Consider the following 72,089-nt stretch of genomic DNA (forward strand, 5'->3'; position numbering starts at 1 on the left):
GGATTTGATTATATCATATTTTTGAAAATATTTTGGAATTAAATCCAATTGCAGGAATTTGATTATATCGGGTCTTTTTTTTTGGAATATAATGGAATTAAATTGTGTGGCATAAGAATGATTTATTATTACTGTATAATTAAACTTGTTGGATTTTTATGGTACTAAACTCGTTCTGGAGTTTCTGTGAATATGTGAATATTGAGAAATGATTATTGGGAATTCTATGTTGAGAAAAAAATGAGATTCATTTTGAGAACACTGTTTTGAGAAAATGGGATTATGAATTTGACGGTATGATACTGATTTGTGAAACTGATGATTTGATACTGATCACGAGAATGTTTGGAAAGATTGTTATGAAATGTATGTTGAGAATATTAATTCGTGTTATTATTTTATTATATAAATTACATTCTATGGTTTAAGAACCCTAATGGACCAGATATGTTGAGAGTTCGGTACCATAATTAGTGAATGGGTTAATGCAGTCACACTATTCTAAGAGTGTTGGTGTATGGATAGTTGACTTGGCTGCGAAGAGTTGTTGTACTCTCCTAGAGTCTAGACCAGGTTGCGGTAGGCAAATCGGACTTACAGACGAGGTATTTTGACTTAACTTGGTGGTAGGCCGGTCAAAGTTAAGTCCAGTCTTCGGATCGCACAACTCGATCATGTGTGGTTAATACATGATATTATATGATTGTCCAGTCAGGGAAGTTCTTCTATGGATATATGTAAATTTATGTAAATAGAGTTAATTTTTGAGCCAAAGTATGTTTTGAGAAGAAAATGAATATTTTCAATTATATAGGTGTGAGTACATTTTTATATGTTATCTCAGTTAAAGTTTAATTTAATGGATATATTTGCCTACATAAAAACTCATTTGTTACAAATTAATAATAACATATTCCGTCTTAATGGGAGGTGTCTCACTCAAATAAATATTTCAACTTTTCAGGACCGCCAGGAAATCAAGCCTAAGAGTTTCAGGGCGGAGTGTAGATAATATAATTATGGTAAGTGCTGGTATGAAGTTGTGTATATATGTTTTTGGTAATTTTTGGGTTACTTTATTGTTTTAAGAAATTTTATTATAATGGTTGTGAGATAGTACTCTGGTATGTATGGTGTTGGGAGGTTTATTTTGCTTCCGTTGGCTGTTGGTTGTTTATAAATTCTGTTATGGAAAGGATGCACTCAGGAATCCCTTTTGGGTTCAGGTTGTTACAGATGTCGTATCAGAGATATTTTGTGATTATATGGATTATTGTTATTATGTTATGAGAACTTTTGGGGCGTTACAATCTAACTCTCCGACTTTCCCAAAGCAAATAAACAAACACCTCATTTCTTAAGATAAAATTAGTTTGTCACTTCAATAAGCTTTTATGCCGTTTACGGTATTTGGCAGCGTACAATCAGTAGCGTTCACAGTTATGTTGTTCAGATGTCTCTACCATTTTCATAAACACTTTTTTCATACATATCTTAATTTGTGCACTCCACACATCTCAAGCATCACTAAACATGAAAAATATACCAGTTTTGTCCATTATGACAATAAACTTTTTCTAATTTCAATTATTATACTTATATTATCAGTTTGTTTGACTCAATGATTTTATTTAAAAAAAAAAAAAAAAAAAGGAGAAAACTCATCTTCATTACATTTTTCTATTAAGTACTATTAAAAATAAAAAAAAATATTGTAATATTGTAAAAGATTTAGAAAAATCAAATTTTAATGATGTGTAAAGTTATTTTTTTGTTAATTTTATTTATTTTAATTTTTGTTCATATTTTTCTTGATAATCAAGCATAAAAAAAAATTCATTCTTTTAAATTTTTTTTAAAATTTTAAAATATTATTTTTAAAAATTTCAAAGAAGGCATAAGCCTTTTTTTGTGAAGAATAATTTCTTTTCAGCAACTCTTGCTAATAAAAAATTAAACATTTGTGATGAACTCAGTCTCAAATCAGCCAGGGGAGAAACCTCTAAAGTTTGGATCATGAAGGCCACAACATTTTGGATAAGGCATAGCCCCCAAATCCCAATAATCAGACACTTCCCTTCCACGCTTTCCAATTTCTTTTAACAACCGTTTCGCGTCACCCTCCGCCTCTCAGTTCCTCAGCCCATATCTCTTCACTTCATTCGTGTTCCATCTATAAAATTAAAATTATACTGTTCTACTCCATACCCACCAATTCTTGCTTAGCAAGATGCAGTCCACTTCCGAGGTTAATCAGCGTATTGCAAGGATATCAGCTCATCTTCATCCTCCCAACCTCCAGGTTCTCTCCCCTCCTGTTTGAAATTTGCTTCTTTTCTTGACTATTCCATGTTTTTATCCGATCATGGAGTCTTTCTTTTCTTGTAATGGCAGTGATTTGTGTTGGGTCATTGATTGTTCCGGTTTTTTTGATTTATTGGTCTCTCAATTGCATATATGTGCGCAGATTTCTTTTGTTTTGGTGCTGTTGAAACTGTAATGGCAGTGATTTGTATTGGGTCATTGATTGTGCCAGTTTTTTTTTGGTCTCTCCATTGCGAGCTGATTTCTTTTGTTTTGGTGCTGTTGAAAATGTGGGGTGTTAGATGGAGGAGAGCTCCGGTTTGAGACGGGCGAATTGCCGGGCGAAAGGCGGAGCGCCCGGATTCAAGGTCGCAGTCTTGGGTGCTGCGGGAGGAATAGGGCAGCCTCTGGCGATGTTGATGAAGATGAATCCACTGGTTTCAGTTCTTCACCTCTATGATGTTGTCAACACTCCTGGTGTCACTGCCGATATCAGTCACATGGACACCGGAGCTGTGGTAATTTTTTCCCCTTTTCTTTTCCTTTCAGCTGATCCTCACTGTTGCTGATTTTGGAGATCAGTTCGAATTGTTATGTTCAATTCTCGGTCCATTGCTTACAGCTATTTCAGGGGAGGGTTATTGGTTTTTTGTATTTGGGGTTAGTGTTGATATTGTTATTTTCTGACAATTGGGCATGTGCCTGGGTTCTTAGTGCTGGTTCTAGACTTTAGATTTTGGGAATATGCAGTTCAATTTTTTTTTTTCTTTTTGTGCGGTCGTTATTTTAGTATTTATCAATGTCATCTTTGACCTCTCTATGTCCCTGAAGTGATCATATGCTGTTTGATGCAGTGATCTATTATCATTTCTTAAATAAGCCATCCATGATAATGGTTTGTTAACTTTGTTCCTTCAAACGTGTTCATCTTTTATGTGGATCCAATACATGTGTCATTTCGGCTTTATATATATATATATATATATATATATTTATAAATATCACAGTTATAACCTTATGGTTTGTGTACTAGAGAATCAAAAACAACCAATTTGTAGTTGAGCTCATCGATTGAACCTCTGAATCTAATGAATCAATTCAAATCCAATTCATTTGATTTTGAACCTATCATACTATCAAACACAATTGGTTTAACACCCGCCAAACATTTTTTTTTCCCATGGTTTCCTTCAGTCAAAATATTCATCAGCTAAGGTGATACTCTCATTTCATTGTGCTGTTAAGATTCTCTCAAATGTTGGTGTTTTTTAGCAGTTTGTTCAATTATCTATCAGCTTTATTTAACTTTATTATTATTATTATTATTATTATTATTAATTAGAGATGGCATACACATGAAATATATATATTTTTATTGTTGATAAACACCAAAAATTTATTTTTTATTTTTATTTTTATTTTTATTTTTGATTCTTTCGCTTAAACAACATAAAGTTCACTTTTTAATTAATTTTCTTGACTCTTTCTCTTACTTTTTATTGTTTAGAGAAAGCATACACATCAAATATGATTCTTTTTCATAGTAAAATTTTAAATATATTTTTCTATTTTTTTTTGTTTCTCTATGAGTATATGCGTGCCATTTAAATATGATTTGGGACTTTATATTGAATCATAGGCTTTGATTTGATTCTCAATTTTTGATTCCTGGATTTGGGATTTTGACTCACTATTCAAATCTTGATTTGACAACTATATTGCGCACACACAGATTATATATATATATATATATATATATATATATATACACACACACACACATACATACATACATAGAGAGAGAGAGAGAGAGAGAGAGAGAGAGAGAGTCACAAATACCTGGAAGCTACCTCTGCAAATCCTTTTTTGGCCACTCAACTCTATGTAGCGTCTTATTTGAAATAAGTGAAGCACAGGCTATCCCTTTTATTTATTTATTATTTATTTTAACATTTGCCCCTTTTTTCCTACTTTACCACACTGAGAATGTTTTTCCATGTTCCTTTAATACTGCTTAAGGGTAAAAATAAAAATAAAATCTAGAACTGCATACTGTATCTGTTAGCTATTTGAATTCAATTTGTACAAACTGAAGTATACTGCTGGGTCTGTAGGTACGTGGTTTTCTAGGGCAAAATCAACTTCATGATGCCCTTACAGGCATGGACCTTGTAATTATTCCTGCTGGTGTACCTAGGAAACCTGGAATGACGAGGGATGATCTGTTCAACATCAATGCTGGAATTGTTAGGACCCTGTGCGAAGGAATTGCAAAGTGTTGTCCAAATGCAATTGTTAACTTGATAAGCAACCCTGTGAATTCTACTGTTCCCATTGCAGCAGAGGTTTTCAAGAAAGCTGGCACCTTTGATCCGAAGCGACTTCTTGGAGTCACAATGCTTGATGTTGTCAGGGCCAATACTTTTGTGGTATGCACTACTAATTGTGCTTTTTTTTTTTCTTGTTTCTTTTATGTTGTGTTTTGGGGGTGAATTTCTTTCATCTTCTTAGTGAAATTGCTTAGGATGGAATAGAAATGCAGAAACACAACACACAAACACTCTCTGGGTCACAACTCCAATTCCCAAATGAACAAATGCAGTTCTTCAAAAAAATCAAAACCAGCTCTGGTAGGTAATGCATGTAAACAGATTAGTGATTTCCTGAAATTAAAGAAACACACTTGCGTGAAATAACTAAGTGGGAATAAAAATAAATAAATAAATTGAAATAAGAATTGTTTCCTAAATGAAGTATACAACTTCTAGGTAGGCCCGCTTCTCCACAAGGACCATCTCTCCCGAAGTCCTACCATCATTCTCTCTTGCCTATGAAAAGTTTGACCTCAAATGGTAGTTTAGTGATGCTGGAATTGGGAACGGAATGGATCACTACAATAAACCAATGCTCTCGAGTGACCTCAGCATTCGGGACAATGGTTGAGAATGAAGCTCATAATGGAATGACCCAACCTTGATGGTCGTAACATTCTCATGGCCATAAAAAATCATGTGAAACTCGAACTGCCATGGCCTCCTCAATAACACATCATGAGTGTGCAAACCAAAACATAACATTGCCATGGGAAAACAACTCCCTGCATCGCCAACTCCATATCCATGCTGGAATGACACACTATCCATGAAGTCTATCCAGTAACGGGTAGCCGCAGCATGGGGATCCAAAATGTATGCAAATCTAACCCTCTAGTGAACTGAGTCAATATCAAATTGATTTCGGCCCTGTTATCTATGATGACATGCATGAGCAGCTGGACTCCTTCATGACTGATTGACCCAACTTGTTGGAAGAGCTTGTTCAGCTTAGTGGCAGTCTTGGGCTCGGTTTCCTTGTGCCTTGGAGAAGAGCAGTGCAGACTTGTACTAGTGGGTGATGATTCACTATCCAATGCCTCATTTTCACTGCTAGACTGCTAGTGGGCTCTAGAAGCTCGTATACATAATCTGCCTCTTTCTGTTCCATCTTCTCTTCCATCACATATAGGGGCTTCTTTTGGGGGCAGTGAGGGATATGTGACCTTCTCCTGCACACTCATAACAATTGAATCAGGGTTTATCAGGTCGCTCAGGTTCCATTGGTTTGGGTGAGATAAGGGCAACTGCAGCTTTCAGCTCAATGCAGTCCGCCCACTTCTATCAACTGTCTTTCATGTCGGTAAGCTCCTTTTCAATGTCTGTTGCGTGCAACTTGGTTATTGGAAATTTTAATTGAAGTATTTCCATTGTGCTTTATTTGAATTCGATAGCTCTGCTGATTTGGATTGGATAACCTACTCACTCATCAAACTGAAACCTAGTGATGAGTTTATGAAACTCTCTAATGTACGCGTCTACATCCATTCTGTGTTGGGTAAGAGAGCACAGTCTACAGTAGACCTCCCTAGCATAGTTAACCGTTGCAAATTATTCACAAATTCTTTCAAATGGCTCCATTAAGCTGTGGGCTTATCCAAATGGTTCCTGCACTGTAACTCTATATTCCCCCACCAAGTGCTAGCATACCCCTTAAGATAGTTGATAACTAGATTACCTTGTTTTCATTCCTAAGAGCCCCAGTAAATGAAAATATATTTTAGCTGATTAAACCAATCATACAATTCATCTGGCTCACCCTCCCCCATAAAAATCAGGCAATGTGACTTAGATACTAAGTCAAGGTGATGGGGCCTTAAGGTTTTCTAGCTTATAACTGCATTTGAGTCAGGGGCACTGCAATTCCCTTCCCTTTTACCAGTCTGTCTTTGTGGGCCAGCACAGCTAACAATTTACACCTGAGGTCCCCGAAAACCCTATGGAGATTTGTGATTCCTGTTTGGATTGTTGGGTTACTTCATAGAGTCTGCTCTATGAGGCAATAGACATGGTCTCTCCAGTCTTTCTAGTTGATAAAATCTCACTGAACTAGTGCAAATTGCTCCTTGGTCACCCTGGTTTCTTTCATTCTTTTTATTTTATTTATATATTTTTTAAAATTCCTGCTAGATTAATTTGGTTCTGTAAGATCGTTCATCAGTTAAATTAACTCTTACCAGTTTAGGAATTTAGGGCAGACCAGTTCAGGGTACTTGGTTCAATTAAAATTCCATCGTTCTTGTTCAGCTGTCTGCTGCTCAACTTCTTTGAGGCATAGGAGTGGGCAGAATCCAGGAAGCACTGACACTTCAAGAACCTTTTGAGTGTCATTGTCCCACATGTGTTGGACGCCAAGACTTGTTTGGGGCAGCTCAATACTTGTCTGAAACTATTTAATTAAAATTAATGTTCTGATGCAGACTCTGCCACTTCTCAATGCAACCTGACATGTCTTCTGTGTTTTTTTTGTATTCTTTTTTGCTAGATTACTTCTTGTTATCTTTAGCCATCAAGTGGTTTTTTATTATTGATGATACTTTTATGGTTACACTATAAATCTGTTCTTTAGTGTCAAATTATGAAATATGAGAGTAGGCAGTGAATATAGATTTTTTTTTGTCCTGTATAATGTACATTAATAATTCGTAAAGTTAATTGTAAATTTACTTTACCACAATATTTTACATTCCAAAAGGTAAAAACTAATACCAAATATGCCTAAATATGCATATTTTTAATGAATCAATGACATATCCCTACCATGTTTTTTTTTTTTTTTTTTTTTATATATATATATTTTTTATATGTTGTCATATTGGTATTGTGTCGTGTCCCTGTAACACATCAGTCTGTGTCAAAAGTGAGTGTCAACAAAGAGTGGTAGAAGGGTGAAGGTGACTTTGATGGCTACGGTGACAATGTTTGACGACAAGAATGGGGTAAAGGTCAATGATTGTTGGTTGGTGTCATGAGCTAAGCTTGTTCAGGGCATTATGCTTGCCTGTGACCGCTTGTCTCGTGTGCTTGGGATGGGTTTCCATCATGTAAATACTATTATAGGGTTATTTTCTGCTAGTAGTGTCTTTGTATGCCAAATAAGGTAGTATGACTCCTCGGTCACTTTGATGTTTCCTAGTGCTAGAGTGGGAATGGTCTAAAAAGCTCTTTAAGGGAGGGTGAGTGTTCATCATTCATTGTAAAACTCACTAGCTATTGTCAACGTGTTTAACCTGCTTGCCTCCCTCGCTAAGCACACAATGCCAACGGAGGTGTTGTCAATGAATTACGTTTGCTTCAATGTTTACTGCTTGCTTGCCACTGCTTTCATGAGTGCTTACTGTTTCCGCTGCCATTTGATTGAATGCTAATGAAAGTGTTTCGTGGATGAATGTTGGTAAACGATTGGCTGGCTAGTTAAACAAGTGTGCTTTAGCTAGCGCCGCACGGCCCTTCACAACGGTGTGAAAATAGTCGGACCGTGACACTTGGTATCAGAGCCCGAAGTTGAGTTGCTATGTGAATTCGATTGCTTTCGTTGTGGGATTTGGAAAACTTTGGTAAGTGACCATGACACCAAACAATGCTGAGAGGATCAGCGTGCTAGAAACACAGGTTGAGGAAACAGCCAACACTAGCCGTGAAGATGGCCCAGATGAGAAAATTTGTTGATGAAGTGATGGGATCACAAAAACATCAAGCAAGTTTGACTAGTGAAATGTTAGAGGACTTTCACCACATTGTAGAAACTTTGCAGGCTCAGATGACTGATCTGAATGCAAAGGTGAATTTGATGGTTCTTCCTATGGGGAACTCCAACACTCCGGGAGTTTGCAAGACCAAGGTATTGGAACCCAGGACATATGGGGGTGCCTGTGATGCCAAGGAGTTAGAGAATTTCTTATTTGGTATGGAACAGTATTTTTGCGCTGTGAGGATGACCTCAGAACAGGTGAAAGTGGATATTGTAACCATGTACTTAGTTGGTGATGCCAAACTGTGGTGGCGTGCTAAGTACAATGACATTGAAAATAGAAGCTGTGTAATTGATAGTTGGGCAGACTGGAAGAGAGAGCTTAAGGCCCAATTCTTTCCTGAGAATGTTGAGTATAATGCAAGGAAAAAGTTGAGAGACCTCAAGCACACTAGGTCAATCAGGGAATATGTGAAACAATTTTCTGTTTTGATATTGGGTATTAGGGATATGTCGGAGAAGGACAAGTTGTTCTATTTTCTAGAGGGGATGAAATCGTGGACAAGAACTGATCTTCATAAGCAAAGGGTTCAAGACTTGTCTACTGCACAAGTTGCTGCAGAACGCTTGATTGACTATGCTGGTGATGATACCGCTTTGTCCAAACGGTTTGGGGGAGAGGGAAACAGTGGAAAGTCTTTCAAGAAAAGCAAACCCAAGAGTGGGGGAGCCGACTCCAAATCATGAACCTCAAAAAAAGTTTCGTTGTCTCAAGGGTTTAAGACACCCAAGGGAAAGGGTAAACTTGAGTGTTACTTGTGTTGAGGTCCTCATAGAGTTTTTGAGTGCCCTTACAAAGCAACACTTAATGTTTTACAGGCTTCCATTGCATAACAGGCAGTGGAAGACGATGGGGAAGAAGATGAGACCCCAAGGATGGGTGTAATGCGGCAGGTGAGGGCATTGGAAAAGCAGGTTAAAGCCCCAAATGTTACACGAGCCAGAGGGCTAATGTTTGTGGACTTGAAAATCAATGGGAAGAGTACCCGTGCTATGGTGGATACCGGGGCTACCCATAACTTTGTTTTGCAATTGGAAGCTTGGAGACACAAATTATCCTTAGAGAAGGATACAGGATGCATGAAAGCAGTTAATTCTGTAGCCCAGCCTACTTGGGGAGTAGCCAAGCAAGTTATTGTGAAACTTGGACAGTGGGAAGGTCATGTGAATTTCACAGCGGTGCCATTGGATGAATTTCTAGTCATTTTGGGAATGGAGTTCCTAAGGGGGACGAAGGCAGTGTTGATGCCTTCGGCTGGTTCCTTATGTCTGATGGGAGATCACCCGTGCATGGTGCAAGCTGTTGCAACGAAAGGAGACGATGGGAAGTCCCTTTCAGCTATACAACTCAATAAGGGATTGGGTCAAGGTGAGCAAACACGTCTAGCCATGGTAGTGGTAGACAAAGAAGTAGGCCAAGAGTTGGAGCCTACGACCATCCAAGCGGTGTTGGATGAGTTCAAGGAGGTGTTGTTGGATAAGTTGCCTCACAATTTGCCTTCACGATGGACTGTGGAGCATGAGATCGAGTTGTTATCAGGAGTGAAACCACCTGTTAAAGGGCCATGTTGGATGGTGCCTCCAGAGATAGTAGAGTTGGGGAAACAACTTGATAAATTGGAAGTGGGATGTGTTCGCCCTTCCAAAGCACCGTTGGGAGCATCGGTGTTGTTTTAGAGGAAACATGAAGAGCATTTACGGAAGGTATTCGACAGGCTAGGGGGAAACAGTTTGGATGTGAAGAAAGTGCTCTTTCGCTCAGCGGAGCAACAAATTCCTTGGTTGTATAGTTGAACAAGGTCGTATTCGGAGGGGAATGGAGAAGGTAAGGATAATTCAAGAACGGAAGATCCTCACAATAGTGAAGGAGTTGCGTTCCTTTCTTGGCCTTACTAGATATCGCAGGACGTTCATTGAGGGGCAGTCGCAAAGAATGACTCCAATGATAGGACTACTGGGGAGGTATTATTGGCCGCACATGCGGGATGATGTGGTTGATTATACCAAAACTTGTCTCACTTTCCAACAAGACAAGAGGGAGCGGAAGAAGTATGGTATTTTCATGGCCGCACCAAAGTACTGTTCGACAAAGGAGACGACACAATTGTTCCTTGTGACTGTTGTGAAACATTGGGGTGTTCCCCAAGTTATTATTTGTGATCGAGACTTAATGTTCACTGACAACTTCTTGACATAATTTTTCAGGATATTCAGGTCACATTTGGACATCTCTTTGAGTTATCACCGACAGACAGACAGACAAATGAAGAGATTCAGAGAGCTGCTAGATGAGTGCTTGCACCATTTTGTCAATGACAACCAGAAGAATGACGTGCAACTACTCGATGTGGCTCCGTTCTGTGGCAACGCTTAAAGGAGCTCAACAACCAACAAGAGCCTTTTTGAGCTTGTTACAGGCCAGTTGCCGCCGTTACCTCACACAGTGGGCGAGCTATATAGAAGAAAGAGTCCCAGGGCGTACGTCTTCACCAAAGAATGGACACAAAATGCAGAGTTTCCCCATGCCTATCTGGAGAAAGCTTCTAAGCAGATGAAGAAGTGGGCAGATCAAGGGAGAAGACCGCAGTTTCATGTCAGCTGCTTCAAGCCGTTCAATGCCAACACCAATAACCTGAGCAAAAATCGGTCAAACAGAGTAGAGTTGAAGACAGTGCCACGTGACATATGTGAAGTTGAAGAGATCCTTGCAGACAGAAAGTTCATATCCTCAAGGAAGAAGCGGCAGAAGTTCCTAGTGAAGTGGAAATGCCTTGATGACAAAGAAATCAGCTGGATTTCAGTGGAAGATATGCAGCCGTTCGTGGACAAAGTTCAAGTGTACCTATCGCCAAAGTCTACGAGGACGTTGACCGCATAAGTGAGGGAGAACGTCACGAGTTAAGCTTGTTCAGGGCATTATGCTTGCCTGTGACCGCTTGTCTCGTGTGCTTGGGATGGGTTTCCATCATGTAAATACTAGTGTAGGGTTATTTTCTGCTAGTAGTGTCTTTGTATGCCAAATAAGGCAGTATGACTCCTCGGTCACTTTGATGTTTCCTAGTGCTAGAGTGGGAATGACCTAGAAAGTTCTTTAGGAGAGGGTGAGTGTTCATTAGTCATTGTAAAACTCACTAGCTATTGTCAACGTGTTTAGCCTACTTGCCTCCTTTGCTAAGCACACAATGTCAACGAACGTGTTGTTAATGAATTACGTTTGCTTCAATGTTTACTGCTTGCTTGCCACTGCTTTCATGAATGCTTACTGTTTCCGCTACCATTTGATTAAATGCTAATGAAAGTGTTTCGTGGATGAATGTTGATAAACGATTGACTGACTAGTTAAACAAGAGTGCTTTAGCTAGCGTCTCATGACCCTTCACAAGGGTGTGAAAATAGTCAGATCGTGATAGTTGGCCATGATGATGTGAAGGAGGAGTGGGAACACTTTTTTTGACAAGGAAGAATCATGGCTGCATGACAGTCGGCAAAGCATACGATAAGGCTGGAAACATCGAAAGAAGTTGTTGATAGTTGCACGAAGAGCCAATGAAGGTCATCGATGAGGCCTAATTGCCATTGCACCTTTGGAGGCAAGCAATTGAGGCTCTGTGATCACTCGAAGGGTCTTGTCTCTTGCCTTTTTGGGGTTTTACGGTGGCAGTGGCGTATGCAGACAGCAGTGGTGCCACCCATTGGAGGTGGCTCAGTAGTGGTGGGACAATAGCAATGTTGCTGCAACTTGGCTGTGACAGCATTCGATGTAGAAACACACGTACACTCTGGGTAATAACCCTAACTCCCACATCAACAAATTCAGTTCTTCAAAAAATCAAAACAAATCCTATTGGGTTTACAGTGCATATAAACAGTTGAGTGATTTCCTAATATTAAAGGAAACACACTTGTTTAGTAACTAATTGGAAATAAAATGACATGAAATAAACTAAAAATCAGAATCTTTTCCTATGTGAGGCATATGGATTCCAAATAGGTCCACTGTTCATAAAGGATCACTTCTCCTGCAATCAAATAGTCAGTTCAATGTGTTGTTTTATGGTCCAATGACCAGAGCACTGTTTGCCTGTTTCTTAAAACCTTCTTTTCTCTGAAATCCATTTCCTAGAAGAAACTCAAACTTCTGTCCTTGATTTCTGTAAACAAGTAGAGGTAAGTCTATTAGATGGACAATGGATCTTGTTTTTGGGGATTTGTGTAAATTATGCCATAATGTTATCTACTAGAATATTTCCTTTGAATATGAGGGGAAATTTGTTTCTTCCCCTCTTTGTCCAGCATATGAGAAGCAAATTTGTCTCTCTATAGTTTTGTTACTATCTGTAGCCACTGTTTATTTATTTATATATTTTTATTTCCCTGCTTGTGAATGAGACAGAATTTACATAGTGGTAAAAAGTGATTCTAAGGAAATTATAATCTGAAGGAAGATATCAGATAATTTTGTTCCTTTTTGAATTTTGGATATGCTGATCTATGTTCTATTTTATATCAAGTGTTAGTTATGTAAGCTTCTTAGGAGATTGCTCACCATGTCTGGTCCCAAGCACCACTTGTTACAGGATAATTGCTTGTGAGGGACATAATATTTGGCTCTTCACTTTTACGTTTTTCTCTTGTTTTTGTTCTTGGCATTGGCTTATTTTTTCTAAGCTGATGGTTTCCTTGTAGGCAGAAGTATTGGGACTTGATCCAAGGGATGTTGACGTTCCGGTTGTTGGGGGCCATGCAGGCGTTACAATTTTGCCCCTTCTCTCTCAGGTTTGAGAGATTATTTATTTATTGATTTATTTTCTATATTTAGAATTGTTTATTGCTCATTTAATTTTTTTTTTTTTTGACATAGACTATCTTTGTAATTTCATTTTATTATTCTTATTTCATACAGGTTAAACCTCCATCCTCTTTTACCCCACAAGAAACTGAGTACCTGACAGCTCGCATTCAGAATGGCGGAACAGAAGTTGTTGAGGTAAGGAATAAATAAATTATGGTTTATTTCTTGGAATATTATACAGTAATGTGGGCAACTCAAGTTGCTTCAATATCCATTGGTATAACTTGTATACTAAACTCCTAATTGCTGAACTTTTTCCTTATTTTGTTTGGTTGGATGGACATAAAGGTTGTTAAAATGGGATCCTACAATGGCTTGCTGAGATGTTTGGCAATTGGATAATAGAATTGGTTGTAGGATCATAAGTTCTGCCGATGATATAAACAAAATGTGAAAAAAAAAAAATGCATTTTATATGTTATTTTTCATAAATTTAAATATTATAAATCTAAAAAAATTGTTTGTTGAGTGTTCAAGACTAGGAAAACAAGAACTTGTAAGGTAGAGTCCTCGTGTAATAAAGAGACCAAGTGTTCAATTTTTTGCATTCTTAACTCAGTCAAGTTGGCTTGTAATGAAAAAGGAATAAATATTTGTAGGGAAAAAAGAAGAAGAGAAAAACATAATTTTCAACGCAAATGAAATTTGTCAACAAACTATACAACATAACATCTAAAATATATATTAACAATTAGCAAACAAATAACAAAAGCCAATCTATCAAGTTAGCTTATTAAGATTAGTGTCAACATTCAAACCACTATTTAATTCATTATGTTACCTATATCATTATGGGTGACTTCATCAAGCCCATCACTAAAATCGTCTTCATGATTCACAACCACCATTGTTATCATCCAACACATTAGTTTATTAAATATCTACATATATCCTTGACCTAAATAAGTAAATATTTGATGTTTGATGTTTGATGCTTGAATCACTTAAAATAACATCAATCTAAAGATAAAATTTTTAGTAAATAGTTTTCTTAACATTAGATAAACCAATTCACTTCCTAAGGTGTCAAATCTTTGTACAAGACTACAAGTTATATAGGACAGACACCAAGATCGTAGGACAAGTAATTTTTGTGAAAATTTACAAATATAATGTATTGTAGCAATCCTGCAATAATCCTACTATGATCTTACCCATCGCACTGACCCCAGCAATCCTACTCCAATCTTATCAATTTGTGAGTATATATAAGATAAGGATTGTTTTGGTAAAGTAGGATCACAGGATCATATGGATCTGGTTCACAATTTTTGCAACCATGATGGACATGATAATTTCTAAATAGATATAAACTACTGCATGGAGTTTATTTTACCACTGGGCCAAGTATGTTATCGTGGGTGAAAGCATGATTGAGAAGTTCAAGAGCTATATCGTCATATATCAAGTTGTTAGGTCCTTAAATTTTACTATTTATGTAGGCAACTGTACATGCACCTGCACACATGCACACATAGAATGTCTTTCAGTAGTCAATTCAACTTCGGTCTTGTTGATTTTATTCTATAATAATCTCTTTCTCACAGATACTTAGTAGCATGATTCCCTAACATGTATTTTGAAAACGCAATATTATTTCCACAATAGTTTTAGTATCATGTGGTAAATTTTCCTATGCTGTCTGCATAACTTTCTAAGCTCCTCAATTTTTCTGTGTTGTTGCATACACGTGTTCATTCACAAATGAGCACGCAAATATAGATAGAAAAAATATATTGTCGTCCTGTAGAAGTTAGATTATTGGTTATAAATCTAACTTGAGCTGTATTGATTTTCTCTAGCCTTGACCCAATGATAAGGGTATTATGCTCAAACCTTAAGTCATAGGATCAAGAATGGGTGCTACCTTTCTAAATCTGGAGGTAAGACTGCAATTATCATGCCCTCATTAGACCTTGGATATGGCATGGGAGCCGTGTCTACTGGATGTTTGTTTTTTCCCTTATTAGTAAATAGTAATGCAATTGACCAGTTACGTGCAACTACATTGAACACTGAGTTCTGTGTTCAGAAGAATCCCCTATTGTGATTGTGAGCGGAATTCAATTTCAATATTTCTTGAATTCTTAAAATATGTACATCCCAATCTTACAATATATAATACAAACAAAGACTCTAAACAAGGAAACAATCTCCCTACAGAATAATACAATTTTCTACATTTACTCACTTACCTAATTTACTCAATATTGTCAAGGATACTCGGGATTTCAACACTACCCCTGCAAGTTGCATCATAGATATTAATCATATCCAACTTGCCAATGAAATCGTCAAAGTTCTGTCATGCTAACCCTTTAGTAAAGATATTTGTAGTTTGTTCCTTGGTACATAAGTTATATAGATGATTCCTTCTTCAACCTTCTCTTTGATAAAATGTCGGTCCACTTCCACATGTTTAGTCCTGTCATGTTGAATTAGATTGAGAGAGATACTGATGGCTGCTTTATTGTCACAGTAGAGTTTGATAGGAAATTTCAACAAAACTTGTAGCTCTTCCAAGAGTTTCCGTAATCATAGTCCTTCACATATCCCCTGTGCAACTGCTATGAATTTAGCTTCAGTGCTACTTCGAGCCACCACATTCTGTTTTTTACTCCTCCAAGTTACCAAATTTCCCCATACAAAGATGCAATATCCAGTGGTTGACCTTCTGTCTTCTGCCGATCTTGCCTAATCCACATCTGTAAAGATTTCAACTTCCTTGCTTTCACATTTTTTAAAAAAGAGTCCTTTTCCTGGAGAACCTTGAGGTACCTGAGGATCTTATACACAACATCTTGATGAGTCTTTTTCGGTGAATGCATGTGTTGACTTACAACACTTACCGCAAATGCAATGTCGGGTCTGGTGTGCGATAAGTAAATTAATTTACCAACCAATCTCTCATACCTTTCTCTTTCAACTGGTACTCCACATTCTTTGACCCTCTTTATTGCTTCAATCGGGGTTTCACTAGGTTTGCATCCAAGCATGCTAGTTTTGGTTAGAAGATCAAGGATATACTTTCGTTGAGAGACACTGATATCTTTCTTTGATCTAGCAATTTCCATTCCCAAGAAGTATCACATTTGTCCCAGATCTTTAACTTCAAATTCAGCAGTTAGGACTTTCTTTAATTTTTCCATATCCACTGTATTATCTCAAGTTAGAATTATATCAACATATACCATCAGAATTGTTTTCTTACAATTTTTAGACTGTTTGAAGAATATAGTAAGATCTGATTGCCCTTGTCAATATCTTTGATTTTGCAAATCTGTCAAACCATGCTTTGGGGGTTGCTTGAGTCCATACAAGGACTTCTTGAGTTTGCGTACTCTGTTTTCTTCACCTTTCTTACTGAATCTTGGTGGTATAGTCATGTAGATTTTTTCTTCTAGCTCACCATTTATAAATGCATTCTTAATGTCTAGTTGCTGTAGTGACCAATCTAAGTTAGCTGCTAATGACAGGAGTACCCGAATTGTGTTTAGTTTTGCCACTGGTGCAAATGTCTCTGTGGAGTCAATGCCGTAAGTCTGTGTAAATCCTTTTGCAATGAGTTTGGCTTTTTATCGTTCAACTGTCCTATCAACTCTATATTTCACTATGAAAACCCATTTGCAGTTAACTGGTTTCTTTCCACTTGGCAGGTTCATAACATTCCAAGTTTCCTTTTTTTTCGAGAGCCCACATTTCTTCCATAACGGCTTCCCTCCATTCAGGACTTTCCAGAGCTTTCTTAATATCTTTTGGAATTTTTATCCTGTCAAGGTTAGAGGTAAAAGTAAGATACCCTATAGACAAAGTTTTATAGGACATGTATTTTGACCAGGGATATAGAGTACATGGCCTAGTTTGTTTTCTGAATGCAATGGATAAATTTATGTCATCGGGTGTAGACTTATTAGAAGAAAGCTCATGATCATTAATTACCTGATCAGGACTGGGCATCGACTCATGGTTGCTCGGAGCTATCACCGGTTCCAACTCTTTTGGTGCCTTAGGTATGAGATTCTCCCTGTGCTTTGTTTTTGGCTTTTTGGAGTAAACAAGTATTTCCTTTTGTTTTTCTGCTTCTCCCCCCGAGTTTAAGTGATCATTTGTATATGGTAGGTCAGGTGATGTAATGGGAGATGCAATAGATGGGTCAAGGAATGAAGCAATGGGAGACTCGTTAGATGGCATAGATTCAGTAGTAAAGAGATCAAAGAACCTATCTTCACTCCACTTCTCCCCTTGAAGAGAGGGCTTCTGGAAATAAGGAGTGGTTTAAAAAAAAATGACATCAAGGCTAACAAACATTTTTTTGGAGACTGGATCATAACATTTGTAGCCTTTCTGGGTAGGAGAGTAACCAATAAAGACGCATTTAACGGCATGAGGTTCCAATTTATCTCGGTTGTGAGCATGAACATGAACAAATGCAGTACATCCAAAAATTTTCAGAGGAAGACTGGAGTGGAGTTGAGAGATAGGAAAATATTCGTGGAATTTCTGGAGATGAGTTGTAAAGGAAAGAACTCGACTCGACATTCAATTAATGAGATGTGTAGCTGTTAAGATAGCATCGCTCCAAAAATAGTTCTTCATATTTGTAGTGAACATCAATGCTTGAACTACTTCAAGCATATGTCTGTTTTTTTGTTCAGCGACCCCATTTTGTTGAGGGGTATCCACACAAGAACTCTGATATACAATTCCACTTTCTTGAAGATAGTTTCCCAGAATATCATTAAAATATTATGTACCATTATTAGTATGTAGAATTTGAATGCGGGTTTGAAATTGTGTTTGAATCATGGAGTGAAAACTGACAAAAATAGATCGGACTTTAGTTTTATCTTTCAACAAGTAGACCCAACAAATACGAGTATGATAATCAATAAAGGTAACAAATCATTTTGTATGAGTGCGATTGGGGGAGCGTGAGGGTCCCCACAAATCAATGTGAATCATAGTGAATGTGCAGGATGGTTTGTATGTGGATTTTAGGAAAGAATTATGTTGGTGTTTTGCAAGCTCACAAACTTCACATTGAAAATTAGAAGATGTTTTATTTAAACAAATAAACGGAAATAAACATATTAAATATTGAAAATTTGGGTGACCCATCCTAGAATGCCATAACAAAAGTTCACTATCTCTAGAAATAGATGCAGAATCACAAATTGCAGTATTACATTGTTCACTCGTATTTACCTTCTCAAAATAGTAGAGACTCTCACACGCCTTAGCACTACCAATCGTCTTCCCCGATGATAAGTCCTGGAAAACACAATGAGATGAAACAAATTTAGCAGAGCAATTGGAATCTTTTTTCAACTAGCTAATGGATAACAAGTTGCAAGATAGCTTAGGAACATGTAGGATAGATTTTAAAGTTATAGAATCAGATATGCAAATACTTCCTTTGCCAGCAACAGGTGATAGAGATCCATCGGAATTTTTACTTTCAGATTTCCAGTATATGGTGAATAGGATGAGAACAATTGATAAGAGTCAGTCATATGATCAAATGCACCCGAGTCAATTATCCATGGTGATTTGTAATGGAATATGGTATTTACGGTTGACAAAAAATTACCTTGGTGAGCTAGAGAACCAGTGGAAGACTGACCCGATGTTTTGAGGAAAACATTTTATATAGCTAATCCAACTGCTCAAGACTAATACACCACTTGGAGTGTTATTATTGGTTTTTTCACCTTGTGATTTTTTAGTTGAACTATCAGTAGTAGCCTGATACCCTCGATTTTTTTTTTTATATTGTCTTGGCTTCCAATCTGCATGCTTTCCATGAATCTCCCAGCAGGTATCTTTTGAATGACCTGACTTTTGACAGTGCTCGCACCATATTTTACCTTTTTGTGATCTTTGCCCGGATCTTGCAGGGCTTTTTGATATAAGGGCCGAGACGTCAGGCCCATTGGGATTTGGCCCATTCCCATTTGTACGTAGATTTTGGAAGGATAGGTCCGGCCCGATACGATCTCCTTGGGGCCTCAGCATCACTCATCTCCTGCTTTCCTCCCTCCTTACCTAGGCAAATACTTCTCGGGTTGAAGGCAGAGGTCGCCGGTCAAGGATTTTTCCTCGCACGTCGTCCAGATCTCAGTTAAGGCCGGGAAAGAACTCGAAGACCCGTTCGTTTTCGAGTCTCCTTCTGTATCGCGTACTGTTGCCGAAGCACTCTCATTCCTCTTCGATGCTCAAATCAAGCTCCTGCTAGAGATGGGTCATCTCCATGAAATACTCTGTGACATCTCTATCGCCTTGCCTTATCTGCCACAATCGGGTTTTGATTTCGAAGATTTGCAAATAACTCTCGACATCAAAGTAGGTTTCACGAACGACGTCCCAGACATCCTTCATCATAGGCAAGAACAGGTAGATTTTTCCGATCTCCAGCTTCATCGAGTTGACGAGCTAAGCCATGACCATGGAGTTTTCAGGCCTCCATTTTTCAAGGCGACAACATCGGTAGGGTTTGGTCCCCTCCGTTCATGTGACGCCCCGATTTTCGTACAATTTTTTTCTTTTAATAAATAAATAATCACGTCATAAATCCACAACATCCACAAATCGGCCACGTCAACAATCCTAGTACCATTCATATAACTCGATCGGCATTGGGTAACGGGTAAAAAGTATTTTATTATATTCAACTTAACAGCGGAAGACAATATACACATATCAGTCAGAATACAATACCCAAAGTATCAACATACATACAAATATTCACACTACCTTCCCATACTAAAGATTACTATTCAACTCTAGGGGAATTACATCTCTCCTAGTCCAAAAACTCGCCCTGTGTATCAGGGTCTCAGCTCCCTACTATCACGGAGCTCTATCACCCGACCAATCTCTGTTCCCTGAAAAATTTAGATAAATTGGGTGAGACACATCTCAGTAAGAAGGAATAAATTATTTACAGTGTGTGACCAAAAGAGTACAATTATAATACACTTTACTTTTCAAATCACCATTTCATTTGAGAAAATACACTGATATTCACATACACATAATCATATAGATATACAACACAAGCTTTTATAAGCTTAAAAATCATTTATCAAATTTAATGATTTCCAACACATATTTACACGCAAAGTTCCTGAGAATAGTGAAGATTACCCGCCCATACAGGTAGCTTCCCTCTACTATAACACGTTATGCAGTCGGGTATAGCCACATCTAATACCCATCAGGGCACTCAATTTCTATTCTTTCTTTCATTTCTCATTTTAGCCAATTTTATCATTCTTTCACTTTTCATTTCCACATTACTTTCCGGCTCATGAGTATCCTCGGTATCAAATACCAACATCGCGTCTGTAACTCATGGCCACCCTGAGGATCTTTCTATACACGCCATGTTTCCCCCCATGGTCAAGGTTGTTCGACCCGAAGGCTGGATCTAACCGCGGTTGGCCGACCCGGTTAGATCAAATATCATATCACATATCGCGTCTGTAGTACGACTGGCCGGCCTAATACCCCGATCCGGACTCAGGGGGCCCAACAACCCTACACAATGGCACAGTCTACTGTCACGCCACACGCTCCAAGAGTCCGTGTGGTTGCACTAACACCACTCGCAACGGTACCGTGCTAAATATCATAACCATCCAACAGGGTTTATCACCACATACTCGCAATCATTATGCGGTATTGGCATTTCATCAATTATATTCCAGTATATCACAATTCAGTTCAATATAAATATTTTCATCATTTTCTGTGCACATTTCATCATCTCGTAATATCATATATTATATTTCATGTATTTTTCATATTTTCCCAAAATACTCATTTCTCATGCAAATAATTTCCACTCACAAATAAATACCACATTTCATTATTTTCCAATATCAATAATTCACAAAATCCCATTTTCCAAGCAAAACATTTCTACTCATATAATAATACCATATTACATTATTTTTCACTAATCAGATCAGTAATTCTCATTTCAATATTTTCTCAGAAATTACACATTATTATATTTTACACTCCAAAATATCACAATTTACAATTACTCAAATGCCACACAATTTATCTGATATTTATATCATAATAATTTTCAGACAAAATATCATATGCTCAATTTCACATATTCATTTAAATAATAATTCTAAAAACACTGTTATAATTTATTCCCCTTACCTGACTTACTGAGAGTCTCCCTAGAATCCCAAATTCTACGCCCTTGGCGTCTGAAATTCAACTCCTGCAATTTACATTTTTCCTAAATTAATTAATCTATTTCTCCAAAATAATACCCATCTAGCCTTTCCTAGACTCCATATACCTCAAATTAATATTTAAACTATTATTTAACACCCTCACTTAATTTTCTAAATTTTGCCTGCGGGTCCCAAAATTACACCCGCGGTGCTCACTCGGCCCTTAAATTTCAGAAATCCTACTTCAACCCAAAATGCTCAATATTTTAGTATTTCTAAATTAATGCTAATTAATTAAAAATAAGCCCCTTAATAATCGCCGCACCCCAAATTTAGAGTTTTGCCCCGACACCCCTACTACAATTCCGTCCCACTAGACTTGTAGAGAATCATCCCTAGATTCTCGTGGTGGTGTCCGTTCGTCAATTGGGCTTATATTTTGCAAGAAATTAAAGAAAAATGGGGAAATGACTTACCCCAGGGAATATGCTTACGCCGCTCCTACCACCGATTCGCTCCGGTAGATTTCTACCGACAGAGGTGAATGGAGTCCAGTGGTATTTTCAGATTTTCGATCGGGCGAAAATCCGTCACGAAATCGAGGAGAGAGGGAGAGAGAATGAGAGGAGAGAGAATGAGGCTGCACGCGCAGGAAAAGTAAAATAAAAGAAGAAGAAAAGAAAGAAGAATAAGAATAAGAAGAAGAAGAAGAAGAAGAAGAAGAAGAAAAGTCTTAAAGAAGCCTGAAGCTTCCAGGCTTCAGGAAATAATAATAATAATAATATATTTTATTAATAAAAAAAAAATTTTTAATTAAAATTTTTTTCTTTTTCTTTTAAATCCGATTAATTAATTAGTTAATTAATTAAAAAAATTATTGAATTATTGAATTATTTATTTATTATTTTTATTTTTATTTTTATTTTTGGAAATCAATCCACTAATTTTATTTATTTATTTATTATTATTATTTATTTATTTATTTATTTATTTTTGGAAATCAATCCACTAATTTTTTTTTTATATCTCTATTTTTGGGATTTTTACATTCTCTCCTCCTTATAAAAATTTCGTCCTCGAAATTTGCCATTCCTCTGTTTCCCTTCCTTAGCGAAAACACTTCCAATGTTTATTGATTACCCTCACTTATGGCGGAGGAATACCGTGGTTACAATAAGGGTTTTGGGAGATTACAACCATTCAAAATTCTCCCAAAACCATTCACATTTCAGAACTAAAAACTTTATCTATCTTACGTTACACTATACAAATAAAAACTACAATACTATTCCGTTCACATGACTGGCTCAGCTCTAAACTCCACTGAATAAATGCGGATATCTCTGGCGCATCTGATCCTCTAGTTCCTAGGAAGCCTCCTCAATGGCATGGTTGCGCCACAGAACTTTTACCAGTGGAATCTTCTTCGTGCGTAACTCCTGTTCCTTCCAGTCAAGAATCTGCACTGGTACTTATAAGTTAAAGTATCAACCAACTCCAGTGCCTCATATCTGATCACATGGGAGGGGTCTGGAAAGTATTTCCTCAGCATAGAAACGTGGAATACGTCATGGATCTTAGATAGGTCCGGTGGTAATGCCAAACGATAGGCAACTGGACCCACTCTCTCAAGAATCTCGAATGGTCTAATATACCTAGGGCTCAGCTTACCCTTCCTCCCGAACCTCATAACACCTTTCAGCAGTGCCACCTTCAGGAAAACGTGATCTCCTGTGTCAAACTCCAATTCTCGTCGACGAGTATCAGCATAACTCTTTTGCCGGCTCTGTGTTGTCTTGATCCTATCTCTGATGAGTCTGACTTTATCTTGAGTCTGCTGTATCAGCTCTGGCCCCAATACCTGTCTCTCTCCAACCTCATCCTAGTACAATGGGGATCGGCACCTCTGCCATACAGTGCCTCATACAGTGCCATCCCAATGCTGGCCTGATAGCTGTTGTTATACGCAAACTCAACCAGTGGCAAATACTGCATCCAACGACCTCCAAAGTCCAGCATACATGCTCGCAGCATATCCTCCAAAATCTGTATCGTCCTCTCTGTCTGTCCATCTGTCTGAGGATGAAAAGCTGTGCTGAATGACAACTGAGAACCCATGGCCCCTTGCAGACTCTTCCAAAAATGAGATGTGAACCGTGAGTCTCTATCTGAAACTATGGACATTGGGACGCAGTGGAGTATAACTATCTCCTGGATGTATAACTCAGCCAATCTGTCCATGGAGGAGCTAACTCTGATCGGCAAAAAGTGGGCAGTCTTCGTCAATCGATCCACCACTACCCAAATAGCGTCCTGTCTATGCAATGCTGGCGGTAATCTTGAGACGAAATCCATCGCTATATGCTCCCACTTCCACTCGGGAATATGGAGTGGCTGCAACGATCTCGCCGGTTTCTGATGCTTAGCCTTTACTTGCTGGCACGTCAAATACTGACCCACAAACTGAGCTATCTCCCTCTTCATGTTGCTCCACCAAAAGGACTCTCGGAGATCCCTGTACATTTTAGTGCTACCTGGATGTACAGTATATAAGGACCGATGCGCTTCCTCCAGAATGACTTTCTTGATCTCAGGATCGGCAGGAACACATAACCTGGTATGGAACCTCAGGGCTCCATCATCTGAAATGCTGAACTCTGGTTCCTGACCATCCTGTACCTTTCCCATAAGCTCTACTAGTTCTGCATCATTCCTCTGAGTTGCTTTAATCCTCTCCTGTAGAGTCAGCTGCAAAACCAAGTCAACAATCAACGCCTGGTGATCGCCCTCTACCAGCTCCACACCGAGCCTCTCTAGATTCATCTGAATCGGATGCTGAATCTCCACTGCGGATACAGATGAATCCACTGATTTTCGACTCAAAGCATCAGCGACCACATTAGCCTTTCCTGGGTGGTAGCTGATAGTGCAGTCGTAATCCTTTATTAGCTTCAACCATCTCCTCTGCCTCATATTCAATTCCTTCTGCGTGAAGAAATACTTTAAACTCTTATGGTCAGTAAATATCTCACATCTACCCCCATATAGATAGTGCCTCCAAATCTTCAGCGCGTAAACAACCGCGGCCAACTCCAGATCATGGGTAGGGTAGTTCTTCTCATATTCTTTCAACTGTCGTGAGGCATAGGCTATCATTCTCCCCCGCTGCATCAACACGCATTCGAACCCTTTATGGGACGTATCACTATAAATTACGAACCCCTATTCTCCTGAAGGAATCGTCAACACAGGCACAGTGATGAGTCGCTGCTTCAACTCCTGGAAGCTCTGTTCACATTCATCAGACCACTCAAACTTCGCTCCCTTCCTGGTCAATCGGGTAAGTGGGTCTGACAATTTAGAGAAGCCCTCAACAAACCTGCGGCAGTATCCAGCCAATCTTAGGAAACTCTTGATCTCGTGCACATTCTTTGGTCATACCCAATCTACTACCGCCTCAATCTTACTTGGATCAACAGAAATACCACCCTTGGATATGACGTGTCCAAGGAAGGTAACCTGTTCCAACCAGAATTCACACTTCTTGAGCTTCGCATAAAGCTTCTTTTCTCGCAATACCTGAAGTACTATATTCAGATGCTCCTTATGCTCCTCTGGGCTTTTTGAATACACCAGTATATCATCAATAAACACTACCACAAATTGATCCAAGTACTGGTGAAAGACCCTGTTCATCAGGTCTATAAACACTGCAGGAGCATTCGTCAACCTAAACGGCATAACTAGAAATTCATAGTGACCATACCGTGTTCTGAATGTCGTCTTCGAAACATCTTCCACCCTGACTTTCACCTGATGGTACTCGGAGCGTAAGTCTATCTTTGAAAAGATCTGTGTCCCCTGTAACTGGTCAAACAAATCATCGATACGCGGGAGCGGGTATTTATTCTTGATAGTCACTTTGTTTATTTCCCGGTAGTCGATGTACAACCTCATCGAGCCATCTTTCTTCCTCACAAATAAAACTGGTGCTCCCCAGGGCGACACACTGGGCCGAATGAACCTCTTATTAGTTCCTGTAACTGCTCTTTCAATTCTTTCAGTTCTACCGGTGCCATTCTATACGGCGCCTTCGAAATCAGCGCTGTCCCCGGAACCAGATCAATAACAAACTCTACCTCATGATCAGGAGGAAGTCCCGGCAAATCCTCTGGAAATACATCAGGAAAATCTCTCACCACTAGGATATCCTCCACCCTCAGTTCCCCTTCTGATACAGTTTTCACATAGGCTAAATATCCCTGACAACCTTCTGATAGCAATTTACACGCCCGAATAGCAGATAATAACTGAGGTGGGGTGCGCACATGTGATCCCACGAATTTGTACTCCTGTCCCTCTGGAGGTCTAAACATTACTACTCTCTGATGGCAATCAATGCTAGCATAGTGGGCAGCTAGCCAATCCATGCCCAAGATTATCTCAAACCCATGCATGTCTAAAACCACCAGATTAGCCAACAAAAACCTCCCCTGAATATCCACTGGACAGTCCCTGAGTACCTTTCTACATACCCCTACGACCCCAGTCGGCGTAGCAACAAACAAACTAATTTCTAACTGCTGAGGCTCAAACCCACATAATTTTACATAATCCTGAGCGATGAATGAGTGCGTCGCCCCAGAATCAAATAAAACGGTAGCTTTAAATGATAGTATTCACCTCAGCATCTCCAGGCGTCAGTGCATAAACTCGCGCCGGCACAGTATTCCCCTGCTGTCCACCTCGAGGTGCCTGGTAGCCTCCTCTATATGGTCGAGGAGCAGCCGCTACCGTTGGTGGTGCCTGGCAGTTTCTCGCGATATGCCCAGGCTGGTGGCACTGATAGCAGACCACCTTTCTCGCTCGACACTCTCCTGAGTGCCTCCTCAAACATCTGGGACATGTAGGGAGCATCTGTCTACCCTGTACTGCTCGCTTTCCTCCTCCGTGTCGTCGTCCTCCTCCGGTATCATATCTCCTCCATGGCCCACGACTGGGCCCTGCCTGAAAATCAAAAGGCGCGGGCCTCTTCCTTTGGCTCTGGGCTGCTGCACCTCGCTGTATGTTGCTCTCAATCACCGTAGCCCTATCCACTATCTCCGAGAAAGTCTGAGCTCGGAAACCTACCACCTGCTCATATAGGTTCTGCCTCAAGCCCTCCTCAAACTTCCTCGCCTTCCTCTCCTCATCTGGCACCATATACGGGGCGAAGCGGGACAGCTAAACAAACCTCGCTGCGTACTGCTGCACCGTCATAGACCCCTGCGTTAGATACAGAAACTCCGACGCCTTTGCACTCCTAACTGTAGCGGGAAAGTACTACTCGAAGAAAATCTCCCTGAAGTGACTCCACGTCATCACTACAGGGTTAGGCCTCTGCTCCTCTAGTACTCTCACTGACCTCCACTAGTGTTTTGCCTCCCCGGTCAATTTAAAGGTAGCAAATAATACTTTCTGCTCATCTGTACACGATAGGACTGCCAGAATGTCTTCTATGTCCTGAACCCAGTTCTCTGCTACTAATGGGTCCGCTCCTACAACAAAAGATGGGGGTTGCATACGTGTGAATTGCTCGATCGTGCAGCTTCGCTCCCCCGAGCTCCTGACCATCTCAGCCATCATCTGCTGAGTGACGCTACGTAACACTGCGTCAGGATCTGTACCACCCATACTAGAAGGTCCTGCTCCATCACCTCCCGCATTCGTGTTACTGTTTTCCCGATCCATTCTGCAAAGGAAACAACTAATCTTAACATACAATCATTATCACGCAACCCATACACTACAATAACTCATAAATTATTCTTCTATCCACATCTTTAATCCCCATTTAAGATTCAGTCCTACCACTCAGAAACAAGACCCAGCGATAGTATCCATGATTTTCCTGAAATCGTCACCTTAGGAAAAACACAGAAACAACCTCGGTACTCCTGCCTCTAAGCCGTAAGATAGAATCCTAAATTCTCACCTCATCCTCTAACAACCACTAACTCACATTTCAATCTACCCATCTCCTATTTCTCTTAAAATCCACTCCTATACTTTGGTATTGTATTCCGCTGTCTACTAAAGTCTACAGAACCTAGCAATCTAGGCTCTGATACCAAACTATGACGCCTCGATTTTCGTACAATTTTTTTCTTTTCATAAATAAATAATCACGTCATAAATCCACAATATCCACAAATCGGCCACGTCAACAATCTTAGTACCATTCATACAACCCGACCCGCATTGGGTAACGGGTAAAAAGTATTTTATTATATTCAACCTAACAGCGGAAGACAATATACACATATCAGTCAGAATACAATACCCAGAGTATCAACATACATACAAATATTCACACTACCTTCCCATACTAAAAATTACTATTCAACTCTAGGGGAATTACATCTCCCCTAGTCCAAAAACTCACCCTGTGTATCAGGGTCTCAGCTCCTTACTATCACGAAGCTCTATCACCCGACCGGTCTCTGTTCCCTGAAAAATTTAGATAAATTGGGTGAGACACATCTCAGTAAGAAGGAATAAATTATTTATAGTGTGTGGCCAAAAGAGTACAATTATAATACACTTTACTTTTCAAATCACCATTTCATTTGAGAAAATATACTGATATTCACATACACATAATCATATAGATATACAACACAAGCTTTTATAAGCTTAAAAATCATTTATCAAATTCAATGATTTCCAACACATATTTACACGCAAAGTTCCTGAGAATAGGGAAGATTACTCGCCCATACAGGTAGTTTCCCTATACCCTAACACGTTATGCAGCCGGGTATAGCTACTTCTAATACCCATCAGGGCACTCACCTTACTCAGTAAGCCCTCAGGCGGAGAGTTTCACTTCGCCTTAATTATTTATATTATTAACTCACACTATTCCATTTCTCAATTTTATCATTTTTTATTTCTCAATTTCCATTCTTTCTTTCATTTCTCATTTTAGCCAATTTTATCAATCTTTCACTTTTCATTTCCACTTTACTTTCCGGCTCATGAGTATCCTCGGTATCAAATACCAACATCGCGTCTGTAACTCATGGCCACCCTGAGGATCTTTCTATACACGCCATGCTTCCCCCCATGGTCAAGGTTGTTCGGCCCGAAGGCTGGATCTAACCGCGGTTGGCTGACCCGGTTAGATCAAATATCATATCACATATCGCGTCTGAAGTACGACTGGCCGGCCTAATACCCTGATCCGGACTCAGGGGGCTTAACAACCCTACACAATGGCACAGTCGACTGTCACGCCACACGCTCCAAGAGTCCGTGTGGTTGCACTAACACCACTCGCAACGGTACCGTGCTAAATATCATAACCATCCAACAGGGTTTACCACCACATACCCGCAATCATTATGCGGTATTGGCATTTCATCAATTATATTCCAGTATATCACAATTCAGTTCAATATAAATATTTTCATCATTTTCTGTGCACATTTCATCATCTCGTAATATCATATATCATATTTCATGTATTTTTCATATTTTCCCAAAATACTCATTTCTCATGCAAATAATTTCCACTCACAAATAAATACCACATTTCATTATTTTCCAATATCAATAATTCACAAAATCCCATTTTCCAAGCAAAACATTTCTACTCATATAATAATACCATATTACATTATTTTTCACTAATCAGATCAGTAATTCTCATTTCAATATTTTCTCAGAAATTACACATTATTATATTTTACACTCCAAAATATCACAATTTACAATTACTCAAATGCCACACAATTTATCTGATATTTATATCATAATAATTTTCAGACAAAATATCATATGCTCAATTTCACATATTCATTTAAATAATAATTCTAAAAACACTGTTATAATTTATTCCCCTTACCTGACTTACTGAGAGTCTCCCTAGAATCCCAAATTCTACGCCCTTGGCGTCTGAAATTCAACTCCTGCAATTTACATTTTTTCCAAATTAATTAATCTATTTCTCTAAAATAATACCCATCTAGCCTTCCCTAGACTCCATATACCTCAAATTAATATTTAAACTATTATTTAACACCCTCACTTAATTTTCTAAATTTTGCCTGCGGGTCCCAAAATTACACTCGCGGTGCTCACTCGGCCCTTAAATTCCAGAAATCCTACTTCAACCCAAAATGCTCAATATTTTAGCATTTCTAAATTAATGCTAATTAATTAAAAATAAACCCCTTAATAATCGCCGCACCCCAAATTTGGAGTTTTGTCCCGACACCCCCACGAGAATTCCGTCCCACTAGACTTGTAGAGAATCATCCCTAAATTCTTGTGGTGGTGTCCGTTCGTCAATTGAGCTTATATTTTGCAAGAAATTAAAGAAAAAGGGGAAAATGACTTACCCCAGGGAATATGCTTACGTTGCTCCTACCACAGATCCGCTCTGGTAGAAATGACGGCAACGGCGAATGGAGTCTAGTGGTATTTTCGGGTTTTCGATCGGGCGAAAATCCGTCACGAAATCAAGGAGAGAGGGAGAGAGAATGAGGCTGCACGTGCAGGAAAAGTAAAATAAAAGAAGAAGAAAAGAAAGAAGAATAAGAAGAAGAAGAAGAAGAAGAAAAGTCTTAAAGAAGCCTGAAGCTTCCAGGCTTCAGGAAATAATAATAATAATAATAATAATGATAATAATAATAATAATATATTTAATTAATATAATAATATATTTAATTAATATAATAATAATATATTTTATTAATAAAAAAATAAATATTAATTAAATTTTTTTTCTTTTTCTTTTAAATCCGATTAATTAATTAGTTAATTAATTAAAAAAATTATTGAATTATTGAATTATTTATTTATTATTTTTATTTTTATTTTTATTTTTGGAAATCAATCCACTAATTTTATTTATTTATTTATTTATTATTATTTTTTTATTTATATTTATTTATTTATTTTTGGAAATCAATCCACTAATTTTTTTTTCTATATCTCTATTTTTGGGGTTTTTACAGTTCACCAGTAAGGTAACCTAGTTTCCCTTTTCTTTCAATCACCAATTTTATAGATTGAGCCTATTAACGGAAGTTTTTTCATTCAATTTCTGTACCGAGAGTGGAAAGGTTGTATTGTCCAACCCATTCAAACCCCCAATGGATGTAGCCTCTAAATCCCCGTCGGGTTTTCTAGAAGAGGTCCACCCTCTGCTGGTGCTGCTGGCCATTGTTAGCTAAGGTTGAGAAACCCTAGCTCTAATACCATGTGAGCGGAATTCAATTTCAATATTTCTTGAATTCTTAAAATATGTACATCCTGATCTTACAATATATAATACAAACAAAGACTCTAAACAAGGAAACAGTTTCCCTACAGAATAATACAATTTTCTACATTTACTCACTTTCCTAATTTACTCAATATTGTCAAGGATACTCGGGATTTCAACACCTACATAACGTCCTGGCAAGAATTTGACGATAAAACACATTAGGCTACCGGCTAGGATGCCTATCTTTGACTTCTCTACTATCAGTTACTTTTTCTGTAGTAACCCGAATTTTATACAGTGGAAGACCTCAAATGCATTATATCAGAGTACTAAATAATCTCATTATAACAATATCTCCAATATCAAATTTAATACATCCTTAAAAATTCTAAAATATACCAAAAATAAAAAATTTAATATTTAATCTAAATCGCTTTTTCTAATCCCACCCATGCTTCCGCTACGCTACTCCGATTTTGGCTATGTTCCTTAAGGTATCTGAAATGTTTAATAATAATTGGGTGAGACACCTCTCAGTAAGTAAGGACTAGATTATTATTAGTGTGTGACTGACATGAGCTTCACAATATAAAAATATATTTAATAACTTTAATAAAAATTGCATTTGTTAAATATAAGTCACATATATAAATAAATATCCATACTTTTCTCCAAAACACCATTTAGGCCTATTAAATGACCATAATCACATAAATATACGAACATGTACAAAAGAACTCCTTTTTGGCCAATGCATGTCATGTTTAACCCCCATGACGGGTTGTGCGATCTGAAAATTGGACTTAGCTTGGTTGGCCGATCAAAGCTAAATCAAAATATTACATCTGTAAGATCGATTTGTTTATCACATCCTGGTCCGGAAACAGGTATGTAGACCCCTACTCAAGCTAAATTGACTATTCACCGCCAATACTTCCACGACAGTGTGACTGGACTAATATTCCTTTGTAGCTATGGTACCGAGCATTCACTACATCTGTCCCATCAGGGTTTTTAAAACATATAATTGCAATTTATGCAATTAAAACAATATCATAATCTCATCAATATTCCCAATATAAAATCTGCACAAAAATATCATCTTTATTCCCAATCTCGTCAATATTTGCAATAAATCACATATTAAACATACACCACAAAATCCCCAACTTGCTCAATTATGAGAAAATAAAATAACTCATGCCACACAATTTGTACAATAATTATAATTTCATAAATTACTTGAGAAATTCTTATAAATATATATACGCAGTAAATTTAAATAAAAACACGAGTATGATCAATTTCACCTATTTAATTTAATTCTAATATATTCCCAAAAACCTAATTTGATTAAATTCTCGTAGTTTAATTTAATTCCAATATATTCCCCAAAACCTGATTTGATCAAATTCACGCAGTTTAATTTAATTCCAACATATTTAAATAAAAACGGACATGATCAAACCTACGTATTTTAATTTACTCAGGCATATATTTAAATAAAATAAATATCACACTATTCATATACTCAATGTAATCGGGTAAATTATAAAATAAAATCAGACTTGATATCACCATATTCATATACTCCAATTTAATCGGTTAAATTTTAAAATTAAAACTGACATAATCTAGTCTACTTACGCTAGCTCTGGAGTGGTGGCTTCAGTGTGCAGAAGATGAAATATCTCCGATCAAATCTTTGAAGAGTGGAATTGGGACCCGGGAATGATGTCCGTTCTTCAATTTCGCAAAGAAGTGGAAGAGAAATTGAGAGAGATAGAGAGATTGCAGAGAGGGGGTTTTCTGAAGCTTTCTTGAAGCTTCAGGAACTAATAACATATATATATATAATATTATAATATTATATTTTTATATTATATTATATTAAAATATTATATTATATTATATAATTAATAATTATTATTATTTAACTAATTAAATAATTATTTTTTATTTTTATTTATATATTTTTGGGATCGTTATATTTTCCATGCTTTATTACGAAAGATAAGTGAGAATTGGTAAGTTTTAACTATAGCCATTGGACAATATTTCTCAATGTAAAGCTTACTACTGAAGCCATTAAGATCCAAACAACTGAAGCCATTTGGCCTATATTGCAAGAAGCCAACAAGTTCTGCATAAGAATGTCTGGAATGAATCCTCAAAACAAGTTCTAATGCATGTGGGACATGTCCCAACAAGTTGATGGTTCTTCAAACAACCATGAGCTGCTTACTATAGTACCACAAAGGTGGGGGGGAGAATTAAAAAAAGAACTGCAGTACCTAAGAGGAGTATTGCAGTTGTTGTAATACCTAAGAGGAGAGTCTCAATTGGGACATTGGCCAGCATGGTATCTTAATTGGGCTATCATTTGCATCTTAAATTGATACATAGAATTCTGAATTGCTGTGTTTCACCAAGAGGTACATCATACAATGAAAAGATGTTGCACAGAAGGGGCTTGAATTTGTGACCTCAAGTTATGAACTTGTGAACTGCCAAGCTGCTCTACCCTGTGCACTGAAAAGAAGAATTGATAATTAATGGACAAACAAAGATTGTCATTTCATTGTTGTGTTGAAGTTAATTGCAATTGTGGTGTTTGTTATCGTTCACTTTCAGAGTAGACCATGTATGTGTGACTGCAACTGGTTGTGTTTCATCAACACTATGTTTGGTAGGTGGGAAGAGGAAGGAAAAGGTAAGGAAAAAGAAGGAAAAATTGACTGGAAAAGTCCCTTTTTCTTTTATTTTTTACAGTGGGGAATTGAGGAAGGAAAGTGGGAGCAAAAGAATCTTTCCTCTCCCTCCCAGAATCAATCCCTCTAAAAGTGAGGAAAATGTACAGAAAGACTCTTGCCTTTCAAACTGAGTGGTAATCATTTTCTTTCCTTCTGTTTTTCTTGTCCAACCAAACAGCTTTCCGTCCTTCCCTGTTCTCTCCTTCGCGCCTTTCCTTCTTTATCCAATGTAATTTTCCTTTCCATCCCTTTTCCTTCATTCCAAATTAAGGAGGTTTGGTTCTTTATGTTGTTGAAACTTCTAGAAACCGATGATATCCTCTTCAAAATTTGTTGGGACATCTAAATTTATTTATTTATTTTTTTCTGAAAATGCAAATACATGGAAAACAAATTCAAAGAAAACAAGATAACAAGATAATATGAAGCACTTAGACTGAGGCACGTTATCTTGCTCTCATTTATGGAGACTCTAAGCACCGTGCATTTTGGCAGTCCTATATAGAGTCAGGCAGATAGCTCATGACTTGTCTGCACCAGGATTTTGTGGCTTTATCCAATTATGTACAAATGAAAAAGCCTGATGCTCCATCCAAGATGAGCCTTTCTTGAAGGATAAACTCTAAGGTTACATTTTGTTTGCGGAATGCCTATTCCTAGAAATAGTGGAGACTGTAAGCACCGTGCATTTTGGCAGTCCTATAAAGAGTCAGGCAGATAGCTCATGACTTGTCTGCACCAGGATTTTGTGGCTTTATCCAATTATGTACAAATAAAAAAGCCTGATGCTCCATCCAAGATGAACCTTTCTTGAAGGATAAACTCTAAGGTTACATTTGGTTTGCGGAATGCCTATTCCCAGAAATAGATTAGAGTTTTAGTAGGTTGGTTATAATTAGTTATGCAAGAAATTATGTTGTTACTATAAAGCAAATAACAATGTGAAATATTTTATGAGTCCAAAATAAGAAATAGACAAGGGATGACTATTCCCAAATTTCATCATGGGGATGTCAATTCCTTTCTCATTGCATGTTGAACGAAATAATTATTAATGTATAAGAAGTTGCTATTCCCTTTATTCCAAAAATTTAAATTATATTCCATTTTATTTCAATGAATAGCTATTCTGCCGAACCAAACGAGCTGTAAAGGATGGATTAGATTTTGCGAATTAGAATTCTCTTATATGAAATATAGGTGTCTACAAAATGAGAATGAGTGCAAGATGGATCTATTTGTAGGCTCATTGGATTTCCATGAATTTATGAACTCATCGACTGATACATCACTTTTCTAATGGAAAGTCACTTAAATTCCATGACATATGTATGACTCAATGCCCAATATTAAATCTTTAATGCTAAAAAAAATGCACCAATTTTATATTTTTGTGTGCTTGCTTGTTGAAATTGGCTTCATTGCTATGATATCGAGTATCCGTGAGGATACAATCTGCTTTTGAATTCATATACTCTTCCAAGAATTCTCACTATTTTCAGCTTTTCTCAATTAAGTTGTGTTTTGTATACATTGTATTATATTATACCTACACCCTATTTTGTTATAATTCTTCACATCCTATATGCAGGCTAAAGCTGGGGCCGGATCTGCCACTCTGTCAATGGTTAGTCAAATTTTTTTTTTAAATCTTTTGTATGTTTTCTGTTTGTAATGTTTACATGGACTTTACAGGGTTTTATTGGTCAAACATATGTATTAGTTGCTAAATGTAAATGAAAATACAGGCATATGCTGCTGTTAAATTTGCTGATGCATGCCTGCGAGGCTTGACCGGAGAGGCTGGGGTTGTCCAGTGCGCTTTCGTGGCTTCTCAGGTTCGTATCTTAGAATCCTCATGTGCATAACACCTCTTGAATCTTTTTTTCTTTGTGCATTTTGATAAATTAACGGTTCTGCAAGCCATTTGTGAGAAAAATGATTTGAATGCAGGTGACTGAGCTTCCATTTTTCGCATCCAAGGTACGGCTTGGCCGTGCTGGAGCTGAGGAGATCTACCAACTAGGCCCCTTGAACGAGTATGAGAGGTCTGGAGAAATATCTGCAAAATTTTTGCCATTTTTATCCCTTTGTTCCTATCATAAAAATTTCAGTTAAATCATACGAGTTTTTTGTTCCCCCTATGATTTTCAACAGGGCTGGCCTGGAGAAGGCAAAGAAAGAATTGGCAGCAAGCATCGAGAAGGGAATTTCATTCACCAGGAAATGAATAGGTTCCATGGAAACAGTTTTCCCAGATACTTTTCAACTTATGCATCTACTCTTACTGCTCCTAATGCAGTTTTACCAAAATCACAGCTGCTGCAAATAAATGGCCAAGGTCGTTTGTTGTACCAAAACCCAAATATAGAAGCGACTTTCCTTGCTCATATAGACAAAACACCAACCCATGTGTAGCCTGGGTTGCTTCTTTGTAGATTGAGAACTCATGTATGTTATATTCTATATATTTTTAAGCATGAGATCGAATGAATACAGATCAGCATTTTCTTCCTCGGTATGTTTGGAGAACGCTGGGAGGTTTTTGTTTCCGGCATAAAATCTCATTAGCCAGAGTTCCATATTTTCATGTCAGAAACTTGGTTTGCACCTTGCCAGTGGGTGAAAATATGTTTCGGATGGAAGATGGGCTTTTTTTCATCATGTAATCTAAGCCCAGTTGGCCTGCAGGGAGGGTTTCCTTAGATGGATCTTTCATTTTCCCACTTCGGTTGGTGATGCTGATACGAGACCTCTGCATTTTTTAGTAGCCAGATGACAAAACTTGTACTGGGCCTGCGAAACTGCTTTCATGTCGCTCTCTGGGCTTGTGCTGCTGGATCCATCTTGGGCCGGCCCAGCTGAAAAATCTGGGCTTTTATAGTTACAGCTAACAGCAACTTCTAAACACTCAAAAAAAGAAAGTAACTTCTAAATTGATTCCTTATTAGACACATAAACATATAATAAAAAGTTACATGTATTGCTATGCGACTTGGTATGCGGATCGATATACGAACTACTACCAAGGTCCTGTGCAGTATAAAACGAATGGTATTACTGTGTCAACTTACTATGCTAATCTCGATTTATCGATCGACCTAAAAGTTTCTCATGCATGGGTCACTTTGTTGAAATGTCGAGTCATGGCACGGGTCTAAAATCAAGACTTAGGAGTGCCCACCAAAAAAATATAATAATAAAAAAAATAGATGTGGATTAAAAAAGAGTGTTGTTCACGTGCAACTGCACGTGAGAGTGACCTTGGTGAGAAATGAGGAAGAGGAACTGCGGCCTGTGCAATCATTATTAAAATGGTAGAGAACAAGAAGTGAGGAGTCCCGTGAAATCCTACAATAATTGAAAGCCTAAAAGGAAAAGGGGGAGGGTAGCCCTTAGCCGCGGGGGGCTTCTATCCTATATTCTTATTCCATGAAGGCTTCAACTTCAACCCCTACCCCTAAACTAATAGGGCCATGCCCTGTTTTGTTTGACCCCACAGCCTCTGCATTTTGTCCTCCTCCGTAGCTTACACCCCTCCTTTTATTCCTCACCTTGTCTACCAATCCCACGTATAATAATTTGTGTACAATGTTCAATCTCACTCCATTCCAACCGCGAGAAAAAGAAATTGTCATTAAGATACAAGCCTAGGGTTGTTTTCAATGTGGGTCAAGAGAATATGCATTTAAGCTTGGATGGACTTGAAAAATTTTTGAATTTGAAATTTGATTCGATTCTAACTTTAAGAATCCCGTCTAGAACTTAAAATATATTAAGAAAAGAAAAAAAAAATTAAATAATTTATATTTTTCATTTTGGTATGAAGGAAAGTGAGAAGAAGATAAAAAATATGTCAAATCTATGATTTTATGCATCAATGATGTTTAATTTTTAATCATGCTAAAACAAAATTTTTATTTTTAATAATATTTAATAGAGAAGGAAAATATAAGGAGAAATGAATTTAATTTTCTTTCCTTTCCTCGAATAAAATCTTTGATTTAAATAGACACTAAATTTAGATATGTGTGGAGTTCTAAAATTGATGCTTCCAAATTACTATTTTAAGTGATTACTAAACTCGAACTTTACTCAACTAAGTTTGATTTGATTATAAAATAATGTTAAATAAAATTATACGATAATTAACATGACATATTAAATATATGCACAAAATATTAAGTCTAAAATGTATTTATTAGAACAAAATTTGCCTACAATAATGGTAGACCAAAGCGCAATGGAATTATTGAACTACAAAGTGATAAAGTCTCTTCTAAAGTTCTTTCCTTCTCAGCTGCCCTACCACTTTGCATAATGAATTTTCAACAGGTGGTGGGGAACATGAAAGGGAGACTCACTACCCATGGTCACCCTCCATGCATAATTTGCATTAACTGTGCATTAATCACTCAGAGGCAGGATAATTAATTAATTAATTAATTAAAGGAATTGTTATACGTGAGCATTAAGTGTATGTGGATCTCTATACAGTCAAAGATCAAGTTTTAATATGATAAAAGAAGAGAAAATTAGTTGTCAAAAATTATAAAATTAAATTATCTAGGATAATGACGCCAGTAGTTTTCTTCTATTATGAATTTTTGAATGATTTAGTGTAATCTTTGGGTTCTATCATTAATGAGTACCATTGAGCGCTTTTCAAGAAGAACATTTTTTTCTCGGTGTAATTTTTACGAACTTCTAACTTGTGTGGTTAACAAGACCCAATTGAAATGGTATCCAAAATATTTATGTAGTATTTGAGAGTATAAATTTTGAGATTTGAGTTTGGATTTGTGTGAATTTAAAATATATTCACTGGAGCAGTCTCGGATTTAGATGCGATGTAATATAAAACGCAATTAAAAAAATTAAATTTAGAAAAATAGTATTTCGTGAAGTAAAGATTGGACTTAAGTGCAACAATAAGCGACTTAGTTACAGAACGTCCCTAATTAGAGGAGCAATGAATAGTACCATAACTCAAATCACACTCAAAACGTGGAGAATGAATTCTGTAAGCTAACGACAAAACAGATAATAACAATATATGATTAGAAGTTGCTAATGGTGAAGCATTTCAAGTGGTTGAATACCAAACCTCCTTACTCTATTCCATATTGCTTAGGGAATAAGCAATGTAAAGAATTTATAAGATTTTGCAAGAAATTGAGTAGCTTGACTATAAGTTTAGTTGATCGATAAGAATTTGTGAACAAAAAGAATTATTTCATACTTTCGCGGCAGAATAGATCATTGCAATTGAAGTTAAAGTCAAATCTCCTCGAGCAAATTATAACCTAGAAACGAGCTATCAAAAAAGAAGAGAACTTAATGGACTTATAAATAGTAAAACACTAATGAATTGAATTTAAGTCAAAGTAATTTGAACTTGATAGATTGTTAAATACTTTAAATTTCAAAAATATGATACAATAGCCACTAGACCTAGCAACATTGGATTGCTAAAAGTTAGAGGACTTCCATTTAGACATGCCCACTCATCAGCGTAGCAATTGGGATTTTTAATTTACTTAAAAACCTTTTAAGTCATTCAACTTTTACGAGGTGGGCATCGACACGCATCGTATTGATGTGAATTCGTTCTAAGAATAGGATTAAGGATAGACACCGAGATAGATAGCCAATAAAAAGGCAGGCGAGTGGGTGGATCGATGCATAAAATCTATAAACAGAATCTAGGTTTGCGTAGATTAATTAAGTACCCATCATTTGTTTTTTTCAATCTTTAATTAGTCTATTATTTTTCTTTTCCAATAAAAAGATAAACAAGCAATAATAAATAAACAAAGAAAGGGAAAGATACCTAGCACTTGATGACATTTCCTCTTGAGGTAGGTTGACGATCGTCCCCAATAAAACAAAAATGGCTTCAAATGTTGGCACTGTTTTTTTTTCCTATTGGCAATCCCCAAGAAGATTTCAATGCCTGTGAGAGACTGGAAAGTTAGATCCAAACATTAGTAGAGTACTATTTTTTTTTTTAAATTGTCCATTTTTTGAGAAGCAAACCTAGCTCATGAGGGCAACTATGCATTCCTATTGTGCCATTGCTTTTGTTAAAAGCCAAAATTGCTTAAACATATATGAGGGTTTTTTCTTGGGGTAAAAGATAGAGAAGAGATTATTATATTTTTCTTCTATGTGAGTGTGTATTCTAAAGTTGAAGCCAGAAGACTAAGTGTAATTGGAGAGTACTGTAATCTCTCATTCTAAAGTTAAACATGCCCAAATTAGAGGGAATAGGTTCAAATTAAAGGATTTGATGGAAGAAAATTTGTTCTGAAGACCAAAGTCTCAAAGATCAAAGAGAAGGATATAGAACGATGGGCCTTAATTTGTTTATCTGCTATTATTATGTTTTCTTGGAGTCCCGCCTCGGGCTCAAGTCTCTTTCCTTTCTTATGTAGTAAGCCTTTTACTTGGCATTTTCGAGAATTAATTAATTTTTCGAGACTTAAAATTTGTATAAGTGGCTTTCTAAGATTTATATTTCTTAGTTTATTAAAAACTCAGACAAGGAGCTGTGGGGGCCTCTCCTGATTTGGTACTGTCGAGGGGAGCGGGGTTCGAAGGACTCATTTGAGTTGAAATTTTAGGATATAACTAAAAAAAGAGAATAGAAGGAAAAAACTTACAGGAGGAGTTATATAATGGGACAACTAATTCCCATCCCATACACTCCGAAAATTAAAATACGAGACTTCCTTCTGTTAGCTAGAAAAAAATTATCTAGTATTTATATATAATTAATCAATTAATCTTTTTGCATGTGGCCAAACAGAGAAAAATTTTGATTGTTGATTCTTTCCTTTAGTTTTTACGAGACAGTAGTAAATAAGTCAAAAGTTAGACCCATAATATGTGCCTAATTAAATAATGAGACATTTGTTTATACTGTTATATGAGGTAGACGATAAAAATCAATCAAATACATTAATTGGAGGTGTTTCTTATTTGTCTTGTCATTCTATGGATTGGATTGAATAGTTTGTGGACCGTGTGACGGGCCATAATTTTAAAGTAATATTATTGTTCTTCTTTTTCTCTAACGAATAAAAATACAAAGCGCAATATATATATATATATATATATATATATATATATATATATAAATTAAAGAAAAAGAAAGGGAGGAACATGCACCAACCATGGGCTTTGTCTCTTTTCTCCAAAGATCCACTTTACTATGGGGACCGAATCTCTTGTGTCGGATCCTCTTCTTAGAATTTTTACTTTTTCCTAAGATGTTTTTCATTTTTTCCTATTTGGTTTTAGATTTCTAAGGTAAAAAAGGTTAATTTTGTGCTTTCACAATTAAAATAACAAAAGAAAAATGTCACTGTCCAAACAGCTAGAGAATAATGTTGCCCACAACGTGTTGCAACATGAAGAGTCCACTTTCCTGTACGTTGCCAAACATGTTAATCTCAAGTGGATCAAATTAATTTTGAGTTATTATATTTGACAATAATATTTTAAGGTTAATGTTTCATCATTTTTGAAAACGACACAATCCTAATCTTTTTTTTCGAAAATATCTAGAGATTATGTTACTTGATAGAACTAATTTATGATTATAATCACTTTGCTGTTTGTTAGCTATTATACATGTTTATGGATTTACTATGATTAAAAAAAACTATTATGATTTCTTTTTCTTGGCACATTTGACAATAAATTTGTAATTTTAGCTTATCCTAAATGTTATTTTTATATTTTATTTTGTCCACAAATACACGGCTCGAGAAGATGCATGAATGGAAGTATGTGCATGTGTATATGCATTGAAACGGGCAAGACATGGTCCATTCGTTTAAGTGAGATCTTGATTCGAAAACGTTGGTTTAGAATATGCTTTATTCGAGCCCACCCATTTATCTTTTTAGATTATTCAAAAATGTTTAGAATAGTCCCTACAGCATGGCGCGGTGGAAAGGTATCAGCAAGTAAGAAGGAGTATCGGGGGTTCAATTCCAAGTAAATACACTTACGGAGCCAGTGATACTTGTGGATGGTGAAAGTTTACTCTGTGAGTCAGTGGAGACCGTGAATGGTGAGAGTTCGCTCTGTGAGCCTGCGGAGACCGTGGATGATTAGAGTTCTCTGTGAGTTAGCGAGAACCGTGGATGGTAATGGAGATATGTCCCGGGGGTCAGGTTGGCTAAACGTACAACTGATGCACGACATCAAGTTTTGTTTAGAATAACTAAAAGGGTTAAAGACATCAATCTCTTAATTCTGAGATTTGACAAAAAGATACAAACCTCCTCTAATATTTCAAAAATCTCAAGGACCCCCCTTGAGATTTAAGAAGTTATAAAAACCTGCCTACAGGTTTGCTAAAAAGATCGACACACACTAATATAAATTTTTTTATCGGTATAGCTGTATGTACAATCAAATATTAAGAGAAGTCTATGAGATTTTTGAAGTGTTCGGGGAGTTCTACGAGATTTTTGAATTATTAGGGAAGGTTATTATCTTTCCGTCAAATCTCAAAGGAATATAATGTCTTTTATATATGCTAATTAATATGTAATAAAATATTAAAAATTTTAATATACATGCACAAAATCAATTAAAAATAAAAAAAATTATAAACAAGAAATATAGTATTATTTAAAAAAACTTTAGGAAACCCTAATAAGTTTTATCTTTGTTTTAATTTAAACCTAAAGCAATTGAAAAAAAATAAATTTATAGAGCAAAGTTGTTGGTAAATTCTTGACCATGGTCGAACTTCTTTCAAATATGAATAGAGAATAACTTGTATGTATTAATATTTTAATTTTAGTTCAAATATGGATTTGAATTCCTTGAGTCTTGACATTGACATTGAGAGAGGCATCTAAGTGGATGGGTGGGTGATCAATTCTTACTGTTGACCAAAAATGCAACAACTTAAAGTTGAATAATTTAATTGAATTAATTTAACAGTCTAAGATGAAGCAATCTCCTTTAAAAAGGAAAAAAAGAAATGATGTAATCTCTAAATTGTAGAGAGATTAGTGAACCAACACAACAATTGGGTATATAATATTGGTTTTGGGCTTGCTTTGGAAATTATAGTAATAACTAATGTGGATATGTTGAGATTAAGTGGACCGGCTACTCATAATGAACCCCAAGAATTAAGTACATATACAATTGAATATCTTGAATAATAAGTTTAAACACTCGAAAAAAACTAATTCAATTCAAACAACAAAAAATCATTGATAATTTACTGATTAAACTTGCTTGAAGGGCTAGTTGATAAAATACTTGTCGCAAGGTCCTAGAGAAGGGTCTTGGGATGGTGAGGAATAATAATATTGAAAATTTGATGGAGTCGCCACTAACCTATTATTTACCTAGGTGCGGTTAAAATACCTAATTATTACTCATTTGATTGGTGTCTAAACTAATCCCAAGCCAAGTAATCAGTAGTCTCGTTCTGTTTTTATCAGAGTTGGGATTGAAAGTTCAGCTATGTGAGAGGAAGGTATTCGTACTCCTTACACACCCGTTCGACGAACGGTATCTAATTAATTATGAATTAATTAGATATATATTTACAACTCTATTATCTTGCAGTGCATATATATTACCCACTAACTTGTGTCCCTTCATCACCATCAAGTCGCTTTCACATACTTTCATTATTCCACTTTTAGACTTGTAATTATACCCGTTACAATCTAAAGTGTCCAATGAAATCACATTCTTCCTTGGATCTAGTACATGCCTTACATCATATAAATTTCACACAACACCATCATACATCTTAATTATGATATTTCCAAAACCACATTATTGATTGCTCCCATGGATGTAACCACGTAATTCTTTGTGTCTTTGTTATTATTTTCATATAATCTGTGTGATTGTGTTGTTCTTTATTTTCACCATTGAGTGTTGCATTGTAAGATCGTGTTATTCCGTTGTGCAATTCGTTTTACACAACAAATAGGTATCAGAGCATTGTTGTAATGGCCTCTAAAACTTCTTCTGCAAAGTTCGATGTTGTCAAGTTCAATAGAACCGGAAACTTTGGTTTATGGCAAAGAAGGGTAAAAGATCCGTTAGTGCAGTAAGTTATGGTGAAGGTCTTATACAGAGTTCAACCGGAAAGCATGGATGATACAAATTGGAAGGAATTGGAAGCAAAGGTTGTGGTTACTATCATATTATGTTTAGCCGATGACGTGCTATATCATGTCATGGAAGAGCATTCTTTGGCGGCTGTTTGACAGAAGCTTGAAAGCCGGTATATGTCTAAGTTTCTTACGAATAAACTATTTCTTAAGTAAAGGTTATATTGGCTTAAGATGGTGGAAGGTTTGGGTTTGAACCAACACATCAATGCATTCAATCAAATCATAAGTGATTAAATGCGGGTTGATATGAAATTCGAGGAAGATGACAAAGCGCTGATGCTATTGAATTCCCTACCTGCATTTCACACGTATGGGAATTTGGTTACAACTCTAACATGGGGTAAAGAAACCCTGAATTTGGAAGAGGTAATAAGCGCATTGTTGGGCTTTCATCAAAGAAAGATGGTCAGCGATGAAATTTCATATGGTGAAGGACTTGTGGTGAAGGGTAACCATGAATGTGGAAGAAGCAAGTTCCAAAGAGGATCTTAGTTGCAGTCTGGGAAGAAGAATGAAATAAGAGTTTTTAAGTGCGAGAAAATTGGGCACATAAAACCAGAGTGTTCAGAGTGGAAGAAAGGGAATGCTGAATATCAAGAAAATTTATCAAAATTTGTAAATGCAGTGGAAGGAGACCTAAAAAGCAGTGATGGTGATATGTTATTTGTTTCATCGAGTTCAGAATGCCTCACAGATTCTTGGATCCTAGATTCCGGATGTTCTTATCATATGACACCAACTAGAAATTAGTTCAACACTTACAAGTAAGTTAATTATGGTTATGTTCTAATGGGAAATGATGTTGTAAGGCTATTACAACAATGCTCTGATACCAATTTGTCGTGTAAAATGAATTGCACAGTAGAATAACACGATCTTACAATGCAGAACTCAACGGTGAAAATACAGAACAACACAATCACACATATTATATGGACGCAATAATAAAGACATAAAGAATTACGTGGTTCGATAACGCTTGCTTCTACGGGAGCAATTGACAATGTGATTTTCTTACTATCTTGTGTTAAAGACACAAACTGTAAGAAGCTGAACCATGATATATGGATTTAATTAATTAAAAGAAGGGTAGAATGGTAAATTGAGCAAGCATCGTCGACGAAGGCCTTATGTTGCTCGGCGACAAAATGCAGGAGCTCATCGACAAGGAGAAGCCGAGGGGTTTCAGGAATCTGGAAATCTTAGGCTCGTCGACAAGGTCACTATCTCGTCGACGAATTATCTTTAGTGCCTCATTGACGAAGACGCCATCTCGTCGACAAGGGCGGCCAAGTCAAAGGGCTATAAATATCCATTTTCATTACTTATTAGTTAAGAAAACTCAAATCCTCTTTCTATCTCTCTAGAAACTCAACATACTCTCTCTCTCTCTCTCTCTCTCTCTCTCTCTAGATTTATTCTTCATACGTTGAGGGAATCGTCGATCCGAAGTTACCACGAGGATCAGGGAAGGATTATCTACAAGATCTATGGATCGGATCTTCGTTTTGGGCGTTTTTAGGTTTCGGCTCAAAATCGAGGTAAGACTCGGTTTTCGATTCTATTCCGGTAGTTGTGTAGAGAATAGAATTGTGAGCGTATTCTGTACTATGACTTGTATGTTTTAGGAACTCAGTTCGTTGTTTAGGGGCCGTAGAGTTTGGGATTGACCATTTGGGGAAAGGTAAGGGGAATTATGTTTATGTCATTTATTTTTGAAATCAGACTCAGTAGAACTGTGGTCCACGACCCCGTGTGTGTTTTGGTTACTCATTTGGGAAAATCTAATGGGTAAAAATTATGAGTTTTTCATGTTACAGTTTTGGAAAAAAGGGGACGACGGGTTGCATCCCAGGTTTTATTGGAAAATCGTAAATATATTGTGATATATATTGTCTTATAGGGATAATCGTGCTTTGACTTGTTTAAACTGTATATGTTTGGAAAATCATAATTTTAAATTACCAAATGGGTGTGATTTGTTTGGTTATATGAGCATGCATGAGTTGTGTTTTGGTGAAATAGGAACGGGGTTCCGAATTGTTCTAGGTTTTGAAATTCGACTTTTTCCAAAGAGTGCGCAATACCACTAGATCGGTCGGCTTTTGCTGAAGGGTGTGCAAACACTAGATCTGCACTGGTTCAACGCTGTGGGCTGATGCTATGCTAGGTTACCGAGGGCACCGGCGTTTGCCAAAGGGTGTGAATTATCACTAGACTGTCAACGTTTGCTGAAGGGTGTGAGATATCACCAGATCGCCGATTTTTACCAAAGGGTGTGAAATATCACTAGACATTCCGGCTTCGAGTCGAAGGATGTGATGACACCAGATTGTATTGCTTGTTTTGTGGAAATATAGAAATCGGTTTAAACTGTTTTGATTGTTGAACTATGCATGTTAGTATGTCATGATAATACTCATATGCCACACACCGATATAACCTGATTCTTCTTTACTGAGAGGTATCTCACCCCTGCTGTACGTACATATTTTTCAAGTCCTTCGAGTAACCAGAACTAGCGTCCTTGAGTTGGGAGTGTAGTGGTCTGTGTATTGCGAGAGGTACTTGGGTAAGTACTAGGACTGTGCTGGGTTGTCTTTTGTGGTTTTGGGTTGACGCCCGAGTTGTATTTTGTAACATGACTCCTAGTTCTTTTGTATGGACTCTGGTATGGTACGAAGTATGTATAGAATGACCTTTTTCGCTGTATATATGGTTTGTATATGGATGTGTATAGGGTGCTTGGGAACATCACGAGGTTGGACAGTCATTCATTATGATGTATCATGGATGTTTTGTATGATACAGGGACAAATTAAGTTACTAATTCACCCCTGAGTCCCATTATCGAGTTCGGAGCGTGACACAAACTCTGTTACAAATACATTATATACCATGTATATATAAAGTTCCCGAAGGCTTTCCCTCTAAACCCCAACCTACTTAATGTCGCTATTCAAAATTTGAAAATTTGCGTTGGGTTCTCGTGTCAAACTATCGACGGTTTTAGATAGAGAGCAAAATCTCTCTGAAACTGAGTCAAACAGTTGACGGTTACAGGGCTACCGTTGACGGTTTCCCCTGCTGATACCAGCATCTTGATTTTCATCATGTTTTCTCTTTGTGCATACCTTCCACTCAGTGTGTGAGCCACAACATTCTTTCTGTTATTTTTTTTTCTTTTCTTTTTGAAGGCAAACACCTACATAATTGTGGTAACGTTTTTGCGAACGGGTGTTATTAGGGGTGTTAAAAGGCTTATCATCACTAGGATGATTGGCTAATCACCTTCTTTACGCACAAATATACTCTCGAGCTTATTTTCTGGCTTTCGCAAACCTTTTGCAAGGTTTTTTCTTTATTTTCTTTATGTTTTCAAAAAACTAAGGTGGTGACTCCATTTTAAAATGTTTTTACCCCATTTTCATCAAAACTCCCTTTCTTTCTCGTTTGGGGACCACCAATCCCTCTTCATTATATTAGTGCCCTCGGATAGAATCCGGTGTTGACGAGACCCTATCCCCATCTTGAACAACTAGAAGGGACAATGTTTCGAGAGCCATTGATAAGAGTTGCATCAATAATAGTTGTGGCAATGCCAAATAGAAGGGGGTAATTAAGAGAGAAAAGAGAGCAAGCGAGGGGCAACACAAGAAGTAGGGAAAAAATGTTATAAATGAGGTTGTAAAAGGTAGCATTTTCCCCCAACAAATGAAAAATATCCATGTGTCTTATGTTTCATTAAATATTTAGATTGGCATATATATATATATATATATATATATATTACATCTGTTGGTACTTTAAATATTATTATGTTTATCAATAAAAATGATGTGATTTGCCACTTTAAGTTCTACATCCATCAACATAATTTTTTTGTTCTATTTATCTTTATCGTAAAAATTTGAAGAAAATACATAGATAAAATTTTCTGAAAATTTCTTTGGTGATCGAGAGTTTGTCACATGTCTAATCAAGAGGCAAAGTCGAAGTAGGATTCTTCCCATCAAACCTCAACAAATAGAAGTGCTTTTAAGACTATTAGGAGGCAATTAATCTTTCAATCACCAACAAAAATCTGGAAGATTCAATCATTTGAGCCTTATCGAACATCGATCAAGAAAAAAGAAAATGGTTAGGAAAATAAATAAATAAATTATTTTTTTATTTAATTGTTTTTGCTTATTTTTGGAAAAGAGATGAAAGAACAATGAGCAAGGAGGGGAGAGAGGTGGGGGCCATATTTTTTGTTTTGCACATTTTTTTGTCTTTGCCATGAGATTATTGGATTATTTTCTTTCTATACTATTGGCTGAGTTTTTTTGACAAATATATCAATAAGTTTATGTTGAGAGAGGTTCACGGGTGTAATCCATATAATTAAGGTGTAAAGGGGAGAGGAGGGAATTTTTTTTTTTTTTTACTTTCAAAATTATTCAAAATGACATCGTTTTGAATTTTACTTATTACAACAACCTTGTTGTGGATTTTTCTTTTTTTATTTTTTTTTAGAGTCCTAGACACATAAGATCAAAATATTCAGAAAGAGAGTTTTTTAAAACTAGAATCATATTTCAAAATTTGAAATTTTAAATATTTTCATATTTTTAAAATAGAGAGAATTATAAATATATAAAATAAAAAAAAAAGCTAAAAATACCAAAATTCCAAAGACCTCGAAAATCGAGACCCAAAATTGTTCAAATGATAAATTACTAAAAAATCAGGACAGAAAATAAAAATGAATGAGAAATATATAGATTATAAAACAATATATTGCCCGACAATGAATGTGCATCTACATGACTCAAAAGGGTGTACAAATGAGTGTGTGTGTGTGTGTGTGTGTGTGGAGAGAGACGGAGAGATAGAGAGGAACAATTTTTTTTAAATTAAATAAATAGAAGTGCTAAAAAATTCTTAATAAAAATTTCATAAAATTGCCCAATTGGGTCAACTCAAGTAGTAAGGGCGAACTTGTGACTTTGGAGATCCCACGGTCACGGGGTCGATTCTCCCTTGAAGCATTATGCCGTTGAATTACCAATGGTGTGTCAATGGGCAGACGACAACATTTCACTCCCGTGGGTTTGGTGCCGCACCCGAGGGTCTTAAAGATTCGACGGGGGCTAGAGTTCCCATATCATACTTTTTTTTTGCTTCATAAAATCAGAAATTGATAATTGACTAGGTAGAACAAAATTAAAGGATAACGCTTGTATTTAAGTTCAAATTCTTTATTGAACAAACATACAAAGCACTTCAATTCACCTGCAGCTTGCCTAATTTTTTTTTTTTATTCTAGTAAATGAAAACAATATGCTACGAGAAATAAATAAAAAAGTTACACGATTAGTCCCCCCTTTTAGAATTATTTTTTTAAAAAAATTGAAAAGTACTTTTTATAAGCACTTGTGTCAATTAGTATTTTATTTGCATTTGAATAAATATTTATTTTAAAAAATATTTGTCCAAATAACTTTTTTTTTAAGAAAACAAGTATTTCTAAAAAATATATTTTATTGAAAATATTTATCTAAAAAGTATATATAATTAATAATTTCATCCTATTTCTAAATAAATCCTGTATTTTTGTGAAGATTATGGAAACAAATGTGACCTAATATATAAAACAATCAAAAGGTGACATGTCAAATTTTAAACCTAAAAATGAACATAAAAGGCTAATTTAAACATGTCAAATATCAATATAGATGTGGTTAATTGAACTTAATGGTGAATTGGAAGATGTCATATGCCATTAAGTCAATGGAAATGAATAAATTTAATTAAAGGTAAATGAAAACTCACCAAGTGACCTGAAATTCGTTTTTAAATTATTGTCAAGTATGTTATACTTTAAATGAGTATTTCATTCTACTGGTTATCTTTTGATAATTGAAATAAAAAAAAATATGCTTAATTACAAATTAAATCCTGTATTTTTGTGAATGTTGTAAATAAAATCTAAAATTTCAATTGTTGCAATTTAAAAAGAAGATCTTTTGCAACAGTAGGAGGAGAATGACAAATAAAAGTTAGAAAGTGAAGAATCAAACCTTCAAATGACAAAATTAGAGTAGAAATATATGTTTTAATTTTTTTATTTTTTATTTTTTATGCTTGTCATATAAGAAAATTAGTATCATGTATGTGGTCTATTTTATCTTTACCTATATTTCTTGATATATAAATTAGATGAATGAGGTGTGAAAATTAAATAATAATTTTATATTGAAGAATAAAGTACTTGTATGTCAAGACATTAGGCCTGTCATTTCTCTTGTTGTTCCGGGGAATAATGTCATATTTGACTTTTGAAAATGTAAAAAAGAATGAAATAAAAATTTGAATGTATAGTACGATAAAATTAAGTGAAAATTTTGATTTCGTTTTCTCAAATTACACTTCATTCTTGCTGTTTGATCAAAAATCAAAAATATTTTGTGGCAGTATGGGTTTAGATGGATAGATGATGGATTGGTTATGAATGGGCTCTTTATATCAATTCCCATCAAAAGTGTAAGTAAGAATTCTAAAAATCATATGAGGAGGCAAAAAAAGGAGGAGGAAAAAAGGCTTAGATTATAAGAGGTACGGAGAGATAGAGAAGGAAGAGACTAAGGGAAGAAGTAATCGAGAGAGAAAAGATAAAGATATAAGAGGGATAAAAGGCACTAGAACTTGTTTAGTGATAGATTATTGCATTTTATTTTTTGAATTGAGTTGGAACTCTTTTAATATAACCATTATATATATTTATATCCTACTCAGGCCAGACCTATATTAATTCTATGGTCACAAGTATAAATTTCAAAATATTAAATCCTAATAATGGAGGACGTTTAAAACCTAGTCATAAATTGAGACCGTTTTATGACATTTAAAGTCCAATATGTTATAATCGAATGCTTATCTATCTTGTTGTCTAATGATTGGGCTACCATTGTCGCTTGATGACTGTGTGGCTTTTTTCCCTTGGGTGGCTTACTTTTCATTCCTTGGCGGTTTGGGTGATTTTTTTTTTTCTTTTTTTTTTATGCATCATTTAGATGGCTCTCCACTTGGTCACTAGGATGACTAGACAACACGTGATTTGCCTTCTCTAGGTGAACACCTTATGCCTTGCCTAGATAACCTCCATTTATAATTTCTCCAATGACTATTTTGAATAGATAACCACTATCACATTCTTAAAAGGTGTACAAGGATGGCACAAACAATGTCTAACCCTAACTGTTTCATTTAAATGCTTTTAACACCTATAAATGCGCTGCTATAAATTTTTTCTCTTTTGTTAGACCAAACAATTTCCTAATTGGTCAATTATTTATAATTGATGTTCCTATACATATTCTACTAATTAAATGATAAATAAAAGATGATTACTCGATACTAAATATAGGACTAGTCAAGGGATGGTCCTCATCTAACTTAAATTTTTTGCCAACTAGTTCGTCAATCTCTAGATCTAACTTGAGATTATTCTTGTTCTCAAGATTGCTTTGACTTTCGATAAGCTTTGAGTCATCAATCAAAAGGAATTATGTAATTTTTCATGTTTGATTGAGTTTGAGTTGAAAACTAAGGTGTAGTCCCAAGAGGGGGGTGAATTGGTTTTAACATTTTCTTTTAATTCTTTTTAATCAATTCTTGTCTTCTAGGTGATTTATCAAATACACAATAAATACTTAAAACAATATCCAATCCACAACCAAAGTAACCAACACAAGTACTTGAACAATCAATTTTTCAATCAACCACAATATTCAAACTAAGATTTAAGTTTTAGCTTTTGTTTGTTTGCAGCCCTGTATATATGAAGGTTTGATTCAAGCCCTATGGATAATGAATTTTCTTTCAAAATGAGTGCAAAATAAACTCCAATACTCTTTTCAAAAGCTTAGACGTCAAATAAAATTTCAGTTAAAGAGTCTTTGGGTGTTTCACAAATCAACGTACTCCCTCACAGTTTCCGAAAAGTATGGATCAACCAACGTACTCTCTTTCAATTTTCGCAATCCCAAAAACAAATTAAGTTTAAGTTTATTTAATATCTAATCCACGTAGTGTATATGATTAAGAAATTTAGAACATCCACGTAGTTAATATATGCTGAAAGTAAAGAGAGTAAAGGAAAGAGAGAGACACCAGGATTTTACGAGGTTCGGCTTATCCCCAGCCTACGTCCTCGCCTTTGGAAAACCACCAAAGCATTCACTAAAACCAGTTCCTTTGCTGGGCGGAACAACACCGTTTACACACTCCTTTAGTAAGCTAGAGCTCGCCTCTCCAAGCGATATCCTTTCACTCAATCACTCCTTTAATAGGCTAGAGCCCGCCTCTCTAAGTGATATCCTCTCAATTAGCCAACGATTTGAACACCTAGAATCGTCCAAGAACAATTAGGAATATAAAGTAAACACTGTGTACAATAACACTCTCAAAGCAGAGTAGATTAGTACAAATTCAGCACTAGGTACTTCAACAATTTAAATACTAATAAGAAATAGAATGGAAGTTCAAGTGTAGAGATCACCAAGGGTTATTTTGTAATTGAGAAAGTTTAGTATGAGAACCGTAGGTTGATGTTTTAGTAGCAATTCAGAAGAATTTCCCCAGCAAGAGTATGAGCAATAGAGAACTTTGAGAGAGATTGAGAATTTGAATGCAAGTTTGCTGTGTAATTGCTTGGTTATAAATTTCTTGAGATTAAGATAGTATTTATAGACTTTTTAGAATTAGTTTCCTTGTTCTCCAAGTTACTTGAAGTGTCCACCAAGTTTTTATAACGTTCATAATTGAAAATTTGATTTTTAGAATTTTCCCATTGAGGTTTAAAAATTTAAATTCCCGTTGAGTCAGGCGGCTGGACAGGCGACTGGGTAATGTTTTTCACAGGGTCAGTTGGCTGGACAGGTGGCTGATACCTTACTATCTATTCAGAATTTAACCCAAATAAATATCAGTCGGCTGGGCTTGTCAGTCGGCTAACTATTTTTAGTTCAAACTGTCATTTGGTTGGGCAGTTATTCATTCTGATGTTTTCCTGTCAGTCAGATGAGTAAACCTAGTGTAATCTAGTCAGTTGGTTGACCAGTCATTTTTCTGGTTTTTCATTTTGAGTTTTCAAAATTAGTTTTGCTCTCTTACTTTGATCTTTCATAAAACATTTTCCGAGATTTTAAAATAAGTCTCTAAGTCCGTAAATATCCTCTAAAGAGCTTCAACAATATTTCAAAAGATATTTAAACATTAAAGCACTCATATAAAGACTTATAAGCCATTTTTCATTCTAAAACACTTAAGTCTTCATGCTTTGGTCTGCTACTTGTCTTCAAGCTTTAAAATATTTTGACCTTTTCATTGAATTCTCTTTAATATCCATGCTCTCATGATCTTCAAGCTTTATTCTTTGAATCCATGTCATTTAAGCTTCATATGATCATCATTCTTTGAAGTATAAGCTTGCATTTTCATACTTGATCCTTGTGAGTCCTGAAATATCATGATTCAACCAAATATGTTAAGTTTCATTTGTTTGTTAGCATTAAAATAGAATGTTAAGTCTTGTAAGGCCAACATGAGTCTTCCTTCGCCCTAGTATAGTTAGCCATTAATAAGTCTTCATAATTCTCAAGGTTGGTCAAAAAGAGATTTTTTTTTTTTGTTCAATTGAATTGAAATATTTCTCCTCTTTAGTATGTTTGGCCACTGAGGAGTCCTCGTAATTTCTATTGGTAATGGACTTGGTCTCTTCATCTTCTTTTATAGAATCGATCACTAGATCATTCTCATAGTCGATGTTTTCTATAACAAAAGCCCGTTGGCCCCCATGTTGTTGAGTCTAACCAAGATCATTATAGGTGACACTTTGGCCAAAAAGATATTACAAGGCGTATGACATTTGCCCCCTAATGTCCACTTGAAAAAGAGCAAGTTTGCCAAAAATATATTTGATAAAAAATAAAACACCTTTTAAGCGTTGATGTTGATTTAGATGGACAAATGATTGATTGGTTGTGAATGGATTTTTTATGTCCATTCCCATTAAAATTGTAAGGATGAGGATTGTAAGAATGCTAGAAATTATAGAAATCATAAAAGGAGGGAGAAGAGAGGGAGAAGAAAATATTTAGATTAAAAGAGGTGAGGAGAAATAGAGAAGGAAGAAAGTAAGGAGGGAAGAAAGAGAAAGAGATAAAGAGATAAGAGGAATAAAGGATACTAGGGTCTATTTAGTAATAAACTATTTCATTATATTTGTTAAAATGAGTAGGAGCTCTCTTACAATAACTGTCACATGTGTTTATATCTTTCACTGGTCAAATCTGTATTAATTCTACAGTTACAAATATAAATTCAAAATATTAAATTCTAATGATAGAGGACGTTTCTAAACATTAAAACCTAATAAAAATTTGGGATCGTTTCATTATATTAAAGATCTAATTTATTATAGTTAACATGGTTGCCCAATGCTTATTTGCCTTCTCGCCTAATGGCTAGGCGATCATAGTCGCTTGATGATTGGTCGCGACTTTTATCACCTAGGTGGCTCACTTATAATTCATTGGTCACTTAGGTAATGTTTGTCTTATGCTTCATTTAGACAATTCTCTTTTTAGTCATTAGGATGATCAGGCGACACTTGATTCACTTCGCTTAAGCAAATTCCTTATACCTTCTCTAGATGACCTTTATTGTAATTTCTCAGGCAACTAACACAAACACCTACATATCAAGTGTTTAGTTAATTTCTATTGAAACATGTAACCCAACTGCCATGGCCATCATCAATCATTCATGAACAATCATCCAACCTCCTTTGGTAGCTAGCTAGCTCGATCCCTTGCTCTTGTCTTACTTTTTTATATTTTTATTTTTGGCTTTTAGCCCAGCAAACAGCCCATTTGCTTGATCATGGCCCTCCACTGAATTGAACCAAAAAAAAAAAAATAAATAATACAATATATACCCTAAATCCAATTTGGAGGACTATTTAATTGGGAGTGTGGGCGTAGTTGGGAGGTGGGGAGTTAGGTTTCAGCCATTTTGATTGATCAGTAGGTACTGCATACGTTGAGCTACTAGGCAGCCATCATTTATTCATTACTCTATTTACCTACTTTTGGGGTCTAACCCATTAGGCATCCATATATTTATATGTGTGCAATCTCTTCAACCTTCCCTAGCTTTGAATTCATGGATCGACTTAGCGTGTATAATTTAAGAATTTGCCTGCCCTTAATTTATATATAGATGGTATGACAAATGCAATTTCCATGAGGTTTTTATCTGTTTTGGTCCAATGGTAAAAAGTCTCACATAGTTGGATTCCGATTCATTTTTATAGAGCAACTTACAACTCAGTGCAGGATTCACTCACATGATAGTACCCCCAGGATAGTTTTGATAACAAATGTAATGGTCCTGAATCCAACTCTAGTGAGATATTGTCTGCTTTGACCCATTAGTCTCATGGATTTGTCTTATAAAAGACGTCTTACATAGTTAGAATTCAAATCATCTTTATAAATCCAAAATTTTCCTAATACATATTCAATATATGACCATAACACATGCATATATTTATATGTTTGCACTCTCTTCAACCTTTGCTAGCTTTGAATTCATGGACCGCTTGCCCTTAATTGTATGTATGTATGTATGTATGTATATGTAAATATATAGAAGATGGTGTGTGATGAACTCTTGAACAACTATATACAACCTCTTATGTTAAGGGTACCTTGAAAGTAGGGGGTTGCCTCCTGAGAAAGGGTCGGAGTTGGGAGGACTTAGTGGGGTATTTTGGTAAAAGTGATACTATCTACAGTCTATTGGTGATCATCACTGTATCGCGTTGCAAAAGAAATGTGAGACATCTCTCTCCTCTCCTCTTTGATATGTTCGTCACGGGAATTGGTAATATTAAGAATTGTCTTTTTAATAATGAATAATGGCAATTCAATAGGATAGCTAGCTACTACGTAAAAATTATTTGAATTTAACTAACAATAGTATAAACTAGGAGTTTAGGACCTAGGTGGTGAGAGATTGGCTAGTATATATTATATTGCTAACTAGTTAATCACTATTGACTAGTCTTAATGATAAGCACATAGAAAATTGGAACATCTTAACTAGCTATTTGGTTCATGAAAATTATGAAGATGTTTGAATCAAATATATAAATTGAGAATTATACATAATTTCTTCCATTTGGTTGGTCCGTGAATCTTATGTGATGGGCATCAAAATTTTTAAAATTATAATATTTTCACATAACATGAAAAGTGTGTATATATAAGTCACTCACATATTTATATGACAATCTTTGAATTAAAATTAGATGGGAGTTGTATCTTGCTCTAAGTACGATGAGGTTTCTTAAACCAAATATTTGGATGCAGGTGCATTATTTTTATTTTGGGGGAACTTATCAATTGGGCAAATAGGCATATGTTGTATACAAAAACTTTACTGTTATTATATAAAATGGTGAAGGTTTGATTAAAAAATTTATTAGAACAGAGCCAAAAGTTATTAAAACATAGACATAGTACCGTTCCCCTCTCGTCACTAATTAACAATCTACATCTATGGATTAGAGGCAATCAATTAAGCTAGCAAAGAAGTTAACTAGTAGGTCTCACCATTTTCTTGAAAAAAATACTAATTAATTACCCTAAAAGTATAAACTTATAAATTAAGTACAATTCTATTATTATATATATTAGTAGTCTTAGATGTGTACTACTTGTGTAGAAACCCGAATCTAGAAAATAAAGGAAATAAATAAGAAAAGAAGGAAGGAAAATTTAAAAAGGCAAAGCAGTAGGACTTGTCAACGAATCCCCTGTTTTCGTCGATGAGTGGCCTTGTGTGTCTCGTTGATGAAGTTTAGGCGTCGTCGATGAAGAAATCTTGAACGACAAGAAATTTCAAGCTTAAGGTTCGTCGATGAATCCCTTCTTTCGTCGACAAACATCCTTCTCATCGACAAAGTTTGCTAAGTCAACAGCCTATAAAAAGGTTTTAAAATTTCTTCTTCATTAAGAAACCTATATATATATATATATATATATATATATATATATATATATATATATATATCTCCTCTCTCTCTCTCTCTCTCTCTCTCTAAACCCTCACCCCCACCCCATCTCTTTACAATTTCTCATCGTTCGTCGCTCGAATCGACAATCGAAAGTTACCACGAGGATCTAGGAGCGTTTCTCTACAAGCCTAGTGGAGTAGATTTTTGAACTAGGTCTTTCCAGACATCACTCCAAGTTGAGGTAATGGTAGAAATGGGCTATCTGTCTAGCATGTAATTAGTTAAATGGGGTGTATGGGCCTGGGGATGTTTAATGGTTGCTAATCTAGGATTTTAGTTGATTAAACTAGGAAAATGTGTTTTCAGAGTTTTGGAGCCCATGTTGCCGTGGGTTGGGCTTTAGGAGCGTTGTAGGAACTCTCTCACTAAACAGGTAAGAGAATTAAGTTAAGTCAAGATTTTATTAAAGTTGAACCGATCAGAGTGCTTCGTATGTATGTATATTTATGTTTTCAGTTGTTATTTTGAAAACCAACGGTTCAAAATGGACTTTTCAAACCTAAAATATATGATATGGTATTTTGAATAATATGGATAGTGAACGGTTGTTAATCAATTAAATATGTTATGAGGTACTTGTTGATTATTTATGGACTACGTTTAAATACTGAAATCGTGTGGTAGATGAATAATATATCTGGGGATTATTGTATAACCGAATTTATGTATAGTTGTGAAAATATTGGAACTGTTTGTGAAATATATGAGAACTATTTGTGAAAATGCTAAGTGTTGATATGATGGCCGAGGGCTGAGGTTTTGTTTAACGGTTGAGAGCCGAGTGGTATTAGACGGCCGGGGGCCGGGTATTATGTGATGGCTGGGGCCTGGGTATTATTAAATGAAAGGTTTTGTACAAAATGAGATTTAAACTACTATTTTCATTACTTAAATTGCATGATATGCTTTAGGAATCTTGAGGACCAGTTGTATTGTGAGTACGGTACCGTTGCTAAAGAATTATTATTTGGTTATGCGCGCCCAGGAAGTGGTAAGGTAATCGGACCTGCAATTGGGTTGCGGATGCCTGCAGGTGTATATTAGCAGACAGATACTTTGACATAGTCAGGGTTAATCCCTCAGGGCTAAGTCCAGCCTTCGGGCCGCACAACCTATACCATGGGGGAAGTAAATGGTGTTTAGTCCTAGGGAGTCTCTTTTACGCATATATGTTAATTTAAGTAAATGGTATCTTTGATTGTTGAACTGGATTATACGGTGGAAATGAAAAGGGTATTTTCAACTGTGCAGATTGAGTATAATGTATAACTGTTATTTCAATTAAATGGAGAATGGAATGTTTTCTGTATACACTAAAATTCATGTTGGCCACGCACTGATATTAACTTAATCTGCTATACTGAGAAGTGTCTCACCCTAATATACAAATTATCTTTTCAAGGCCATCTCAAGGTCGAGTATAGCGAACCTCAGGCAGGGTGATAGTCAGTTAGTTTTTGTGAGTGTCTGTAAGAACTCTTGTAAAAACCCGACCCGAGATAACTGTATTAAATAAATAAATAAATAAAATTTAAAATATAAAAATCTACAGGGCTCATCGATGAGGCTTCTTTTCTCGTCGACAAGGCCGCTTGTTTAGCTCGGCGACGAGATTCAATAGCTCGTCGACGAGGAGATACCGAAAGATTTTGAAAAATTCTAAAATCTCAGGCTCATCGACGAGGACGTTATCTTGTCGATGAGTCTGGCCGAGTGAACTTGCTTATAAATATCTTTTAGCTTTGCTCAATGAAGAAGAAACCAAAAACCTCTCTCTCTCTCTCTCTCTCTCTCTCTCTCTCTCTCTAGGATTTCAAGTCGTCAGTTGCCGGAATCAATGATCTGATGTTGCTATGTGGATCAGGAGGAGAATCTCTACGTTTTTAGCAGATCGAAAATTCATTTCGAGGATTTTCGGGTTTTGACCAAAAAATGAGGTAAGGGACCGATTTCATTTTTGTTTTGGTAGATCTATAGAGAATAGTATTGTATGGAAATATTGTTCTTCGTTGTTTAGGTTTTGGTGCCTCGGTTCGCTGTTTTGGAGCCGTAGAGTTCGTGTTTTGATTTTCGGATTAAGGTAAGGGGATTCTGTTTATATTAGTTATTTTTGAAATCGGGACTGGTAAACATATAGTTTATGATTGTATGTATGTTTTGGCTACTTATTTGGGAAAATCTATTAGGTGAAAATGCGGGATTTTTGAGTTACAGTTTTGAGAAAAATTTGGGGGTTTCGGGTATCATCTCTATTTTTATTGGAAAATCGTATCTTGTATAAAATTGTAGTAATAAGATGACCGTACCCGTATTTGTATTAAACTCTATTCTCGAATTGAAAACAATATGATTGTTGTATACTCAAATAAGTGTGGAATGAACTGTTGTATGTAAAATGTTTTAGGTTTTGTAAAACACCTATGATGACTAATTACCGTAAGTTGATGGGTATAAGAACATGAGTTCCAAAATTGTACCAAGTTTTGTGAAATTTGCCACATCTCGGCTAATTACTGTGGAAAAATGCCATGTCTAGGCTAAATACTGTGGGCGAGAGTGTCCGACTCTATATCCGAGGGTGTTAAATATCGTCTATTTGTTCCGGTTGGTCATTGATGGGTGTGAGTGGACACCATATTAGCAACGATATTGCTATGGGGCTTCGGTTATTACAGGATATCGGGTGCTTAAGTGTGACGACACTGACCGTATGTTTGGTATCATATGTACTGGAACTGGATTGTGAAAAATACTGGAACTTTATCATGTTATGTTTTATGTCGAAATAACACTTGTATGCCGCACACTAATATAACTTGTTTTCTTCCTTACTGAGAGGTGTTTCACCCGAATATACTAATATTTTTCAGGTCCTTTGAGTAGCCGTGACTAGCATCCTACCGTTCAGGAGCATGGGTGCCGGTTAGCTACATATAGTACTTGAGTAAGTACTGATTTTGTAACCAGGTTGTCATGTTTGGGCTTTATAGACACTCGGGGTATGTACTGTATTTTGGAGCATAGATTCTTGTCCTGTATAGACTCAAGTATGGTATGTTGTATGTATTATAAAGAACATTTTCGCTGCATATATGATGTGTATATATGTGTATGTAAATGTGTATAGGATTTACGTGTACCCCACGAGGTTGAACCCTCATTCGGTGTAGTATTATGTATGTTTTAATTGATATAGAGACATGTTAGGTAACTAAATTCACATCTGTGGCCCATCTATGAGTTCGGGGTGTGATAACTTGGTATTAGAGCTAACCAGGTTGTTAGGTCTTGTAGACTTGGTTAGGCGTGAATATGTGTACATACTAGAGTATAGGATGTAGGAAATGGGTAGATTAGGTCTTGGGTTGTTTTGTTGCTAGACAGGGACTCATTGGTGGTGTTCTGTGTTTTTCTTGGAATTATGATTTCAGTAAAATCATGGCAAACCATTGATGGTTTCGTGTCGGTGTGGTAGGACAAACCTGGACCCATGAGGGTTGTAGTTAACATGATTAGCTTTCAATGATTGTGTTAACTGTGTATGATATAGGAATTCTAACCGATTCCTATCTTACTTTCAGAATGGAGCCCAAGGATAACAACTTGGATAGTAGTTCCGAGGGGATTGCGAGTGATGGGTCTCCTTCTGTGCCTCGTGGTTTGACTAGACAGGTTATGCGGGAGATCAGACGAAGTGTTAGGAGATGTGAGCATTCTCCTACTACTGCGAGCTGTACCATAAAGAGATTCACCTGCATGCACCCTCTGACGTTTATGGGAGGAACCGATCTGATAGTAGCAGAGAACTGGGTGCAGAAGACTGAGAAGATAGTGGAAGTTTTGCACTACACTGACTAGCAGAAGGTTCTCTATTCTACCTTTAAGCTAGTAGGAGAAGCAGAAAGATGGTGAACGATGGTGAGTCTGCTTGAGAAGTAGAGAGTTAGTCCATCTGGTATGACTTGGAGCCGTTTCAAGGAGGTCTTCTTTGAGAGATATTTCCCGGTTTCCAATCGTGATGGGAAGGCTGATGAGTTCTCGAGCTTGGCTCAGGGAATCCTGACGGTGTAGAGATATGTTGCCAGATATATCAAGTTATCTTGTTTCATGTAATAACTTGGAAAAAAAATTTAAAAAAAAATTAATTAATAAATTAAAATTATTAATCAATTAATTAGTTAAATATTATCAAATTAATGTATTAAATAAACAAATAAAAATAAATAGTATGGAAAAAAATTAAGACTAATTATTAATTAATTAATTAATTAATTAATTAATTAAACATTATTGAATTAAATAAATAAATAAATAAAAAGGAATAGTAAAAATATGAATGAAATAAAGATATATAAATATATATATATATATATATATATATAATATTAAAATAATATATATTAAATGTAATAAGATGGATTGGATTTCATTTTGAAATCCAATTCCATCTTCAGTCTCTATATCTCTCTCAATCTTTGCCTCCGTCATTTTCCCTTTTCTCTATCTCTGTCACTCCATTCTCCTCTCTTCTCTCCTTAATTTTGTTAGCTTAATGAGTGCCAATCGAAAAATGGAAGGTACCGTTAGGTTCCTAACTCCACCACTGACATTTCAATTGGAGCGGATTTGTCGTGGGAGCGGCGCAGGCATCATTCCTAAGGTAAGGTAACTTTTTCCTAATTTCTCAATTTCTCGTTAATTCTACTATCAAATCAACGATCAGGTACCACCACAGGGTCCTAGTCGTTGCCGTCGTCATTTTGGCGTAAGTAATTTTTCAATTGGGATTTTCTAGGCTCTACTCCAAAGCGAGAGTAGGACTTGGGAAATTTGGTAATTTGCCTAAATTTAAGGGTATATTTGTTTATTTAGAATTTATGACTCTAGGAAATATTAAAGTAATATTTTATTTAGGGTTAATTTAATGGAATTAGGATTTTTGATTCTAAGTCCGGGTCAGCGCCACAGGTATTTTTCGGGATACCTGTTGGCGTAGTTCAAGAAATCAGGTAAGGGAGAAATTTATATATTAAATTAGGTTTTTCATGAATTAAAAAAGATCATGTGTTATTTATGTATATATGTTTTTATGTGAGTTTAAAATGCCAACCATGAAATTCATGTTTTCTAAGTTTAGGGTTGTTTATATAGTTATGTATGTGTGAAAGTAAACGAACGAAAGTGAAAGGAATTTTCTAAGGAATTATGTAAGAAATGAAGTGTATTTTGAGTATATAAATGTTAAATGTGAGTTGGCTTATTTTATGATAAATATGTATGAATTTTACTGCTAAATTGTGTGGCATGAGAATCTATGCAAAATATATGTTAAATGTATGAGATGCAGACTAAGTAAGTAAAACAATGAGAATAAAATATGATATGGACAATGTTGTCTGTGTATGTTAAATGCAACCATGTAAAGGTACGACAGTTGAAAGTCGGGTTAGCAGATTCTAGCGCATTTCTATGTGGACTAACTGATGATGGCTAAAGAGCGGCTGTAGTACAAAGGAATGAAATGAAAATGTTATGAAATGAAATGACGAGGAATGACAATGCAATGAAATGAAATGTGAAATGTGAATGATACAAATGGGAAAGAGTCACTTAAAGTGAAACGCAAGGAAATTTTTAAGTTAAGAACATGAAAGAATGTGAATGATTGAATAACGATGGAAATAATGATGTATTATGATATTAGAAGTATCTATGTATGTAAAACATGTTACGATTGGGCGAGGCATACTCTTCGCCTAAGGGCTTGCTGAGTAAGGCGAGTGCACTAGTAGTTTAAAATGCGGTAGTAGCTGCATAACGCACTAGGGCAGAGGGAACCTTTTTGAATGGGCGGGTAGAATTCCCTATCCTTAGGGCCTTTGCCGGTAAACTATTGTTGAATGCATGAGTACGAGATCAATTTGACACTTGAGGGCTTACTGAGTAAGGTGAGTGTCCTGGTATGCTTAAATTGTGACCTTCAGGTTGCTAAATGTATCATAGCAGAGGGATGCTACTTGTATGGGCAGGTAATCACCCCTATCCTCGGCAAATCTCATGGGTTAAATCTTTTGCATGTGTTTGGTTAGGATCAAAGAATGATTTTAGAAATTATGTTAATGATTTTCAAATGTTAAATAATATGTTATTATATAAACTCATGTTGGCCACACACTGTTTTAATATATTGTTTCTTCCCTTACTGAGATGTGTCTCACCCGAATATGAAATTATATTTTTCAGGAGTTCCTCTAGATCGAGCTTAGAGAGCTTGAGATTTTATAGCATTTTTGGTAAATAGAAAGAGAAAATGGTATATTTTTATGTTAATTATGATATGTATATTTTATGTTTTATGATTTATGTTTTAAGTTTTATAAAATATGGATGGTTGTGAAACATACTGGTATTTGTGGATAATGTTTTGGAGACATGTATATATTTGAATACAGGTGGATGATTAATTTATTATGGTTGGTAGTTAGAATTAGTAAACTTTGGTATTATGTTATATGTAGATTATGTTTATGTTTTCCGCTGCGTATATGTTGATTATGGATTATCAGGGATTTTATCAGGTATAACGTGCTGGACTTGGATTTAAGGGTTCGGGGTGTTACATTTCATGTCGTATTTGATCTCGAACGAGTATGAGAAGATTCGGAGGTTCAAAAAAGGTCTCCGGAAGGACATCCACAGGCTTGTGGGTATGCTGCAGATTCAAGAGTTTTCTATTCAGGTGGATAAAGCCACCATAGTTAAGGCTAACCTCCATGGGGATGAGGTGGTATAGGAACAGAACAAGAGGCTGGTATCTTCTAGTTCTCAGACTGGTCCTCGACAGGGATAGTGGAAGAAGAAGAAGAACTATGGTTCAGGTTATCGCTAGAATACCGAGCGGTAGGGTCCTTAGGGGGATCCATCTTTCATGCAATGCACCAGGTGCTATAGATGGCATGATGGGGAATGTCAACCTTTTTGGGGTAACTGCTACAACTATCGTAAACTAGGTCAAATATCCCGAAACTGTCAGGCACAGAGGAGCGATATGCCTGCATAGAGCCAAAACCATGGGAGTAATTACATGCCTTGGAGAAACTATCACGAAAATATGACTCCGGAGAGGGTGTACTCTCTTACTCCAGCAGATGCGGATCATGCTCGAAACGTGGTGATAGGTACCATGTTATTGCTTTTTAAATAGAGTTGTTGTTTTATTTGATTCGAGAGCAACCCACTCTTTTGCAAGTTTTTTGAAACTATGTGGGGTTGAACCTCAAGTGATGGATGAGTGGTTATCTGGGGCTACACCGATTGGGAGTGTAACAATCTGTAGTAAGATGTTGGAAAACTGCCCAGTGGTTATCCAGGGAAGGCTGCTACCGGGGAACCTAGTAGTGTACGACATGTGCGGGTTTGACGTCATACTGGGGTTGGATTGGCTATTCTCTAGATGTGCGGTGATTGATTGTCGTAGGACGGTAGTAGTGTTCAGCCCTCCTAGGGAGCAGGAGTATGAGTTCATGAGATCGTGTGTGCGTTCAACGCCATAGATTTTATCAGCCATAACGGTGAGAAGGTTACTCTTGGACAGTTGTCAAGGGTACCTAGCTTGTGTGAAGGAACCAGCATGGGATGATCTGAAACTTAAAGATATCTGTGTGGTTAATGAATTTCTGGATGTATTCTCGGAAGACTTACCCGGTTTACCTCCTGATCGTGAGGTGGGGTTTGCTATTGATCTGGTGACAGGCAAGGCATCGATTTCTAAAGCTCCATACCGGATGGCTCTAGCTGAACTTAGAGAGTTGAAAGAGCAATTGCAGGAATTACTAGACAAGGGCTTTATCAGATCTAGTATTTCACCCTGGGGAGTTCCAGTATTGTTTGTGAGGAAGAAGACGGGTCGATGCTGATGTGCATTGATTACCATGAGATCAACAAGGTAATAGTGAAGAACCGATAGTTGTTGCCTCGTATAGATGATCTGTTTGACCAGCCGCAAGGAACACAGGTCTTTTCGAAGATCGATCTACGGTCTGGGTATCATCAGGTGAAAGTTAGGACGGGGGATGTTGCGAAGACTTCTTTCCGAACCAGATATGGTCACTACGAGTTTTTGGTCATGCCTTTTGGGTTGACTAACGCTCTGGTGGTATTTATGGACCTAATGAATAGAGTTTTCCATGAATACCTGGATCCACGAAAACCATCTGAGGTTGGTACTTCATGTGACGACCTGCTTATTTTCCACATTTTTTTTCATAATAATAATATCAATAGCACATTTCCCATATTCTAGTTCAGCAGGTCACAATCCACCTAGACCCGTGGGTACTAGGGATATATTAGAACATACAGCAGAAGCCCTAGCAGCAGAAAACATTCAATAATGCACATCTCAATACCATATATTACAATATACCAGAGTTGCTATAGTCCACAGTATTTCCATATATACATCTCAAAATAAATCTAGGGACATTTCCCACAAAATCTAACTATCCCTACGAAAAGAAACTTACCCTTCAAAAAGGGCAGATATCCAGCACTAGGTCAACGGGGCTTTTCCCGCTTTCCTATCAGGGGCTTTTGAAAAGTTTATAAGATTAAGGGGTGAGACACCTCTCAGTAAGGGAAATAAACTAATACTAGTGTGTGATAACATAAGTATACCGTGTTGTACATATCCCATACATAAAATATTCAATAACTGTTTTGTCCAATCTGGGAAAAAACGTATATATCAAATCATGGTAGAACATATAGCATTTTCATAAACATATCTCATCTCATATAGTAATAATAACATAAAAACCATCCTGGTAGGTTAGCTGGTTGTTGTCATGTATTACCCCCATATGACTAGGTTGTGTGGCCCGAAGGCGGGACCTGACAATGGTTGGCCGACCACTGCCAAGTCAAACAGTAGTCTGTAGGTCCGATGGGTCTACCAGACCTGGTCCGTGCACCAGGAGCGATCATAGCACACTTCTTTAATAATCACATCAACCATCAAATCTCACACCACTCCGTACAGCGTCGTTAACACAAATATCATGATCACGAAGACCATGAACACATAGCAACAGTACCGTGTAAGTGCTAGCCTAGACCAAGCCAATCAAGTTCTGATATCATATACATATACTAAAATTGTGATACATGGATATCTCATATCATTAATTTTCATATTAATCATATCATTTTGCATATTTACGTATATCATAAAAATCATCGGCCCGTACGCTGGTATTACACATTTTATCATAGCTCGGCCCGTACACCGGCAAATCATAGTACAACCCATACGTTGGCAAATCACAGCCACATAACACGGCCCGTACAATGGCAAATCATAGCACAGCCCGTACGCTGGCAAATCACATCCACATAGCATGGCCCGTACGTTGGCAAATCACACAGAAAGCTCGGCCCGTACACCGGCAAATCATATAAAATCTCGGCCCGTATGCCGATTTTCCATAATAAAAATCCATATCATCCACATTCCCAGAAAACAGTATTTCACAACATTTTTACTCATGTCACACAAATGGATTTTCACATATTCAACATACGATCATTTTCACAGTATTTTGCAAATATAAATCATATATATAAATATATTTATTTTCCTGAAACCAAATGTTATTTATACATATACATGCATTTTCTCAAAACGAAGCTAACTTAGTTTATCCCCATACCTGATTCCTGGAAAACCCCTAATAAAACTGCCCCACACCTGCAAGGTTCCTAACTCAATACCCTGAAAATAAAAACTCTCAGTATTAAAGTTCAGTATTTTCGTACGTACAACATTTTCTATAACTATCACTAAATCAAATTCGACTTAAAAGTCTTACCTCAACTTAGGGATGATTCCCTATGTTTCCAATTCAACACCCTTGGAAACAACATTGCCCAAAATTAAAGTTCAGTATTTCTAAGCGTATAACACTTTTTACAACTGTCACAAATCCAAATATTGAGTAAAAAGCCTTATCATGGATTTGGGATGGTTCCCACCTTGCTTTCACCAACGATCCGCTTCGGCAGATTTGGAGAGAACTTCCCCAGGAGTGTCATGGTGACTTCGGATTGTCGATCCGGCGAAGATCTAGCCTGAAATCGATGAAAGAAAGAGGGAGAACCGAAGGGGAGAGAGAGAGGGAAGAGGTAGCTTCGTTTGTAAGTTAAAATCTGGATTTTTCTTTTTATAGACAGGGGACTTCTTCGACGAGACACGTCACCTCGTTGACGAGTCCTTCATTAAATTCGTCGACGAGACCCTATATTCGTCAATGAAATTTCGGCTGCCCCAGAACCTCTCTCGGTATTTTCTCATCGACGAAACCTTGTGTTCGTCGACGAATTTTCTTATGCACTTGTCGACGAGGCCCTGTATTCGTCAACGAGTCCTCACAATTTTCTTGAAATTATGGTTATCCCCCAAAATGTAATGTCGTCGATGAAGTCTATGACCTCCTTCTGTTTCTGTTTCTATTTCTCTCCCTCTTATTATTAAAATCATATTATTCTTTGGGTCACTACACTTCAGGTCCTATGGGAGAAGAACTAAGCTGAATAAATGTGAGTTTTGGCTGAATCAGGTAGCGTTTCTAGGCCATGTTGTGTCGAAAGGTGGCATCTCAATTGATCTTGATAAGATAGAAGTAGTAGTTGAGTGGGTGAAACCGAAGAGCGTGTAGGATGTTCGGAGTTTCCTAGGGCTGACTGGGTATTACCGACAATTTGTGGAGGGATTCTCTAAGTTGTCTGGCCCTTTGACACGGTTGACGACGAAGGGTGTGAGATTTTATTAGACTGACAAGTGCGAGCAGAGTTTCTAGGAGTTGAAACACCGACTCGTTACTGCTCCGATTTTAACCATCCCATCTGGGGACGGTGGATTTGTGACATACAGCGACGCATCGCTGAAGGGTTTGGGATGTGTGCTGATGCAACATGCGAAAGTAATTGGTTATGCTTCTCAGCAACTCAAGGAGTACGAGAAGAATTGCCCCACGCACGATCTGGAATTGGCGGTGGTAGTATATGCGTTGAAGATCTGGAGACGCTACTTATACGGTGAACAGTGTGAGATTTTCATGGACCATAAGAGCCTCAAATACCTTTTCACACAAAAGGAGTTGAACATAAGGCAGAGAAGGTGGCTTGAGCCTCACTTTATACCAATGAAGGTTAACTACTCCTTAAGTAGGCTAGCGGATCTATATGTGCAGGAAAAAGTCAGAATGCATATGGTATCGGTGTCCATTATTTCAGATCAAGACCCAAGGTTCACTTCTCGATTCTAGAAGAGCTTACAGGAAGCACTAGGGACGAAACTTACTTTCAATACAACATTCCACCCCTAGACTGATGGATAGTCGGAGAGGACGATACAGATCTTGGAGAATATGTTATGAGCTTACGTGTTAGATTTCGGCGATAGTTGGATTCAGTTTCTACCATGAGTGGAATTTGCCTACAACAATAGCTTTTAGGCTAGTATCTGGATGGCACCATTCGAGGCATTGTATGGTCGGAGGTGTCGGTCTCCTTTGTATTGGGATGAGGTTATTGAATGGCAGATATTGGGACCCAAACTCGTACAACAGTTTTTTGAGAAGGTCAGATTGATCAAGGATTGGATTAAATCAACTCAGAGTCGGTAGAAAAGTTACGCGGATGTTCACCGTCGTGAGTTGGAATTCTAGATTGGGGGTAAGATATTCCAAAGAATCGCTTCGATGAAAGGGGTGATGAGATTCAAGAAGAAGGGCAAGCTGAGCTCAAGGTATATCGGACCATTCGAGGTACTAAAACGAGTGGGTTTGGTGACCTACAAGATTGCACTACCCTTAGCGCTCTTGAGGATCCATGATGTATTCCTTGTATCCATGTTTAGGAGGTATGTGTCAGATCTGACGCATGTGATTAGTTACGAATCTTTAGAGATTGGGGATGGTTTAGCATATGAGGAGATACCCGTTCATATTCTGGACCGTAAAGTTCAGAAACTACGTGCCACAGAGATACCATTAGTGAAGGTACTATGGCAGAAGCACGCGGTTGAGGAAACTTCTTGAGAGTTAGAGATGGAAATATGTCGGAAATATCCACGGTTGTTCTGAGTAGTAGTTTCGATAGAAAAATCGGTATGGGTATGTATGTATGTATGTAACATTCTGCTATTGTAGTAATTTTGTGTGGTTAGTCTCTTGGATAGTTTTGAATTATTGTGAACTCCTGAGATAGTATGTATATAACCATGGTATTCCTCCGCCATAAGTGAGGGCATGTATTTATTTGGGACGGAGCTGCTATGTGGGTGGTCGCTGGCTCTTTCTAGAGTCGGGTATGTGTTGGGTATGTTGTTGAGTTGGTAAATAAGAGATTACAAATTTCGAGGACGAAATTTTTGTAAGGACGGGAGCTTGTAAGAACCCGACCTGAGATAAGTGTATTAAATAAATAAGAAAAGAGAAGGAAAATGTAAAAGGTAAAAATCTGCAGGGCTCGTTGATGAGGCTTTTTTTCTCGTCAATGAGGCCTCTTGTTTAGCTCGGCGATGAGATTTAGTAGCTCGTCAACGAGGAGATACCGAGAGATTTTGGAAAATTCTGAAATCTTAGGCTCGTTGATAAAGCCACCTTGGCGTCGATGAACTTCCTTCTACGACTTGTCAACGAGGATGTCGTCTCGTCAACGAGTCGGGCCTAGTCAACTTGCTTATAAATATCTTTTAGCACTGCTTAATGAACAAGAAACCAAAAACCTCTCTCTCTCTCTCTCTAGGATTTCAGGCCATCAGTTGCCAAAATCAACGATCTGACGTTGCTACGTAGATCAAGAGGAGAATCTCTACGTTTTTAGCGGATCGAAAATTTGTTTCCAGGATTTTCAGATTTTGACCAAAAATCAAGGTAAGGGTCTGATTTCATTTTCGTTTTGGTAGATCTATTGAGAATAGTATTGTAAGGAAATATTTTTCTTCGTTGTTTAGGTTTTGGTTCTTTGGTTCACTGTTTTGGAGCCGTAGAATTCGTGTTTTGATTTTCGGGTTAAGGTAAGGGGATTCTGTTTATATCAGTTATTTTTGTAATCAGAATCGGTAAACATGTAGTTTACGATTGTATGTATGTTTATGCTACTTATTTGGGAAAATCTATCGGGTGAAAATGCAAGATTTTTAGGTTGCAATTTTGGGGAAAATTTGGGGGTTTCGGGTATCATCTTTATTTTTATTAGAAAATCGTATGTTGTATAAAACTGTAGTAATGAGATGATCGTACCTGTATTTGTATTAAACTATATTCTCGAATTGAAAACAATATGATTGTTGTGTACTCAAATAAGTGTGGAAGGAACTGTTGTATGTAAAATGTTTCAGGTTTTGTAAAACAGCTATGACGGCTAATTACCATAAGCTAATGGGTATAGGAACATGAGTTCCAAAATTGTTCCAAGTTTTGTGAAATTTGCCACGTCTCAGCTAATTACCATGGGCAAATGCCATGTCTCAGCTAAATACCATGGGCGAGAGTGTCTGGCTCTATATCTGAGGGTGTGAAATATCGCATTTTTTTTCTGACTGGTCACCGATGGGTGTGAGTGGACATTGTATTAGCAATGATATCGCTGTGGGGCTTCGATTATTGCAGGATATCGGGTGCTTGAGTGTGACAACATTGATCGTATGTTTGGTATCGTATGTACTGGAACTGAATTGTGAAAAATACTAGAACTATATCGTGTTATGTTTTATGTTGAAATAACACTTGTATGCCACACACTGATATAACATGTTTTCTTCCTTACCGAGAGGTGTCTCACCCCAAATATACAAATGTTTTCAGGTCCTTTGAGTAGCCATCGCTAGCGCCCTAGCATTCGGGAGCATGGGTTCCGGTTAGCTACATATAGTACTTGAGTAAGTTCTGATTTTGTAACCAAGTTGTCATGGTTGGGCTTTGTAGACACCCGGGGTATGTACTGTATTTTGAAGTGTAGATTCTAGTAACATATAGACTTTGGTATGGTACGTTGTATGTATTACAAAAACCATTTCCGCTGCGTATTTGATGTCTATGTATGTGTATGTGAATGTGTATAGGGTTTATGTGTACCCCACGGGTTCGAACCCTCATTCAGTGTAATATCATGTATGTTTTAATTGATACAGAGACATGTTAGGTTACTAAATTCACATCTAGGGCCCATTTTTTGGTTCTGGGTGTGACAACTCTACTGTATTTAAGTTATATGGGAAGTTTTCTGGATATGTAATATGGTCGTACGAACGGAGTTAGTTTCTTTCTTTTGGCTGGAATGCAATATGGATATTGGGAGACTTTTATGTATGTTAACAACTTAGAACTCTAGTAATGGATTTTGATGAATGTTTTATTTATTTCCACTGCATTTATATAAGAAATATGGTATCAGGTACACAGACGTCACCAAAGTAGCATCCTGGACTCACGTGGCGGGTCAGGGCATTACAACTTGCGCTCACCACAAGCACCAATAATACAATTTTTAAAATTTAAAAAAAAATTATAAAAAAAAGTATGTTATGGATTTCAAAATAATATATGTAATATAAGATGTTTAACTATTGCTTTAATGACCAAAAAAAAAATTGCAATTTAATATGAAAGGTAGCTACGAGCAAACATTATGTAAAAGGAGCGTCACATCATTGGTATGAGCAGGGGCTCCTAGGCCGCTCCAATTCTAATTAACATGTGAACACTTGAGATTATCTCAAGTTATTAATATAGAGAAATTATACAAGGAATATGTTCATTTATGTTGTTTATGTGTCTATTTTTTGGACGTGAGGATATGATAAGTACATTCATAATACTGAAGAATGTTGAAGTTAATGTCATATGCTTCTCATCCATAAAAATAGGCACATGGATGAGAAAATATTGGGTACCAAGAAAGTACCACTGTAGCGTCCCAATTAGTACTCAATAAATTAATGACCGTGTGAGGTAGGAAAGAAGTCTACAATATATATATTGTAGACTATATATATTGTAGACTTCTTTCCTTCCTTAAATTTTTACTACTCAATTGATTCAGCGAAATAATTATTCCTTAGAATGAGATGGAATATACTTTAAATTTTAGAGATCAAGGGAGTAATTATTCATATTCCCTGATGAAATTTAGGAATAGTTGTTCCTTATCTATTTCTTATTATGAACTTATAAAATATTTCACATTTTAATATTTCACATTTTTATTTAATTTATAAATACAACATAATTTTTAATATAACT

General features: G+C 36.6%; 1 protein-coding gene across 1 annotated transcript; it reads left to right on the forward strand.

Moving 5' to 3' along the window:
• Positions 1-1,911: 1,911 nt before the first annotated feature.
• On the forward strand, positions 1,912-36,000 carry LOC131165108 (malate dehydrogenase, glyoxysomal). The gene is made up of 9 exons (XM_058122804.1): positions 1,912-2,302; positions 2,607-2,822; positions 4,419-4,733; positions 13,114-13,203; positions 13,331-13,414; positions 35,078-35,113; positions 35,235-35,324; positions 35,440-35,534; positions 35,644-36,000. Exons 1-9 carry the CDS (start codon positions 2,231-2,233, stop codon positions 35,714-35,716), a joined length of 1,071 nt encoding a protein of 356 aa, XP_057978787.1. The 5' UTR covers positions 1,912-2,230; the 3' UTR covers positions 35,717-36,000.
• The last annotated feature ends 36,089 nt before the right edge of the window (positions 36,001-72,089 follow it).

The sequence above is a fragment of the Malania oleifera genome, chromosome 1 (assembly GCF_029873635.1).
Source record: "Malania oleifera isolate guangnan ecotype guangnan chromosome 1, ASM2987363v1, whole genome shotgun sequence".
In the NCBI taxonomy this organism is placed as follows: Eukaryota; Viridiplantae; Streptophyta; class Magnoliopsida; order Santalales; family Ximeniaceae; genus Malania; species Malania oleifera.

What these genes read in the sequence shown, in the direction of transcription:
- LOC131165108 (XM_058122804.1), top strand. Translation starts at nt 2,231, where the DNA reads ATGCAGTCCACTTCCGAGGTTAATCAGCGTATTGCAAGGATATCAGCT. An exon ending in TTTTGCCCCTTCTCTCTCAG is followed by an intron (nt 13,204 to 13,330) that starts GTTTGAGAGATT and finishes TATTTCATACAG; the next exon opens with GTTAAACCTCCATCCTCTTT. An exon ending in CCCTTGAACGAGTATGAGAG is followed by an intron (nt 35,535 to 35,643) that starts GTCTGGAGAAAT and finishes GATTTTCAACAG; the next exon opens with GGCTGGCCTGGAGAAGGCAA.